The sequence below is a fragment of the Sapajus apella genome, unplaced genomic scaffold (genome assembly GCF_009761245.1).
Source record: "Sapajus apella isolate SASKATOON/1434 unplaced genomic scaffold, GSC_monkey_1.0 scaffold151, whole genome shotgun sequence".
Lineage (NCBI taxonomy): Eukaryota > Metazoa > Chordata > Mammalia > Primates > Cebidae > Sapajus > Sapajus apella.
In genome coordinates, this window is record NW_022437091.1 from 2,399,372 (window position 1) to 2,463,147 (window position 63,776).

The 63,776-nt window shown below is 49.8% G+C and overlaps 2 protein-coding genes, 1 non-coding gene and 2 pseudogenes across 8 annotated transcripts; 4 read left to right on the forward strand and 1 right to left on the reverse strand.

The window, feature by feature from the left end:
* Positions 1 to 1,627: 1,627 nt before the first annotated feature.
* Positions 1,628 to 12,827, forward strand: NFATC4 (nuclear factor of activated T cells 4). Of its 4 annotated transcripts, XM_032265697.1 has the most exons (11): positions 1,628 to 1,933; positions 3,031 to 3,159; positions 4,218 to 5,313; positions 7,140 to 7,302; positions 7,867 to 8,066; positions 8,393 to 8,565; positions 9,014 to 9,154; positions 10,438 to 10,493; positions 10,741 to 10,867; positions 11,061 to 11,642; positions 12,410 to 12,827. In XM_032265697.1, exons 1-11 carry the CDS (start codon positions 1,678 to 1,680, stop codon positions 12,475 to 12,477), a joined length of 2,991 nt encoding a protein of 996 aa, XP_032121588.1. In that variant the 5' UTR covers positions 1,628 to 1,677; the 3' UTR covers positions 12,478 to 12,827. The 4 variants fall into 4 exon arrangements, with proteins under 4 accessions (XP_032121588.1, XP_032121586.1, XP_032121587.1 ...); XM_032265695.1 differs by lacking the exon at positions 1,628 to 1,933 and having other exon boundaries at positions 2,761 to 3,159; XM_032265696.1 differs by lacking the exon at positions 1,628 to 1,933 and having other exon boundaries at positions 2,761 to 3,159; positions 8,393 to 8,448.
* Positions 12,828 to 26,523: 13,696 nt separating this feature from the next.
* Positions 26,524 to 27,282, forward strand: LOC116541415 (annotated as a pseudogene). The gene has a single exon (XR_004264823.1). The product of XR_004264823.1 is annotated as a developmentally-regulated GTP-binding protein 1 pseudogene (transcript).
* A 4,591-nt stretch (positions 27,283 to 31,873) lies between these two features.
* Positions 31,874 to 33,994, reverse strand: LOC116541367 (annotated as a pseudogene).
* Positions 33,995 to 34,284: 290 nt separating this feature from the next.
* Positions 34,285 to 55,498, forward strand: NYNRIN (NYN domain and retroviral integrase containing). 2 transcript variants are annotated; one of them, XM_032265496.1, is made up of 9 exons: positions 34,285 to 34,627; positions 34,791 to 35,005; positions 43,817 to 44,475; positions 44,600 to 46,174; positions 47,028 to 47,158; positions 47,304 to 47,400; positions 48,880 to 48,981; positions 49,204 to 49,305; positions 50,824 to 55,498. In XM_032265496.1, the coding sequence occupies exons 2-9, from the start codon at positions 34,808 to 34,810 to the stop codon at positions 53,672 to 53,674; spliced, it is 5,715 nt and encodes a 1,904-aa protein (XP_032121387.1). In that variant the 5' UTR covers positions 34,285 to 34,627; positions 34,791 to 34,807; the 3' UTR covers positions 53,675 to 55,498. The 2 variants fall into 2 exon arrangements, with proteins under 2 accessions (XP_032121387.1, XP_032121389.1); XM_032265498.1 differs by lacking the exon at positions 34,285 to 34,627 and having other exon boundaries at positions 34,700 to 35,005.
* Positions 55,499 to 63,318: 7,820 nt separating this feature from the next.
* Positions 63,319 to 63,444, forward strand: LOC116541492. Its single transcript, XR_004264835.1, has one exon. It is a non-coding gene; the product is annotated as a U4atac minor spliceosomal RNA (small nuclear RNA).
* Positions 63,445 to 63,776: the final 332 nt, after the last annotated feature.

Here is a 63,776-nt window from a genome sequence, read left to right on the forward strand (position 1 = left end):
ACAGATTCCTGTGTAAAGTGTGATGTAATGAATTAGCACTTGACAAGGACCCAGGAGGCCTGGGTTCCAGATCAACTCTGTTACTAACCTGATTTGTAAAAGTCACTTTATCTACTGAAAAGGTGGGCATTTTCATTATCATTTTCAGATGGCACTACTGGAAAAGATCTTCAATCATTTGCTAACTGAGGGAAAAAAAAGCAAGAAAATGCTTGTCATACGCATAAAAAGAGCATGTGTGTGCACACATGTTAATAAATACCTACAAAATGGTGGACAATCACGGTTTACTACATATTTTTGTATAGCTTGAATTGTTTACAATAAGAATGTATATTAATTAGCTTTGTTTAGGCCTCTGGGAAAAAAAGAAGACGGCATCTTGTGTAATTAAAAAAAGAAAGAACGTCCACCTCCAAGGAAGTGGAACGATGCTTGTTAAAGTACAGAGCAGAAGGCATAGCGGGCCACCCAATCAAGGTATGAAAGCCGAGCTGTGCTCTCCTTAGCGCGCTAGGAGGCAGCGGAGCTGAGACCGAGGCCAGGCGGCGCAAGAAACCGCGAACCGAGGAAGGGCGGCTGGGTCTTTTTGGTCGCCAGGGGGCAGAAGTATAGGGCAATCTAAATCTAAAACTAACCCGCGGTTGCCCAGGCTCCAACGCCAGGCCGAACATTTCAAAAGTCATAAGTTCCATCCCTCTGCCGCAGGCGAGACAGATTGGAGGATTTTCAGAGTCAAGAGGATGCCCCCCCGACCCCCGCCCGAGAGAAGCTTGGCACTCCGAGCAGTCTCAACTACTCTCCCCTCTGCTCTTCTCTTCCCTACCCCCAACGCCCATGGAGGGGAAATTGAGTCACTGGGAGGAGAGGCCAGAGTCATCAGGGGAATGAGGGCCGACGCCAGCCCTCAGGGCCTTCCAGATGCTAGGAGAAGGAGGGTTCTCCAGGAAAACAAAGGGGGATGAGGAGGGAGGCGGTTGGCTGGGCAGGAGCTGAGCCAGACACATGGAGAAACGCTGCCCAGGATCAAAGGAAATATGACATTTGAAAAGAATGTGCGCGTCTGCATGTGCTGTGCCGGCGGGGAGGGGGGCCGGGGAGGGGCAGAGTCTGGGGAACAGGGTCTGGGCCTCGGGGTCTCTACCCTTGCCTTTCTCGCCTCTGCTTTCCACCTCCCCTGCCCTGTTCTTTGCAGTCAGGTTGATGGGTTGAGATGTTCCTCGTCCTTTCTTCCCGTGTGTTTCTCCTTCCTTTATTTCCGAGATGAAGCTGGAAGGGAAATGTAACCTGAGGAGACCAACCAAAGTGGGGGAGGGAAAGAAGAAAGAAAAAATCAAACTAGGCCGCCTCCCCGCTTGGCCTCGGAACATTCTTCTCTCCCCGCCGGCCTGGCCTCTTCTCCCCGCCCCTCCTGTGTTGCGGCCCTGGGCTTGGAGCCGGGGCAGCTCCGCACGTCACTGGGGTCCCCCGAGGCTGGGGGGGGTCCTCTGGGCGGGCCCGAGGGAGGACCGAAGGGAGGGCTGCTGCGGAGCTCCGGCCCGTCGGGCCAGCCCTCCCTTCTTTCCCCAGTCCCGCGGAGCCTGTTTCTCATTAGAGTAACGGGCGCGGTCTCGCCCGGCTTCTGAGTGTTTGTAAACGTCTGACCCTGGGCCGTCGCTTAACCCTTCAGGTGCTGGGATGGGGCGGCGTTGGGGGTGCAGCACTGAACCCGAGGGATTTAGAGATTGGAGACGCTTCGGCCTCTTAGAGAGCTTTGAAGCTGTGTGGGAGGAAATGATAACCACCCCCCAATCCCTCCCACCCTCCAGCCTTGCCAGTATCTCCCACCGAGTCGCGAATCTCCCCTCTAATTCCGTATCACACAACCCAGGCCTCTCCAAGCCTGACTTTCCCGAAAACTCCCGTCCGGGTCTTTCTTCCTCCTCCAACCCAGGTGACAGGTGTCCAGCCTGGGGGAGGTGGGGAAAGGCGGGGGGAGTGGGGGGGGCACAGGGTCTCGAGGTTCCAGGCCCCTAATAAACCTGGCCAGGAGTTTTAGAAGAGCCGGAATGGGATGCTAACGGGTCAGAGATTCCTTCCAGACTACAGTTCTAGGGAGGAGGGAGCCAGCTTCCCGTGGAGGCTAATTAATGGCCCCTCTGGGTGGCTGGGACAAGGGCAGCGGCAAAGCCTGGCCTGGATCTACGCCCATCAAGGGCTGTGGGCCTAGGGACAGTTCTCAAAGCCTCTTTGGCTCGGACTGCTCCCAGAGGGCATCCAGGCTGGCTAAGCGTTCTTCACTTTACGGGTCCGGGAGAAATGGCTGATGGAGGCGCTGATTCGGCAGGGCAAACACTTCCAGAAGGCCCAGGAAGAGCAGTGCCAGGCGGGGGACCTGGAAGAATAGCCTCTTCCTCTTACGAGCAGCCCGGTGCCACTCTGCACCCAAGGACCGTCCTGGCCTCAGGCTTGGAGGGAAAGGGGAGGAGAAGTGGCTCCGTCTTGCTGGGTGCTGTCTACACAGTCTTCAGAACTTAAAAAAGTGTATTCCGTGGGCTTTATACCCTGAGGGCCCAGAATGTGGCCCCTTTAAGGTTCTCGGACCCAGAACCGAGAACTGAGACTAAGGGAGGTGGCGGCTGGGCTCCCTGCAGAAAATGATTGTCACAAAGGCGGACCAATAGGCAACATTAGTATCACTCTTGAAGGACCGTTTTCCAATTCAGTTTTTTTTTTTTTTTTTTTTTGGGGGGGGGGGGCTGGAGGGGGGAAGGGGGGGGGGGGGGGGGGGGGAGGACGAGGGGCGCGTGGTTTTCCCATCTCATCCCTGGAGGAGGGGCTGGAGCATCCCCGGCAGCCAATCAGGGACAGGCTAGAGGCCCCGCTTTGAAGAAGTTTGGGGGAAAAAAGTTTGGAAAACTTTCTATAATAACGAGGGGGCGTCTGGAGGGAGGCGGCAGCGACGGAGGAGGGGGCTTCTCACAGAAAGGGAGGGAGGGAGCCACCCTGGTGAAGATACAGCAGCCTCCTGAGCTCCCCCCTCCCACCCAGGCCGGGACCTGGGGGCTCCTGCCGGATCCATGGGGGCGGCCAGCTGCGAGGATGAGGAGCTGGAGTTTAAGCTGGTGTTCGGGGAGGAAAAGGAGGCCCCCCCGCTGGGCGCGGGGGGGTTGGGGGAAGGTTAGTGCGGGGCTGGGAAGGGGTCTTGGGGTCAGTGAGAGAAGGGCCGGGGATCCTGGTCTGGGGAATTTAAGGCAGCGAGCCTAGGGTGGGGGTGAGGGAGTCAGAGGTCGAAAGGAGTCGCAGGGGCTCGCTGGCCTGCGGAAGTGAGGCTGGGGGCCGGGGCACCACTTTCTCCTTTTTAGGTCTTGGCTGGGATGGGGGTGGGGGTGCCTTTGGCTGTGCGCCGCCTCCCGGCTGGGCCGCTTGTCACTGAACTGGGGGGCAAGCGGGAACTGCGGCCCCAGGAGCACAGGGCGCCGCCAGGGGAAGGGGAGGTTCGGCGCTGGAGCTAGCTCCTCTCGGACCAAGCACTGGCGAGGCCAACTGGACACCAGGGGCTGGGGGCGCTGTCAGGCCTCGCCGGGGCGCCCCTCCCCCTCCCTCGTCTGGCCGCAATGAGAGGCAGATGGCGGGGACTGAGTCGGGGGCGGCGGCTGCAGCTCGCACGAATCCGCGCGCTGCCCGCCGTCCCCCTTCCCTCGGCTGGGCCGGGCACGCATCACCCCCTCGGCTGTACCTCCGCCCCCAGATGGCGGGTAACGAGGGAGGAGCCGCTTCCCCTAGTCACCACAGCCCTGACGCCCCCCTCCCCTCTGGCCACGGTTGCGATGGCAACTGGGGCTCCTGCCAGCGCCGTTTGGGGGTTTGGGAACCGCTGCTAATTGGGTTCATGTGTGAGTCGCCCCCAGTCCAGCACAGTGCCTCAAGAAACACGCCTCCAGGCCCAGGCTCAGCTCCAGCTCCTCTGGACCCACCTCCCTCACCTTAAGACCCGCTGGATCGGGTACCCTCTGTCCCAGGATCCAAGGGCCAGTGGGCAAAGGCCTGGCATGCCTGTCTCAATCTCTTCCATCTTCCCAGGTCCAACTCTGCTTTTGCCTTTGTGGCTCAGAAGGTCTCCTTGCTGAGGGGCAGGGACATAGCAGGACTTGCAGCCTGGCCACTCAAGGAGACTAGCCATCTCACCTGTTTCTCTCTCTCCCCCTCTCCCTCTGCTCCCCTTCCCATTTTGACAGAACTGGACTCGGAGGATGCCCCGCCATGCTGCCGTCTGGCCTTGGGAGAGCCCCCTCCCTATGGTGCTGCACCTATCGGTATTCCTCGTCCTCCACCCCCTCGGCCTGGCATGCATTCGCCACCGCCGCGCCCAGCCCCCTCACCTGGCACCTGGGAGAGCCAGCCCGCCCGGTCGGTGAGGCTGGGAGGACCAGGAGGGGGTGCTGGGGGTCCTGGGGGTGGCCGTGTTCTCGAGTGTCCCAGCATCCGCATCACCTCCATCTCTCCCACGCCCGAGCCGCCGGCAGCGCTGGAGGACAACCCTGATGCCTGGGGGGACGGCTCTCCTAGAGATTACCCCCCACCAGAAGGCTTTGGGGGCTACCGAGAGGCAGGGGGCCAGGGTGGGGGGGCCTTCTTCAGCCCGAGCCCTGGCAGCAGCAGCTTGTCCTCGTGGAGCTTCTTCTCCGATGCCTCTGATGAGGCAGCCCTGTACGCAGCCTGTGACGAAGTGGAGTCTGAGCTAAATGAGGCGGCCTCCCGCTTTGGCTTGGGCTCCCCGCTGCCCTCGCCCCGGGCCTCCCCTCGGCCATGGACTCCTGAAGATCCCTGGAGTCTGTATGGTCCAAGCCCCGGAGGCCGAGGGCCAGAGGATAGCTGGCTACTCCTCAGTGCTCCTGGGCCCACCCCAGCCTCTCCCCGGCCTGCCTCTCCATGTGGCAAGCGGCGCTATTCCAGCTCGGGAACCCCATCTTCGGCCTCCCCAGCTCTATCCCGCCGTGGCAGCCTGGGGGAAGAGGGATCTGAGCCACCTCCACCACCCCCATTGCCTCTGGCCCGGGATCCTGGCTCCCCTGGTCCCTTTGACTATGTGGGGGCCCCACCAGCTGAGAGCATCCCTCAGAAGACACGGCGAACTTCCAGCGAACAGGCAGTGGCTCTGCCTCGGTCTGAGGAGCCTGCCCCATGCAATGGGAAGCTGCCCTTGGGAGCAGAGGAGTCTGTGGCTCTTCCAGGAGGTCCCCGGAAGGAAGTGGCTGGCATGGACTACCTGGCAGTGCCCTCCCCACTCGCGTGGTCCAAGGCCCGGATTGGGGGACACAGCCCTATCTTCAGGTGAGGGTTGCGCCTGGCACCACCCCTCTCTCCAGCATTCCACTAGGGGAGCAGGAGGGTCAAAGGATGGATTTAGACATACTAGTTTCGTGCCCTCTGAATTTCAAAAGAGAATCTGCCACCAGCTCAGCAACTGCCAACTACCTGCTTTTAAAGAGAATTAGGAAAAAAGCACACCCTTTGGATGATTTACAAAAGGGCAACAGTTCCCTGTGGGCAAATTAGAAAAAGCCACTGAACCCCAGATATTTTGGAGGATCAACTAGATTAAGGAGTTCCTGTAGCCTATAGAGTGCTCCCAAGCCCAGGCTCTGCGTGGCATATGGCTGAATGTGGAACTTGGGCTGGATTTCAGCCTTCCACTCTGGTCCTTTCAATAGGTGCCAGCCCTAAACAGATTTCCACTGTGTTGCAGGAAATTTCCCTTCTCCAATCCTTAATTTCTAGAGCCTGACCTAGTGGCTTAGAGTATAGTTGCTAACTTGAATAAAATCGTGTATTTTTGCAAGTCAAATAATTCATATTAAAACTTGCAGTTCTTCTATCCCTTCCATCCTCAGAGAATCCTGCCCATTTTAGTAATCCTAAATCTTGAAATGTTAGCCTGAGCTGGCTCGGTCCAGAACTGTTTCTAGGGGAAAGACCCTTTAACACTGGTACCCCTGGGTTTCCCACAGGGCAAAGTTTCTCAACCTCAGCACTACTAATTCAGCACTACTGATATTTTGAGCAGGATAATTCTTTGTTGTGTGGGCCTGCAGTGGGCACTGCAGGATGGTTTAGCAGCATCCCTGGCCTCTACCTGTTAGATGCTAGTCGTACCCACTCCCCTAGTTGCAATAACTAAAAATGTCTCCAGACATTGCCAAATATCTGGGCAATTACCTGGGGGCCAACTACTAGTTGAGATCCTGAGATCCACTGTCCTAGGGTATCAGGGAGCACACTACAGGATAAGTTGTCCCATCTGAAACCCTTAGCTCCCTGGAACTCCATCTATCAAGCCCCAGCTACTGGAAAGGGAGCTGGCTTGGGAGCAGAATGTGCTCAGTCATAGGTCTGTCAGTGGCTGCTGGCTTCAGTTTCTTTGTTTATTTGTTTGTTTGTTTATGAGACAGCATCTTGCGCTGTCACCCAGACTGGAGTGCAGTGGTGTGATCTCACTTAGCCTCAAGCTCCTGGGCTCAAGCTATCCTCCTGCCTCAGCCCCCTGAGTAGCTGGAACTACAGGAGCATCAACACGCCCGGCTAATTTTTGTATTTTTTGTAGAGATGTGGTTTCACCATGTTGCCCAGGCTGGTCTCAAACTCCTGGGCTCAAGCGTTCCTCACACCTCCCCCCACACCTGCCTTAGCCTCCCAAAGTGCTGGGATTACAGGTGTGAGCCACTATGCCTCAATTTTTTTATTTGTTAAACAAAGAGTTCATCTCTGAGGTCTTTTGTGGTCTGAAGTGGCACTTCTTTATTCTTTCCATCCAGGTCTAGGGATTAGGGCTTGAGAATCCTCTGTATCCACGTGAAGCCTTCTCACCCCAACCCCTGTGCTCAGAGCTGGGAAGAAGAGAGTTTTGGGCCTGTTGTCATCTTCCACACCTCAAGGGGCTCTGTCCCCTTTGCTTCTGGACTTTTGGATTTCTTCAGTTCTTTATCTTTTTGTTAGTTAAAAAAAAATTTTCCCTTATTTTCACACATGTTGATGTACTTCTTTATTTCCTCTGTGCTTTCCTTTCTCTCAGACCCATATCCCCTTCTCCCTCCCAGATTCAGTGCGGTCCTGACTGGGGCAGAGGCTGCACCTGATCAATACTCTTCTTTCTCTCCCAGGACCTCTGCCCTACCCCCTCTGGACTGGCCTCTGCCCAGCCAATATGAGCAGCTGGAGCTGAGGATCGAGGTGCAGCCTAGAGCCCACCACCGGGCCCACTATGAGACAGAAGGCAGCCGTGGAGCTGTCAAAGCTGCCCCTGGCGGTCACCCTGTAGTCAAGGTGAGGACAGAGGGCAGGCCTGCTATCCTTTCTCCTCTCCCAGATGGGTTCCAGCTATGCAAACCCATGGCACTGCCCTTTCCCACACTCCCTCTCAGCTCTGACCCCGCAGGCAGCCTGGGGGAGGGGCTGGAGTTAGGGGAGGAGGGGTGCAAGGACCCGGATATGCTTTCTACTCCTCTGTCCTTCCCCACTCAGCTCATCCCATGGGACACCAGCCTCATGTCTACTCTGGAAAATGGTGGCCTGCCACATATGGGGGAGGGTTTAGGCTGAGGCCAAAAGTCACTGGGAGTTAAGTTTTCTCTATATTGAGTTGGGCCAGTCTCTTTGGAGGCTCTTCTGCCTTTACCCAGCCCACTTTGGGCTTTCTTCCAAGAAAAACACTGTGAACTCCAGGCCATGTTTTCTCCACAACGGGTGCCCAGTTCCCCCAGGGATTCCCCTGCAGGATATCCTTTATCTTTCACCATTCCTATCCCATGGTGGACTGAAAATCCAGGGATGAATAAAGGATGAGATGGTGGGGATTTCAATGAGGTGGCCCCTCTTTCCCTCTGCCAGCTCCTAGGCTACAGTGAGAAGCCACTGACTCTACAGATGTTCATCGGCACTGCAGATGAAAGGAACCTGAGGCCTCATGCCTTCTATCAGGTGCACCGTATCACAGGCAAGATGGTGGCCACAGCCAGCTATGAAGCCGTAGTCAGTGGCACCAAGGTGCTGGAGATGACTTTGCTGCCTGAGAACAACATGGCGGCCAAGTAAGTCCCCAGGCAACTTCCCCTCAGTCTGCAGGCTTTAGACTAGCTCTCTCCATTGGGCCTATGCTAGCCCATTTCTTCCTTTTCCCAGAAGAGCTAGACATCATTCCTAGGAGCCGGCTTCAGGCCTACCCACCATCTGGAAGAGGACTTTTGGGGATGGGGGGTACCCTGGAAAGACCATCTCTGGATTAGAAAATAGCCTCCTAGGCATACATCGAAAGTCATTCAGGGCTTTGGATGGAGGGGGGCAGCTTCCCTCTTTAGGGATGTATCACCATTCTGGCTTCAGCTAGGAGGGCTTGCCATCCATCCTTTGCCTTCAGCATTGACTGTGCGGGAATCCTGAAGCTTCGGAATTCAGACATTGAGCTTCGGAAGGGTGAGACGGACATCGGGCGCAAAAATACACGTGTGCGGCTGGTGTTCCGGGTACATGTGCCCCAGAGCGGCGGGAAGGTCATCTCAGTACAGGCAGCATCGGTGCCCATCGAGTGCTGTGAGCAAAGAGGCCCTGGGCCATCTCTCTGTCTCTTGCAACTCTTGTCTGTGTGTCTCTGCCCATTCCCCCTGCAGCATCCTGTGCCCTGTCTGCCCTGGGTAGCTCTATAGAGGACTCAGTCTTTTTTTCTATTCTAGTTTGCCCCTGCCACAGACTGTCTCTGGGGTGGCCCAGAGTGACCCTGGACCCTATCTGTTCCTGGGGTGCCCGGTGCCCTTGTTTGGGAAACTCCCTTGTCTACCCTGTTTAACCCTCTCTCTAATCTGGGAGTGGCCCCTTACATGGTCTGTGTGACCCCATGGATACTACTGGTTTATTTGTGTGTCTGCTGCTGAGGAGGGCTTCCTCAGAACCTTGTGGCAGTTTTTCCAAAGAGGGTGGGGACAGAGGAGGCTGCCCCTCCATGCCCAGCCCAGCCAGTCCTCTTCCTTGCACTGCTCTGCAGCCCAGCGCTCAGCCCAGGAGCTGCCCCAGGTGGAGGCCTACAGCCCCAGTGCCTGCTCTGTGAGAGGAGGCGAGGAACTAGTACTGACTGGCTCCAACTTCCTGCCAGACTCCAAGGTGGTGTTCATTGAGAGGGGTCCTGGTGAGTACCCACTGGCGGGGAGAGGGCAGGCAGGGAAAGCCTGAGACCAGCAGGTGAAATATCTCTGGCACTGTCACTAAACTAGCCAGTGGAACCTCGGATTTTTTATTTGTAAAATGGGACACAGGCTACCCTTCCTATTATACTGTCTGCTTTCCATGTGGGATGAGTGTGACAGCAATCTAAAATGTTGAAGATGCTGAACAAATGTAAGCGATGCACATTCTGTTTATTAAAGAGAAGTCTGCTTTGAGATAATTTATCCCCATGTAGCTAGGGCATATGAGGAGAAGGCAAGAGGTGATTTACACCCTCACAGCTCCCCACTGGGTAGCTTATTGAGTTATGGGCGGTGATTAACAGAGCCTGTTAGGTGCCCCGAGATGGAGCTGCAGGCATGGAGGAAGGGAAGACTGAGGGTTCGAGCTGCGTGCACTAACCTTAGGCCTTTGCCCTCCCCAAACACTGTTCACCAATAGCCTCAGTCCCTATAACTTTTATTATTATTGTTGTTATTATTATTATTATTATTATTATTTGTAGCAGGGTCTCGCTTTGTGACCCAGTGGAGTGCAGTGATGCAATCACAGCTCACTGCAGCCTCAAGCTCCTGGGATCAAGCAATCCTCCCACCTCAGCCTCCTGAGTAACTGGGACCACAGGCACAGGCAACCACACTTGGCTTATTTTTAAAATTATTTTTTGTAGAGTTAGGGTCTCCTCATGTTGCCCAGGCTGGTCTCAAACTCCTGGGCTCAAATGATCCTTCTACCTTGGCCTCCCAAGATGGGAGTGGTGGGTGCTGGGATTACAGGCATGAGCCTCTGCATCCGGCCCCTATATCCAAATGCAGCATCCTAGGACCGTGTCACAGCTTCTCCAGAGGTTCTGGGTTATCAGAGTTGGGGGTCTCATTGCCTTCTGTTGAGCTAGGACCCTTTCCTACCTTTGGTCTTCCTTCTCAGCATTATCATGGGAGACAATGTTTGGGTTTGGGTGGAAATATTCAATAGTAATATTTGCTTCCGTTACCAACTCATTCTTATTCCTGGGCTGGCCCTGCCATTTCCCTTGGTCTCAGTTTGCTTCCCTGTACCTGAGGACAGTTTTAAACCTTACTTCTTCCACTCACATTAAGTTAACATGTAGTGGGCTCCTGTGTATCAGACAATCTAGCGCTTCTGGATTTGGCCTTGGCTCTAGTAGGAGGGGAAATGGCAGAGAACTAGGGCAGGGGCAAGGGCACTGGAGCTGGGCTGCAGCTCTCCGTTCTCTCTGCACAGATGGGAAGCTACAATGGGAGGAGGAGGCCACGGTGAACCGACTGCAGAGCAATGAGGTAGGATACCTTCTGGGGGCGGGGGTGGGAGAGGCACAGGGGATTCTCAGCTGGGTCCTCTTGCTCATGGGAGTGGGCTTTTCTGGAGGAGGTAGACTGGCCATTCTGTAAGCAGGTGCATCTCTAAGGAATGAACTTTGCATCTTAGCAAATGGAGAAAGCTAAGAGCTGGAGTCCGGGCCCCTGGAAAGGCTGGGCTAAGCCTAGGTCCCCGAGGGCTCCCTGTCTCATTTTTACTCTTCCTTAGGTGACGCTGACCCTGAATGTCCCCGAGTACAGCAACAAAAGGGTGTCCCGGCCAGTCCAGGTCTACTTTTATGTCTCCAATGGGCGGAGGAAACGCAGTCCTACCCAGAGTTTCAAGTTTCTGCCTGGTGCGCTCTGGAACAGCCCATGGTGGGAGGTATAGGGATATGGGGAGCTGGAGCAGGGGCAGAGGCAAGCAGTGCCCATTGTGAGGGGCCAAGGGGTGAATGGAACCTGGGAGGAGCAGATGGCTGGAAGGTGTGCAAGGAGAAGACTGCCAGACCTCTCACCAGCGTGTCCTCCCACTTCCTGTCTTCCCAGTGATCTGCAAGGAGGAGCCCCTACCGGACTCATCTCTGCGGGGCTTCCCTCCAGCATCGGCACCCCTCTTTGGCACTGACATGGACTTCTCACCACCCAGGCCCCCCTACCCCTCCTATCCCCATGAAGACCCTGCTTATGAAACTCCTTACCTATCAGAAGGCTTCAGCTATGGCACGCCCCCTCTGTACCCCCAGACGGGGCCCCCACCATCCTACAGACCGGGCCTGCGGATGTTCCCTGAGACTAGGGGTACCACAGGTTGTGCCCACCCACCACCAGTCTCCTTCCTTCCCCGCCCCTTCCTTAGTGACCCGTATGGAGGGCGGGGCTCCTCTTTTCCCCTGGGGCTGCCATTCTCTCCTCCAGCCCCCTTTCGACCTCCTCTCCCTGCATCCCCACCGCTTGAAGGCCCCTTCCCTTCCCAGGGTGATGTGCATCCCCTACCTGCTGAGGGATACAATAAGGTAGGGCCAGGCTATGGCCCTGGGGAGGGGGCTCCGGAGCAGGAGAAATCCAGGGGTGGCTACAGCAGCGGCTTCCGAGACAGTGTCCCTATCCAGGGTATCACGCTGGAGGAAGGTGGGTGTGGGACTGGGGGCTGTGAGTGTGAGTGTGTGCAAGAGATTGCTCTGCATGTTTGCTGAGGGCTGGAGCTGGGCTTTTCAGAGATCAGGCATCCCTGGTCTCTCAGGGCCAGCTGGAGTGTCCCAGGAGGCATGTTCTTGATGCCTGTGGCTGCCTGAATCCAGTTAACTGAATTCTGAAGGGTGCATGGGGTAACTGTCTCAGACTTTCTCCTGCCTCTGCCTCTGCCTCTGCCTCTGCCCTCTGCTCCAAATCAGAAAATCTCACAGCTAGAAGCACTTTAAAGATCATTCCATCCAGCTCGCTCAATTTGCAAGTTCAGGCACTGAGTTCCAGAGAGGGATGGTAGCTTGCTGAGGTCCCAGTCAAGCACACTTGCCACTGCCTCAGCGTTCCCCTAAACACGGTGCCTTTGGTCGGGGTTGGTGAGGAGGAGCTTTCCTGTTTTGCCTCTCCTTCCTCCCATTGGCTACACCCATCTCTGGCCCAGCTGATACCAATTCCCCTGACATTTTGGGCTAAGCCAGCAGGAAAGGGATAGGACGGGCACCTGGGAGCCCACATGGAGGGAGCTGGGGAAGATTTGATTCGGAGCAGGTGTCAAGACACATTGGGGAAACTGAGGCCCAGTAGAAGAGAAACCAGTAAAGGAGGAACCTAGAGGCCTCCTAGATTAAGGCCTGCCTGGAATGGATTGGGGGTCTTTGAAAAAGGAGGGAACCAACCTCTAGCCCAGTCTCTCAAGTGCCCCTCCTTTACAGTGAGTGAGATCATTGGCCGAGACCTGAGTGGCTTCCCTGCACCTCCTGGAGAAGAGCCTCCCGCCTGAACCACCTGAACTGTCATCACCTGGCAACCCCAGCCCCGGCCTCAGCCCTGCCCCCTTTCCCTCCTTCCTGGAGTGGTGGCTACAGAAGCTTGTGGCCAACACTGGCTCCTCTTTCCCCAGCTTCTGCCTGTTTTGCTGTCTTCCTTCCCCTCCCCCAGCTGTGGTGTGGCCCCCAGACCTGGTGCTGCCTTGGAGGGCTGGGGGAAGGAGCCTGTGGAGGAGGGGAGGAGGCTGGAGACTGAGGCTAGGTGCCAGAATGGGCTGGAGCGAAGGTGTGTCTAGAGTGTGGGCAAACTGGTGCTGGGAAGCTGGGGACAGCTTGATGGTAATAAACTGCTCACTGATAAGTGCTTCAGGCTTCAGAGCTCTTTGGAGAGAGGGGTAGAGGCAGCTTACTCCAGCCCTGGCCCAAAGACCAGTGTGGCTGGGAACATTGCATCCCAAAGAGTTTCTCAGTGGAGTGGGGAAGGCATGAGGGGGCTCAGAAGCTCCTTGGCTGGGGCCAGGGTTGGGGGCTAGGGCTTGAGTAGGCCTCTCCACTCGCCTCTCTAGGGGTCCAGATTCCTTAGGAGCTTTGGAATGGGGGCCAGAAGGCTGCAATTTTTCTTTTTTTTTTTTTTTTTTTGAGACGGAGTTTCACTCATGTTACCCAGGCTGGAGTGCAATGGCGTGATCTCGGCTCACCGCAACCTCCGCCTCCTGGGTTCAGGCAATTCTCCTGCCTCAGCCTCCTGAGTAGCTGGGATTACAGGCATGCGCCACCATGCCCAGCTGATTTTTTGTATTTTTAGTAGAGACGGGGTTTCACCATGTTGACCAGGATGGTCTCGATCTCTTGACCTCGTGATCCACCCGTCTCGGCCTCCCAAAGTGCTGGGATTACAGGCTTGAGCCACCGCGCCCGGCAAGGCTGCATTTTTTCAAGCTGCTTAGTCTTGCCACCACACAGATGTTTCTGATTCATAGCAAGATGAGGACACACTGATGTAGTTGATCTCTCTTATTTACAAAGGAGGATTCTAAGGTTCAGAGAGGGAGCAGGACTTGCCTATCTTGTCACATAGATAATCAGCAGCATGTTGAACACTGTGCTCCTGGGATCCTGTTCCCCAACCCCAATTCAGACACCCTGACTCAGGAGGCCCAGGCCTCTGAGGCTTCTCTCCCTGGAGTGAGGGTTGAGGCGAGGGAGAGCTGGCACAGCCTGTTCACACTCTGGATCCTCCACTCCTGGGGATTATGAAGACATTCTGGAAAGATTTGTGCTTCAGAGGCAGACTGCAGAAAACAGTGTGCCCAGCAGCTCTGAATGCCACCTGCCTTGGGGCTCAGGGCACTGCATGAGTTCCTGGCCTATCCTGCAAATACACCCATGCTGGCCTTCTAAATAGCTGGTACATCCATCACCACTGACGGGCCTGGGCTGGAAGGCTGGTTTGTCCTCTGTCTTGATGACTGATGAGAGGCCAAGTCCCCACTGGGCTGGGGAAAGTCAGACTTTGTCTTGTTCACCTGGAGCCTGGCACACAGTAGGTACTGAGTACAAATAGCTTGAATTTGCTAGGCTTGGCTTCAGGGGGACATGCCTAAAAGACACTCAGGGAATTTGCACTTGGGAAACTTGCCTCACCTTGAGGCTGGTGGGGCCTCTCTATGCCCGGTGAGTCCAGACAGTCCTGGCAAGTACTCAGGAGAGCAGGGGTGGGTGTGACAGAGGCTGGTTCTGGATTGGAGGACAACAGAACCAGAGTGACTCCTCTCCTGTTGCTGCTTTGCAGTGAATTTCCTTTACCTTCCTGGAACACAAACTGCTGTGAACCAAACAGTCATCAAGAGATCAACTCACTGGGCCTTGGCTGCTTTTCAAAGATCCCCTTCAGCCCTCATGCCAGAGTCATTGGCCTGTAATCACCATGTCAGAAGAGACCCTAGGCACCTGTGTCCTATTCAGCACCACCTCTAAGATCACTGACAGGGTGGGTCAGCCTCTGTGTAAACAAAAAGCTGTTAGGACTTGTTGCCTCTCAAGGTGGACTGTTCTGTTTTCTGCCAGGACACTGCCATTCATGCATTGTCAGACATTTATTGAGCAGCTACAAAGTGCCAGCCAATGGATTCCGGAAGAATTCATAGCCTTATGGGGCAAAAGTAAAGAAACAGCTCATTACAATTCAACAATGCAAACTCAGTATTTTTTGTACAGGGAGTATGTTAGACCTTGAGGAGTCAGCGAACAATGTATGTGTGTGTGTGTGTGTGTGTGTGTGTGTGTGTGTGTGTGTGTGAAAGACAGAGAGAGAGAGAGAAACAGTGGGAGATGGAGTCTTGCTCTAGTATCCAGGCTGGAGTGTAGTGGCAGGATCATAGCTCACTGCAGCCTCAAATTGCTGGGCTCAAACTATCCTGTATCGGCCTCCCAAAGTGCTGGGAATATAGGCATGAACCACTGTGCCTGCCTTCAGTGAACAACTTTTTTCTTCCCCTGTGTGCTCCTTCACCCACCACCCTCCTCCCAGGTAGTGGATTCCTCACCAAGCCACACCACCCCATGCCACTCCTCTCCACAGTGAACAATTTAAATATGATATGCAGAGGTAGCAGAAGAGAGGCATTCTGTCCAGCTGTGGGGGTTAGAGGGAACTTCAGCGGGTGACTTCTAAACTGAGACCTGAAGAATGACTAGGAATTAACCAAGTTAAGAGTAGAGGAAGAGCAGGCCAGGCAGAATGACCAGGAGAGGCAAAGTCCTGGAGGGGAGCAGCAAGTAAGGAAGGCTGACAGATCTTGGGCCTGGTATGCCTGGAGAATGCAGAAAGGTTCAACTTTGAGGGTGGGAAGGCAGGTGAAGTTCTGGAAGTGGGGAGGGCTGTAAGAAGGGACTGCAGAGGGAAACAGAGGCTGAATTCTGAAGGAATTCAGAATGCCTTATGGCCTTCCAGGCATTTAGAGTTTTCCAGGTATGATGGGCACTCTCCCATTAGACTGTAGGCCTTCAGCTATAGACCATAAAGTTCTTCCTCACATTGAGCTCACATCAGCTTCCTTGTGCCTGCTCTGCAAGGGGCTGTTTATGCCCTCTGGGCCCACACTGTTCAGGCCTACCCCCTTTTCTCATTGGAATCCTGATGAGGGCCAGCCTCCTGGCACCTTTTAGTGTAGTCATTCTGAGACTCTGGGGCCACTGTCTCCTCCCAGGCTCCCTACAGACATCTAGCTTCCTGAGGCTGCAGTTAGGAAAGAGAAGAGGCTGGGTCCCCAGGTAGTGTTAGAAAAGAGCTTCTTGGCCCAGGTCTGAGGATTACTTGTGTTTGAATCACTATGAGGTTTTGTTTTGTTTTCAATACGGATTCCTAGGCAACATTTAACCTACTAGGGAGCAAGGGCTGGACCAGGTATGTGCATATTAGAGTGCCTTGGGTGATTCTTCAGCACAGGAAAATTCAAGTACTAGAGTTACTGCCAATTGTCATTCCTTTCTATTCCAGACTCCAAAATAGCCCACTGCCCGCCCTCTAAATCGTGTCAAGGCTGCCCTGGGTAGAGAGTCATCTGGTGAAGAGGAGGAGATGGGACACACACTCCTCACATTGCAGTTCATCCTTCCCCTCACCTGGCTCCGACCTGCTAGCTAGAGAATCTGAGGATGGTCTCAGGTACAGCCTGGAGCCCTGGTACAGGAGCATCTGCCCTTTGAACTTACTGAGTCTCCTTCTTTGGCTGGAACTCTGGGCCTCCACGATGCTTGGGGAGTGGCATGTTTTGCAGCTTTCCATTGGGGTTTGGGCTCTGCTTGGATTGAATTCTGTGATGCCTTGGAACCCACTGCTGGACTTTCTAAATTGTCATGGAGAGGAATTCCTGGAAATATACAGAGAGTGCACAGGAGGTTGGCTGCTTTTTTGGGAGCCTGTTTTAATGGCCTCAGTATCTTGATGGTTCACGTAGCCAATTCCCCACAAAATGCTGCAGGGCCCCTGCTCTGTGCCAAGCCCTTTGCTAGGCTCCGGGGACGTGCATTTCACTGTGGCTTTGACCTGGAGGAGCTGACAATCCCATCACCAATGAGAGAGACCTTCCTGCCTAGAGATTTAGGTGAATAGAGCAATGAATAATGGTGGGGAAGTCCCAGGGGCTTTGGGATGTCAGAGAAAGGGCACCGAATCTGTCCTCTCTCGCTGCTTTTGTATCTCTTGTAGTAAGAGTAGACAATTACGTTTTGATATAACCCGTGAGTCCATTCCTTATGGTGGAAACATGACGTTCTCTGAAAGGAACAGATGTTCCCAATGTCTGTTCTGCTGGAATAAAGAGTGTCTGGGGTCAGGAAATATGGATTTGTTACTGAGGACTTGTGTAGAGTTACAGGAAACATCTCTCTGTACTTCTCTCTCTTGGACCTGAACCCTGAGGGCACTAGTTAGGCCAGGCTGTGCCCAAGCAGCTCCTACCATGGTGAGGCAGAATCCTGGCAGGGCTGGGAGCCAAGGGCCAAGGGGCAAGGAGGCAGCTCCATTGTCACATGGTGCTCCACTTCTATGCTTCCCTGAGCAATTCCTTTCAGTTCTTCCTGGATGTCTTACTTTCCTAGGGCTGCTGAACCAAAGCACCACAAACTGGGTGGCTTAAAACAACAGAAATGTATTGTCTCACAGTTCAGGAGGCCAGCCGACTGCAATCGAGTTGTTGGCAGGGTTGGTATCTTCTGCAGGCCCTGCGGGAGAATCTGTTCCGTGCCTGTCTATTAGCTTCTGATAGCTGTTGGCAGGCTTTGATGCTCCTTGGCTTGTCGAAGCATCACTCTAATCTTGGCCTCTGTTGTCACAGTGGCTGCTCCCTGTGGCTCCTCTGTGATTCTGTGTCTAAATCCACCACCTTTCTCTTATAAAAGACACTGATCATTGGATTTAGGGCCTGCCCTGATCCACTATGACCTCATCTTAACTTGAATACATCTAGAAAGACCCTGCTTTTAAATAGTGTCACATTTACAGGTACTGGAGTTTAGGACTTGAACATATCTCTTTTGGGGACCCAATTCAATCCCATACACTGGGTTTCCTACAAAGTTTTGTCAGTCACTATGATCTCAGTTTTGCTATGGAAGGTTAAGTAAAAGTGCCTGTGTTTGGATCTAAGCGGTGAAGAGGAGAGCATTGTCTTCTGAAGACGGCTTGGTGGATGCAGCCATAATTCATGGGATTCCCAGGAGAAGGGTGACTTTTGAAAGAGGGAAGAGTAGGAATTTTAGGCCCAAATCCTCAAGCGATTCTTCCTGTCCTGCTGCCCTTAGATAATCTGTTATTATTTTATTTTGGATTCTGGCCGATTGTAGGTTTACTTACATTTCCAAACTGGAAAGAGTTAATAAGATGAAAAAGGTTTAAGTCATTACATGAGGATGGCATTCTCCATGAGTGTTATATATTAAAAGCTCTGAGGAGTCCTCTGAGAAATCCCTTTAGCTGTTTAATCCAGTGTTTCCCAAACTTAATCATGACGCTCTTTTCTATTGGACAGTACTGTATTCATTAATTACTTGCATGTAACACATTACTCCAAAATGTGGTGGCTTAAAACAACAATGAAAAGTTATTTCTCAAGGTTTCTGGGGGTCAGAAACTTGCAAATAGCTTGGCTGAGCAGTTTTGGCTTGATGTCTTTCATGAGGCTACAGGCATTGGAAGCATTACTGGAACTGCAGGATCCATATTCTAGATGGCTCAGTCACAGGGCTGGCAAGTGGATGCTGGCTGTTGGTGGGAGGCCTCAGTTCTTCACCCTCTGGGCTCTCCACAGGGCTGCTTGTCCATCCTCATGACATGGCAGTTGGGGCTTACCCCATTGTGAGCTATCCAAGAAGCCACAGCGGAAACTTTATAACCTTCCTTTGGAAGGAACTGTCACTTCCACCATACCCTATTAATTGCACAGACCAGCCCTAATTTAGTGTGGGGACACCAGAAGGTGAGGGTTATATGGGGCTATCTTAGAGGCTGAGTGCTACATTCATTCATTCAACAAATATTAACTAGTATCTACGAGTTCCAGGCACTGTTCTAGACACTGAGGATACAACAATGAAGACAACAGACACACCCTTGTCTCCGTGGAGCTCACATTCTAGTGATACGTCATTCAATGCTTAAGACAATTTGGGAAATGCTGCATCACAGATATTTAGAAGAGTAAGTGAGAATTATGAATACAGAATGATAAATGTGGCCAGGTGCCACATTTATCTCTATATAGATTTATAATTCATAGATGTCTAAATGATGTATATGTATGTATACACAGATAGATACATAAATAAATATAGGTATGGTACATATAGATATGGTACATATAGATATGATACATATATATATATATATATACACACACACACACACGTTGGTATATATACCTATATTTGCTAGCTTTGTCTGCAAAGAAAGCCTAAAAAAAGTGTAACCCCATTAGCAACAAGTGTACTTAGCATCCAGATCTTGGTTTCTAAATAACATTTTCCAATAAAGGAACTAGGGTTCCTTCGAAAAATGGTTAATTCTTGAGCTTGGACAGGGAACACATAAGATGATCCTGGAACAACTTGTAGTGCCAGAAAATAAAGAAGTGCTAAAAAAAAAAGTCGGGGGAGGGAAGGGGGATATCAAAGGGACATAGGAGCCAACTTGAAAGAGCTCCCAATGGCCAAATCTGGAACAGTTTGAGCAGCATAATAGATAATGATATTGGATTATAACTCCAAGAGTAAAATAAACCTTTGTGAGTCCATATTGATGTAAAAGTATTGAATAAATAACTAAATGACAGAGAAGGGACAAATCTTACTTGCAGAAGAATTCTAATTACAAATCTGTAAGGAAAAGGAAAATAGAAAATCACTCTTAGATCATCACAATAATAATTGCTACAGACAAGATCCATTGAAGAATGCTAAAATCAGTAAATAAAACTTTAGGGAAAAAACAGGACATTTGCAAAACTTTCAAGTATCTGCCCTTAATATATGAATACCTGAGTGGTTTTCACACACTACCACAAGTTCTTTGTTGTCCCTTTCTCCAGGAGATGCAGCTTAATTCCTCTTGCCTTGAGTGTGCTCTGAGCTTGGGGACCTGCTTCTTACAGACTACGGAAAGAGAAAAACAGTAACTTTATAGTAGAGAAACCTCACAAACACCACCTAAACCGAATGGTCAAGAGGAAGATCACCAGCAATAAATCATGTTGACATCATGTGCCCCCACATGCTGCAATAAGGGCACATCGCCTCTGTGCTACTTGGGCCAAAATCGACAACCTTAGTCTTTTCATGAGAAAACACCAGAAAATCCCAGACTGGGGACATTCTACAAAATACCTAATCATGAATCTTAAAAACTCGAAATTTAAATTAAAAAAATTTTTTTTTTTCTTAAACAGGGTCTCTGTTTGCCCAGGCTGGAGTGCAGTGGCATGATCATAGCTCACTGCAGCCTTAGCCTCTGGGCTCTAGCAATCCCCCCATCTCAGCCTCCAAGTAGCTGAGACTACAGATGTGCGCCACCATGCTGATAATTTTTGTATATTTTGTAGAGACACGGTTTTGCAGTGTTGCCCAGGCTGGTCTCAACCCCCTAAGCTCAAGTGATTCACCCACCTCAGCTTCAAAGTACTGGAATTACAGGTGTGAGCCATTGCAGCCCACCCACTTTACATGTTTTAATTCTAAATTTGCTGCAGTCCTAAACCAAAGCTCGGAGCAATTGATTAAGAATAGCAGCAGCAGCCGCAGAAGAAATCACATAAAGGAGGCTGGGCGTGATGGCTCCTGCCTGTAATCCCAGCACTTCGGGAGGCTGAGGCCAGTGGATCATTTGAGGTCAGGAGTTTGACACCAGCCTGGCCAACACAGTGAAACTCCGTTTCTACTAAAAATACAAAAATTAACTGGGCATGGTGGTGGGTGCCTGTAAGCTACTCAGGGGGCTGAAGCAGGAGAATTGCTTGAATCCGGGAGGCGGAGGTTGCAGTGAGCCCAGATCGTGCCACTGCACTCCAGCCTGGGTGACAGAGAGAGACTCTGCCTCAAAAAAACCAAAACAAGAAAAAACAAAACAACAAAAAAAGGAAACACATTAAGGAGTATTATCTGATCACGGAGGCTTGACAAGCACTTTACATATATAGCTCATCTCATTTAATCACCTCCCAACAGTCCTGAAAAGTCGGTCCCATTATTATCCCCATCTCACAGATCAGGAAACTGAGGTACAGAGGGTTTAAGTAATGTCTAGAGTTCCACAGCTTGCTAGAGACAGAGCTGGAATTTGAAGTTCTTTCCTAACTCCAGGTCTGGCGATCTTTTCCACAGCACTGCAGCTAACACCTTATCACATGGGTGAAATCAGATGAAAAGTAAACATCCAGGGCAGTCTTCAAATGAGGCAGCCAGACAGGCCAGAGATTGAACTTCAGACTTTTAACCAAACGTTCTGGGATTCATGCTCCCAGTTGGACACTGTTTACTTCTTAAGTAGTGAAATGAATGGGGTTGGATTGGTCCAAACAGTGCCTAAGATCCCTTCCAATTCTAACGCTCCAGTAGTTGATGTTTCAAAAGAACAACCTGCAGAGAAGCCTGCAGAAGGGAACACTCCCACTCAGGGTGGCCTGATAGAATACAGGACATGCAGGTCCAACCCCCATCCCCCTCTGCAAAAGGTAGAGTTGGGGTAGGGAATATCGGCTGAGTGTTTGTAGAATGAGTTTATTTTTTAGCCCCAACGGACTTCCTTTCCCTACTGCATTCTTTAGGTTCTTTAAAGATGCTTCTTCATCCTGATGGCAAAGGGCGTCTGTCTTGGTACCTTGCCAATCCCTAGTCCCTAACATGAAAGGTTTTTCCAAGACAGAGTAGGTAAATTCCAATTTTTTTTTTGAAACAGAATCTTGCTCTATCATCCAAGCTGGAGTGCAATGGCACAATCTCAGCTCACTGCCACCTCTGCCTCCTGGGTTCAAGCGATTCTCCTGCCTCAGCCTCCTCCCTAGTAGCTGGGATTACAGGAGCACGCCACCATGCCTAGCTAATTTATTTGGTATTTTCAGCAGAGGTGGGGTTTCACCATGTTGGCCAGGCTGATCTCAGGTGATCTGCCCACCCTAGCCTCCCAAAGTGCTGGACTTACAGGTGTGAGCCACTGTACCTGGCCTCAATTTTATCTTGTGTTATTTTTGTATTATTTTCTCCATCCTCAAAATTTGGACACTTCCTAACTCATTACTCATTGGCTACTGCTCATAGTCCTGCCTGTTTTTGGGGTTTCCCAATTTGGGGTGGATCTGGCTAGACTTCATTTTCTGTCTCCGTCAAGGCTCCCTATTGTTTCTTTGAGGTTGTGTAAGGTCAAGGTGAGCTTCTTTTGTTCTCCCAAGATGTAGCAAAATGTAATAATTCTTTTTGGCTCCGTTGTTTGTTAGCTACTCCATTTTGTTGTTCTATTTGCACTATTTCATCATTGAACAAACTTTCTTTTTATAAAGATTTGTGATGGTTAATTTTATGTGTCAATTTGGCTGGGCTAAGTGATGCCCAGATAGCTGGTAAAATATTATTTCTGGGTATGTCTGTAAGAGTGTTTCTGGAAGAGATTAGCATTTGAATTGGTAGACTAAATGAAGATCTTTCTTCACCAATGTGGGTCCACATCATCCAATACATTGAGGTCCGAATAGAACAAAAAAGTGGAGGAAGAGCAAATTCTCTCTCTTTGAGGCAGGTTGTCCATCTCCTCCTACCCTTGGACATCAGAGCTCCAGGTTCTTGAGGGAAGGGCACACACAGATTAGTGTTTCTGGACAACCAGTTCACTCACTTCTCCTTGTCTGACCCATGAATGTGTCTGTATCTTCTGAGGTTCATTTGGTTCAGATGGTACAGACACCACCCTTCCGCAGGTACTGAAATGACTTTCAAATTTGGACTGAATTGCACTACTGGCTTTCCTTGTTCTCCAGCAGATTGTGGGGCCTCTTGGCCTCCATAATCACATGAGCCGATTCCCATAATCTCTCTCACTCTCTCCTCTCTCTTCTGTTTCTCCTATTGGTTCTGTTTCTTTGGAGAACCCTGACTAACATAGGATGATAGAAACTGCAGGAGAAAATGTTAATGCCTGTTGGGATTAGAAAGGCACATACAATAAAGCCCTATCCTCAGGGCTGCTGCAACTGTGATAGGAGCTTGTCATATAGCTCCATTTATTTGTTCACAAAGGATTTACTATGTGTTAATTATTAGGCATGGTAGGCACTCAGGATACCAAGATAAACAAGATATGACTCCTGTCCTCTAGGAGTTCACACCTGAGAGATCACTAACTGGTGACTTGAGGCGTTGGTTTGATTGGCAAGGTGCCTTAATAATTTCTGTCTGTTATCTATGGCTTGTAACAAACCGAGCTTAGTGGCTTAAAACCACAATGATTGACTTTTCCTCACAGTTCTGTGGCTTAGCCTGGGATTCTCCAGCTGGTCTCACCTGGGCACACTCATGTGGTTGCATTCAGTTGGCAGTTCAGCTAGTTGGTCCTAGACAGCCTCAATCCCATGTGTGAAGCCTCAGCTGGGGTGGCTGGAACAGCTGAGATGACTTTGTTTCTCTCTGCCCATGTGACATCTTTCTGCTGGTATCTCAACTTTCTTCCTTCTGGCTATCCTGGGCCTCTTTACACAAGGGCAGAGCATTCCAAGAGGGTCAAAGCCAAAGTTGCAAAACTTTTTGAGGTCTCGACCCAGTGTTGCAAATGCTACTCCCACTGCATCTTATAGGCCAATGCAAGTCACAAGGCCAGGCTAGAATTGGGAGGAGGAGGAATAGAATTCATCTCTGATGGGGGAACGACAAGGTCATATTGTACAGGGTGGGCAGATAGAGATGGGAGGAATTTGTGGCCATATGTTGTAGTCTACTACAGCTGCTACAGCAAAACAAAATTATATTTATCATAAACATCAAGTTTACCATGTTTTTTCCTTAACAATGGGGAGACCTGGCAACAGCCACTGGAGCTGAGTAACTGCTGTGCCATTTAGACTGGATGTTCTGTCTCTAGTCCATCGTAGTCTCTACCACTTCTTCTTTAAAGAGTTGGGGTCTTGCTCTGTTGTCCAGGCTGGAGTGCACTGGCATGATCCTGGCTCAATGAAATCTCATCCTCCTGGACTCAAACAATCCTCCCACCTCTGCCTTCAGAGTAGCTGGGATTATAGGCACACACCAACACCCCAGCTAATTTTTTTTTTTTTTTTGGTAGACATGGGATTTTACTTTGTTGCCCAGGCTGGTCTTGAATTCCTGGCCTCAAGTGATCCTCCTGCCTCGGCCTCCATGCTACCACTTTTTAAAGGTGAGGAAATTCGGATTCCCAGGTCTAGGATGTAGTAGTTTCTGGGCTACTGATATCAGAGTCTATGTTTTTAACCACTATATTCAACGGCCATCACCAAATGGGTTCTATGGATGATTACTTGGGAAACCACTGCTGGGGAGTTACTGAAAAAGCCTGAGTAAGCTCATTCCACGGAGAAAGTGATGCTCTTCAATTAACTAGGGGTCTGGATTCAGGGCTGAATAGGGGATCTGGTGTCTGCTAGATCAGTTATTTCAGTAGCCTGGGCCAGGGAGGTGTCTGTAGCATCTAAACCATATAAAACTCAGAAGATACGGACACATTCTTGTGTCAGCCAAGGAGAAATGAGTGAACTGGTTGTGTAGAAAACACTAGTCTAAGTGTGCTACTTTCCTCTGAGAAACTTTGTTGGTTCCTTCCTGCCTATACCTGCAAGTCCCAGTGGTAACACACGGTTCCATTAAAAAAAAAAAAGGCTGTAATATAAACTATGGACTTTGGTTGTTAATGTTGTGTCAATGTTGGTTCATCTATTCTAACAAAAGTATCACATTGGTGCAGGATGTTGATAGTAGGGGAGGCTGTGCACATGTGGGTGCTGATGGGAAGTCTCCTTTCCACTCAGCTTTGCCATCTATTTAAAACCACTTTAGAAATAAATTCTATATACACCAAAAGTGGAGGAGGAGGATGGTTTCTGAGATGAGTTTTGGAAACTCAGGTAAATAAAGTTGATTTTTTAAAAAACTGCAGGACTTACAGCATTACTTTTCCTTCATAACGCTGAATACAGTCACAAAACATAATTATGCAATTGTTTTTTCCACTTAAGGCATAAGCTCTGTGACAGCAGGGCATGTGCTCATTGATGTATCGCCAGCACCCAGAATGGCTTGGCACATGGTGGACACTTCTCAATACAAGGACGAAGGGGGAAACAATCAATTCGCAGGACTTGATGATTGACTGGCTGAGAGAGATGTGGGGCAGTTAGCTTCAGAGTGGCTTTGGTTAGTCATACCCTTCCTGGAGACCCCCCCCACAAAACTCCCATTCCCTGTCATTCTCTGCTTGACTACTAATAGCCTGAGACCCCTCAGCCTCCATGGGACCAGCTTTTGCCCTCACCCTGCCATCAGTGGCTTCTAGGCATGTGACCTTCATCCACTGTGCTCACTCACCGGCCTTCAGACCTCCAGCCTCCTGCAGCTACTCCCCCAAAAAGTCCCTTTCACATCGCTTGGAAGCCCAGCCCAACACACTTTGAGTTCTGAAACACTGTTGCTCCTGTTTTTTTTTTTTTTTTTCATGAATCACCCAAAGTGCAGCAGTGCCTCATGGTAGTAAATATGGGTAAGTGTGGGAACCCCCAGGGTCCTCTGGTGTCCTTGGGCAGCCAAGGAGTAGATCCCCCTGAACCTGCCCCCAGGCTTGTTTTAAGAAGGGCTGGAAATACTCCAGCAGTGAGGCAAGGCAGAAATCACCGTATCTGGTGTGATGTCGGGGGCAGACTCTCTTTGCCAGCTCAAGCCAAGATAAACAATAATTCTAAAGTCCCGGAGATAATGTTTGTTTCAGAAACAAGTCCCAGAGAGAGGTGGGAACAGCCTTTTCATGTAAAGTTAGAACATTCCTGCTAACAGAAGAACAATTTCCCCTGTAAGTATTGATACAGTTGTGTAACAACAGGTGTACCTTCTTTCTGTTAAAATTAAAAAATTATATAGTATCTGTTTATTTTTAAAATTCTGAAAAGAATGTAAAGGACTCTGAAGCAGGAAGTGGAAGCCTCCTCTTGTACTCCGTATTCACTCTCATCTTAAAGGCATGCCATATATCTTGTTTTGCAGCCTGTGCCCTTGTGTTCCTCACTGCCCCCCTCCTTTAGGAATCGCTCTGCCCTCTACTTCATTATTTTTATTGGCCACATAATTTACCATGGTACGGGTATTTATCATAATTTACCATGGTACGGGTGCACCATAATGCTGGAGAACAATCCAAGCGTGCATAGCCTTCAGTGCAATCATTCTGCTTCTAGGAATCTGTCCTACAGAAACACCTGCACCAGCGTGAAACACTGTAGGTACATGAATGTTCATGATAGGATTGTTTGTTAATAGTGACACTACAGACAATCTGTTCACTTGTAATAATTGAAGAGAGATGAGGAGCCAACCACTAAGGCATGTATGAGAAACTCTGACTTTAAGAACTCTGTCAAGGAGACAAAATACCACTATAAAATACTGAACATGAGTTTTCTACTCACAAAAGTTTCCCTTTTTGGGGGCAGACAGGGTGGTATCAGGTTGCCTGTCCTCTAACCTGGACTCCTGGGATCTAAAACTATCGGAAGGCTACGCCTGACAACAGCAGTAGTAGTTGCTGTCCTCCTTCTCCTCTTCTTTCTTTCTCTCCCTCTTTGTTTTTTCTATAGAGACAAGGTCTCACTATGTTGCCCAGGTATCACCTTGGCCTCCCAAAGTGCTGGATTATAGGTGCGAGTCACTGTGTCTGGCCTTTTTCTTTGTTTTAATTAAAGGCAAAAGTTAACATGGTATTCTGCATTTTGCTTTTATTTTTTGGTATAAATAATAGAAAAGTCAAACCAAGTTACACATTTAAAAAAACTGATAAGGGTTGCAGTTTGCCCACGGGTGTGTGAAGAGAAACAATCAGTGTGGAGGCCACAGGGGACTCACCAGGATGAGCAGCACCTTAGCTAAAATTGCGGAGATAGAAGCTGAGATGGCTCGGACTCAAAAGAACAAGGCCACAGCACACCACCTAGGGCTGCTTAAGGCTCGTCTTGCTAAGCTTCCTCGAGAACTCATTACTCAAAAGGGTGGTGGTGGTGGAGGTCCAGGAGAAGGTTTTGATGTGGCCAAGACAGGTGATGCTCGAATTGGATTTGTTGGTTTTCCATCTGTGGGGAAGTCAACACTGCTTAGTAACCTGGCAGGGGTGTATTCTGAGGTAGCAGCCTATGAATTCACTACTCTGACCACCGTGCCTGGTGTCATCAGATACAAAGGTGCCAAGATCCAGCTCCTGGATCTCCCAGGTATCATTGAAGGTGCCAAGGATGGGAAAGGTAGAGGTCGTCAAGTCATTCCAGTGGCCTGAAACTAACTTGATCCTGATTGTTTTGGATGTCCTGAAACCCTTGGGACATAAGAAGATAATTGAAAATGAACTGGAAGGCTTTGGCATTCGCTTGAACAGCAAACCCCCCAACATTGGCTTTAAGAAGAAGGACAAGGGAGGCATTAATCTCACAGCCACTGTGAGTGGGGAAGACTACTGCGGGAGTCTGCTGGGCAGGCTGCTGCGGGAATTAGAGTTGGGAGTGATGTGCATGGACATTGAAGTTGGAAAATTTCCTGGCTTTTCCCTGTACTAATTGAGATAACACAAATGACTTTACAATGACTGACATGAAAGACTTTAAGACTAGGATAGGAGCCAGTCTCAGACTTACCTTTGCCACTTATTTCCTCTTTTTGGTTATCTATTGGGGATGATACGGGAGTGTGGACCAGTTTTACGCGTGCATAAGGTAGATGACCGCCAATATCTTTTGTTTTCATTCATTTAACACAATTTATAGAGTGCCTGTCATGGGCCAAGCATTATTTTAGGCTCTGGGCAGGAATGGAAGAGGGAACAGCAAAAATTCCTCTTTTGTATTCTAATTGGACAGAATGCAAGCAGTATTAATCAGTAAAATATAATGGATTAGTCAATGACAAATGTGAGAACAAAAATAAAGTAGGGAAAGGAGAAAAAAAAAAACTGATAAGTACCAAAAATACCCTAAAATCCAGAAAAATAATGTGGTATTTTTTAAAAAATTAATAAACTGCCCGATACACAGTTTCTGTGACCTCTACCTGTGTGTGGCCATCCCAGGTGAGGTGGCACAGTGGACAATGGGAATATATCTGAGAGGCTTTTTGGCACAGAACGACAAACAATAAGTATGCATATGGAAGTTACTGCAAATCACATGAACATCCCACTGAACCCACAGTGAATGTGTCCCTAACCTACCTTCCCCACAGCTAGGTCCCAAAAAAGCCTGTGGCTGCTCCAATGTCACTTGACAAAAGGTGATGTGTGACGGAGTGGAAGTTGTAAGAGAAAGACAATAGTCTTAAACAACCATGGTTAAAATATCTTTTGCAAATTCTATAAAAACACAGGACCATGTGAACACACCATGTGAACACAAGGCCTCCCAGGGCCTTGGCAGGGGCCTCTGACCTGAAGCTTTAGCTTCCTTAGCAGGTACTGTGCCTGAGGGTATGGGTGCTGCTGCACGAATGGGGGTGTTCCCACCAGCTCTCCTTCCTTGCACTTGGCTTCAAGTTTACCTTTACATGTCGTGGAGATAGTCCCATATTAGGACAAACAGAGGTGCCTAATTCTACCCCCACTTCTTTTGAATGATAGTATTCCGTTGTTTGAACATCCACATTTAGATCATTTCCAATCTGCCATAACGAATAATGCCGCAAAGAATATCCTTGCTCAGATGGACATTTAGCAGCTGTGAGAATATATCTGTAAAATAGATTCTCAAAAAGTGTGATTTCTGGGTCACAGAGTATGTCTAGTTAAAATTTTGACAGATATTGTTAGTTACTATCCTTGGAGGCTGTAAGAACATGTCAGCCGGGTGTGAGAGTGGGCAAGGCTGTGTGTTAGCAAACGTTGCTGATTCTTGCAGCATTTTTTTTTTAATCTCTGTAAGTTAAAAAAATGGTACCTTGCTGTAGTTTTTATCTGCATTTCTCTTATTAAGAGTGAAGTGGTGCATGGTTTCATATTTTAAGAACCATATACAGTTCCCTTTTTGTGGACTGCTTTTATCCTCTGTCCATTTATCTATGGATAATCTTTTTCTTCTTTATTTGTAAGAGTTGTTTAAATACTAAGGAAATTAGCTCCTGATCTGTGATATAATTGGCAAATATGGCAAATATATTCTCCTAGCTTTTCATGTGTCTGTTGACTCTTTTTATGATGTTTATGTTTCTATGGGAAATTATTCTATATTTATGTAACTAAAAGTATTAAACAGTTTTAAAATGACTTCTAGTATGGGTATCATTCTTAGAAAGGCCTGCCTCTCCCAAATGTAATAATATAAAAGTTCTTCCATGGTTTGTTGTAGTACTTTTATGATTTCATTTTTATTAGGTGTTTGATCTTTCAGAAATTTGTTTTTCTGTGTGATATTAGGTATGAATATTTTATTTTATTTTACCTCAGAAGGCTACTTTATGTCCCAAGATCATTTATTGAAAAATACATTTTGGCTGGGCATGGTGGCTCACCCCTATAATCCCAGTACTTTGGGAGGCTGAGGCAGGCAGATCACCTGAGGTCAGGAGTTTGAGACCAGCCTGACTAACATGGAGAAACCCCATTTCTACTAAAAATACAAAATTACCCGGATGTAGTGGCACATGTCTGTAATCCCAGCTACTCAGGAGGTTGAGGCAGGAGAATTGCTTGAACCCAGGAGGTGGAGGTTGAGGTGAGCTGAGATCGCATGCCACTGCACTCCACCCTGGGCAACAAGAGAAAAACTGTGTCTGAAACAAAAAAAGAAAAAGGAAAATGCATTTTATCTCCACTGTTTAAAAAACTATCTTGATTAGAGGAGAAGACCTCCTGGCAAAAAAACAAAAACAAAAACAATCTTGAGCATATACTATATTTCAGTATATAGTTGGTCTTATTTTCTAGCCTTTTAGTCTGTTGCATTGAACAGTTTATTTATGCACCAGTTGCTCACATATCTTTAATATGTTTTGATTTTGGGGCCTCTAGCCTCCAGAACTGGGTGAGAAAAATTTTCAGTTATTTTAAGCCACTCAGTTTGTGGTAATTTGTGACAGTAACCTAGGAAATTGGTACAATGACAGAGCTGGGATTTGAACCCAAGTCTTGACTCTAAGTCCTGTGTTCTGAATGGGAGCACAGGAGTATTCATTTCTGTTCCTAAGAGAGAGTGTTTATGAGGGGAAGAAAAGGGGAAATTAGTATTATTTATGAGGGGAAGAGAAGGGGAAATTAGTATAATTCAGTTGCCTTAGGTCTCCCCAGCCTGTGGGTATCAAGAGACGGAGTGTGCTGAATATTCTCTGTGTATTCTTCATTCTTTTCCATCCTGCCCTGTGTCCAGGAGGCTGACCTCAAGGGACGGTTTAGCCTCCCATGGCCTTGCCATTTGGCTTCTGGTTGGGTTTGCCCAGTGCTGGGCATTTGCAAGCCACAGGAAGGTGGCTCCCTCCATGCTGAGCCACAGCTTGCTGGTGGCTGTGGTCTTTACCCAGGCCCACGGCTTCTGTCTTGTGGCCTATGGCTCTAGCTCCTGCCCAGTGGTTGGCTGCAGTAACCACTTCTGCCTTTTCCCTTTCAGGCCTACTGGTGGTAATAGCTTCTTGCTGATACCTAGCCTTCAAGTACTGCACCAGTCTCTTACCGTTTTTCCCTAACCCCACTCAAATCCCCATAAAAAATCCATTTTTTAAACTTTCTTAGTCATCACTTTTACGGGTACCGTGTTTCCTACTGAGATCCCGACCACTCTGGGGACCATATTGCATGACACACAGAGAGCAGCTCTGGTTTCCTTGACTCTAGCCCTCAGTGCTCATTTGGAGCCACCTTAAGTCCTGACCATTCCCTGCGCCTCTAGGAAGGCACTTCTGCTTTGCGGCCCTCAAGGAATGCAAGTTGCTCAGGGACTATGGCAAAGTCAGGGAGAAGCCTGTCTCCTCTCTGGGTTACTCCTACACAGAAGTCCCAAGCAGGACTGCCTGGGTTCAAGGGCTCCCTGCCCCATCTACAGGAACTTGGATAGGTGTGGATCTGGGCCAGGTATTTGAGTGACAGAACTGCCTCTCTCTCTGAAGCCTTGGAGGGATAAAGATCTATTACTCTGCCAAGCTCACAGAGCAGGCCCTCCTTTAATCAAGATGAGCTTTCTTCTTAGAGGTTCTCATTTCTCATGCAAACAGACTCCTGACAGGGTGTGCTTCCCTGTTGCCAGACATGCCTAGACATATCTAATTCTACTTACACCTGAGCTGGGATCCTTTTATACAGGGTTAGGAAAGTAAATGTGGGCCAGATTGCAGAAGGCCTCCAACACATCAAACCAGTTTTAACCTAATATCGTAGGCAAGAAATCACTGAATGTATTCTAGATAGGGAGAGACTTGGATCAAGAACTGCTAAGAGCTTAGCTTGGTTGCCATCTCAGTGCCCATATTCTTGCTCTCCCTCTAGCTGAAGTATCCCCTCAGCAAAGAGGCCCCATGAAGGCATTCTCCATTACGGTACATTATCTATTTTCAGCAGAGTGTTTCTCCTTCTCTGAAATCGCACTCTTTTCTTCTTTTTTCTTCCCTATTCCATGGGGCAGGGAGATATTCATCTTAGTTAAGGCTATAGTCTCAGGGCATGGCTTATAGTAGACACTCTGAATACATGTTAAATTTGTTGAATGAATGAATGAATTTGGTCCTATGAATGAATTTAGATGAGGAAGCGCAGAGAGGTCAAGGGACTTAGTGACCTGCCTGAGTCCGTATTAACTCATTACTGGCATAACTGGGATTAAAACCAGGCTACCTAACCAAATCTGCTACCCCCAGGAGAGGCAGGAGCTGGGGCACGGGTTAGTAAGAACGGTGGGGAGAGGATTTCTGAGAAGGTCTGGTGACATGTTGGCCAGAACTGAGATGGGGAAGAAAAGACAAGCTCTTGGAAGCTGAAATTAACATGCATTGGGTATCTACTCTGTGCCAGGCACTGTGCCTGATGGTTTGCCTGTGTGGTCTGATTTATACCCTCTGCTGTATAAATCCCAATTTATTATTATCCCAATTTTCATGAGCTAAGGAAATAGGGGCACAAGAGTTTAAATAAATTGCCTGCTTTTACCCATTTATTTATTTTCATTTTTATTTTTGTTAGTCTTTATTTCATAATCATAAACTTAACTCTGCAATCAAGCTAGGCATGGAAGGGAACAAGCAAAACATGGAACCCAAAGGGAACTGCAGTGACAGCACAGATTCTAGGATACTACGAACAAATGGGGTGGAGGACACTCTCCTGAGCTACAGAAGGAACGGTCTGGTGGTTAAGATAAAACACAAGTCAAACTTACTAGAGTTGTCCACAATCAGCAATGGTGATCTTATTGCTGGTCTTGCCATTCCTGGACCCAAAGCGCTGCATGACCTCCACAGTATTCATGTCTTCTTTCACCTTGCCAAAGACCACATGCTTGCCATCCGACCACTCCATCTTGGCAGCGCAGATAAAAAACTGGGAACCGTTCGTGTTGGGTTCAGCATTTGCCATGGACAACATGCTGAGACCTGTATGCTTTAGGATGAAGCTCTCATCATCAAATTTCTCCCTGTAGATGGACTTGTCACCAGTGCCATTATGGTGTGTGAAGTCACCACCCTGACACGTAAACCCTGGAATAATTCTTTTTTTTTTTTTTTTTTTTTTTGAGACGGAGTCTCGCTCTTGTTACCCAGGCTGGAGTGCAATGGCGCGATCTCGGCTCACCGCAACCTCCGCCTCCTGGGTTCAGGCAATTCTCCTGCCTCAGCCTCCTGAGTAGCTGGGATTACAGGCACACACCACCATGCCCAGCTAATTTTTTGTATTTTTAGTAGAGAGGGGGTTTCACCATGTTGACCAGGATGGTCTCGATCTCTTGACCTCGTGATCCACCCGCCTCGGCCTCCCAAAGTGCTGGGATTACAGGCTTGAGCCACCGCGCCCGGCAACCCTGGAATAATTCTGTGAAAGCAGGAACCCTTATAACCAAATCCTTTCTCTCCAGTGCTCAGAGTACAAAAGTTTTCTGCTGTCTTTGGAAACTTGTCTGCAAACAGCTAGGAGATGCGGCCCAAGGGCTCGCCGTAGATGGCAATGTCAAAGAACACAGTAGGGTTGACCATGGCTGATACTACAAGCCTCCAGGCTACGGCAGCGTCTGCACAGCCAGCTTTTATCCATTTACAAAGAATTGACTCCTAAGTTTGATCTCTTCCAACCCTCAACATGGCCTCTTTGAACACAGGATTAAACCCAGGAATTCTCTGTGAAGCTGATCACCATGCTTGGGGTTCATGGTCAAATAGAAGAGACAACAAGAATTAAGTATTCATTCAGGGAAGGACTGGGGAACAGGAGTCTGTGGCTCTCACCTTGCTTTGTAAGAGAAACTGAAGCACAATAAGGGAGGAGCCTCCTTTGATAAGAGCAGTTAGAGGTGGAAAGAGGGCTAGAGATGGATATTCACCCCAAGGGCCTTTGGCTTCAAGGTACTGTAGAGGGGCAGGACAAGGGGGCCAGGCAGGGTGGAGCAGAAGGCTTTGGGGACAGAAGTAACACAGATCACTTTTTCCTTTTCTGGATTCCAATCTAGGGAGAAGAATCAGGGGTGTGGGATGAAGTGGGGTGTGGTAGGCTGAGTCCAGTCCAGACCAGGAGTAGAGCAAGTCCCTCCCTGCCCCCAGCAGGGCCCCTTCCTTGCAGTGGGGTGCTCCTGGTCCCTTGCCTGCACACAAACATATGATGGTCCGGCAGTCCAGATGTTCCAGGGCAGGCCTAACTTAAAGTGTTATGTCTTTTGTCCCCATAGGTATATTTGTGTGTATCAGACTGTGGCTCTTTAGTTTGGAAAATAAGGTCACTGAGGCTGAGACATAGGCCCTGCCCTCCACAGGGCCAGGTTCTGTTCAGGCCTAGGGCTGTATAAGGTGTTCTTTGTGCTTCGGATGTGAGCAGAGCCTCGGTGTTGAAGGTGGCCCCCAGCCCAGGGCTAGTCCCAGACCACTGACACCATTTGGCCGGCTGGTCAGGGGTTGGTTGCAGGAGACCTCGGAGGTTACATTACTGCCCAGACCCTCTATCTCCTTCTCCTCACAGCATAACTCAAACGTGCTAAAAAGGGCTTTCATAAACAACTCGAGTCTGAAGACTCTGGCAGCTCTCCCCCCGCTCCAGCCCTGGGGGGCTTCAGGAGGGTCTGGGCTGCCCGCCAGCCCCAGGCTGTCCCTAGACTTCAGTGGGGGGTGGGGAATCAGTGCTGTTACCCTTTCCTTCCTGCTTGGTCTCCAGCCCAGAGTTTCCTTAGGCCCCGGCCTCCCTGGGCTCCCCACCCTACTCTACCTTAACCCTTTCCTCCCAGGGAAGGAGTGGCCGAGGTCCCCGTTCTCTAGGGACGCCTGGGAGAGGCGGTTGTGGGTGGGGGAGAAGGTGGGGGCAAAGGGGAGAAATTCCTGTTCCAAATCTCAAAAAACGGTCCCGGAAACCAACCCTCCCCTCCTTCCTCTTCCCCGTCCTCCCACTAGAGAGAGGGGAATATGGAAGGAAACTAACTTTGACCCCTGGATTCTGGCTCTGGGCCCAAAACTTGGGTGGAAGGCAGAGGCCTCCGGGACCCTCCCCGCCCCCTCCTCCCCGCCCCGGCTCCCCCTCCCTCCTCTCCGTGCCCCTTTAAGCTATCCAGCAGACTGAGAAAGCGTCGCTCCAGGAGGGGCTGGCGGAGTGCTGGAGGGGGAAGGCCGGGGGCGGAGGGAAGGGCGGTGGGAGCCCGGCCGGTCCCACCCCTAGCTACAACCCCGGCAGGAAGAGCTCGTCGCGGGAGCCGCTGCCGAGAGGGAAGAAGCTCCGGAGGGCGGGCGCCCGAGCCTTGCCCGGTAGGTCCGGCCGCCGGGAGGAAGAGGCCTTGCGGGGAGCGCGCCGCGGGGAGGAGGGGGCGTGGCTTAGGCGCCGCGGGCTGGAAGCTGGTGGCTGGGGGCTGGGGGCTGGGGCGCCGGCCGCGCCGAGACCCCAGTGACACTGTAGTCTCCTTCGTTCCAGGAGCGGGCGGGGCAGCCATGCTCCTGTCCGGGGGCGATCCCCCGGCGCAGGAATGGTTCATGGTGCAGACAAAATCGAAGCCTCGTGTGCAGCGCCAGCGGCTGCAAGTGCAGCGCATCTTCAGGGTCAAGCTGAACGCCTTCCAGAGCCGCCCGGACACCCCCTACTTCTGGCTACAGCTCGAGGGGCCCCGAGAGAACATGGGCAAAGCCAAGGTAAACAGCTTCTCCCCACCCCCACCTATCTCTTCCAGCCAGATCCCTCTCTCCCCTTCCCCTGGGGAGATGGTGGTCCGCAGAGGCACCACCGCCCTCCCCCTGCCTGGATTTAGCAGTGTGGCAGGCAGGTACTGGGCCATCCTCCTGCCTCGCCAGATCAGCCTGCGCTCCTTCCTTGCCCGCTCTTTCCCTCTAGTTTCTTCCTTTCCTGCCCCACCCCTTCCCTACGTGTCACCTCTGTCCCTCAAGTGCACTGAGAGCGCCTCCTCGGTGTGTGTCCCCGCCATGAGCCTTCCCTGGCCAGGGCCCCAGCATCCGCAGCCCCACTTTTCCATCTGGGGAGCAACTCAAAGCGCTGCATTGCTGTGGCCTCTGCAACACACCTCTTTGTTCTCCACCAAGACTCTGGAAGGCCCAGGTCCTTCTGTCCTCTTTTAAGTCTCCTTAAATCCTGGGCTGCCCCTTGGTGCTAGGACTGGAGGGCCCTTTAAGGACGCTTCTAGAGTGATACTGGCATTTTACAGATGAGGTACTGGTGGTCAGAGAGGGTGAGGGGGCCTGCCTGACGGCTCAGATTCAGGTAGGTGAGGTGGTGGGGATTGGACCAGAACCCAGGGATCTGGGCTCCCTGCCTCACACTCTTGATGCCATCCAGCTTCTTGTAGGGGTTCAGAGTGGGGTGCAGCCCTCTTCCCAGATTCCCTGGTCTTGGAGATGGGTGGGAATCTGGGAGGAGGGCTGTGAGCTTTCAGATAAAAGGGCTTGCTGTGTGGGGCTGGACATTGGACAGGCCAGATCACAGCATGCCTGCAATCTCCCTGGCTTCTCTCATAAGCTTTTCCTCCACTTGGGCCTCTCAGATTGCCCTGTCCCCCAAGGTTTCCCTCTTCCCTTAGATTCCTGTATCTTATCTCTTCTTTGTAGGAATGTTGTAGCCTCCCTCTGCCCCAGACCACCTGCCCCCCAACACACACACATACTGTAGCTGGGTCTACACCTATATCCTAATTGGTCAAGGCCATGGGTGGGGAGATCCAGAATTCCGACAGCCAGCCTGGCAGGCAGGCTGGGAAGTTCCTCCCTCAACTCCTCTGTGGAGCTGCTAGGTCAGCAGTTTTTCCAATTTTGACGGAGGTGCTAGGAGAGGGAAGGGATCTTCCCGGAGAACAGATGTGCAGGAGGCCTTGAGAGTAACATGTTTCAGAAGCCATAGGCTAACAAGAGAAGCCTTTTAGGCTCTTCAGATTCTTGATATTTTGGTTACTTTGAAAGGCAGCAGCTCACCCTCTTATGGGACTCTCACTTTTACTCTGTTGCCCAGGCTGGAGTGCAATGGCATGGTCTCGGCTCACAGCAACCTTCACCTTCTGTGTTCAAGTGATTCTCCTGCCTCAGCCTCCTGAGTAGCTGGGATTATAGGCATGCGCCACCATGCCTGACTAATTTTTATATTTTAATAGAGATGGGGTTTCACCATGTTGGCGAGGCTGGTCTCAAATTCCCAACCTCAGTTGATTCACTCACCTTGGCTTCCCAAAGTGCTGGGATCACAGGCATGAACCACTGTGCCCAGCCAGGACTCACACTTTCTGAGGCCCCTCCTCAATCCACTTCTTGCTTAAATCCTGGATCAGCTTCTCCAGGCCTGCCTGTTCCATCTGCCACTGCTGCTTCAGGGTTCTTCAGGCCACAGATCCTTATGCCTCAGGCTCCCACTCTAGGCCCTGCTAATGGAATCAGTGACTCCCTTGATTCCTAGCCCTGTTCCTCCACTCCCCTTTGTCTTCCCTTTGGGAAAGGCATTGTTGAAAAGTGGGAACCCAGCATGAGGGGATTCTGGGTAGCTCCATGCCTTATTGTACACAATGAGCAGAAAGAACTTTGTTGGCAATTTGGAGCAGGAGGACAGGGAAGGTGGGGAGGATAAAGTTTTGTCTCAGGGGTTAGGGGATCTGGGTTTGATTTGTTGTCACCAAGTTACAACCAAAGTAGGAAAGGTATGGTGAGGAGGGTTTGAGGTTGGGGTTTGCTAACTGTTAACTGGGTGACCAGTTCAAATAATGTATCCTCTCTTGAGCCATTGCCTCATCAGACGATAATACCTGGTTCATGAAGAGGTTGTGAGAGTCTGCTGAAATCATGCATGTTGCAATACTTTTATAAAATGTGGAGAGCTATAGACCATAGATGTTAGCTACTGTTGTTTTTAACTTTTGAGCAAATCCTTTTCCCTCTCTGGGTCTCAGTCTCCCTGTTTGTAAAGTGAAAGTCTTGGGTTAAATGCTGTCTAAGGTCCAGCTATCTGACACATGAATGTTTCCCAAGTGTAAGGATGTCTCGTGGTTCCCATAGGGAGGTGGCATGGCTGACGCCAATCTCAGCTGTAGACACAGAATCATACACTTTGTTAATGGCCTCCTGAACATAGGCTAACAGGCGGAGAGGACTCTGGGAGACCATAGGTTGCAGGATGTTGGGAGGGCTGAGGGTGAGGGTGGCTTGTTGAGGTCAAGGGGAAGAGGAGTCGAGAAGGATACAGGCTCATCTAGAGAAGGGCCTGGGTGTGTTTTTATGTGGCTGGTTTTTTGGGAAAATCTCTGTAAAACTTGAGTGCTTTCAAATTGTTTTGTTGTGGAGGGATGAAGAAACATTGAAGACATTGCTGTGAAACACATTCCCAGGGAGCAAAACAAACACTGGGGAGGCCTGGCCTCTGAGGTGAACTCAGTAAGTGGAGAGGCAGGTTTTAATAATTATCAACGGAGACCCTGGACAAGCCCTGCTCTACCCTTCTGCCCTTTGGCAATGAGGTGAGGATGGGGTGGGGGCGGAGAGGAGAAGTGACCATGGAGGGAGGTGATGGGGAGCCCAAAGGCAGTGGTAGGGGGCAGGAGTGCCTTCTGGAGACTGGGTTCTGGAGCTCTGGTACAGGGTGTGGCTTGCTGACATCTGGCTTGGCCGTCAGATGGAAAGTGAACTATCTTTGTTGCACACTAACTGTGAGCAGTACCCTGAGAGTTGGTTGTCGTCAGCCTCTGGAGTTGGCTCCTATGGACCTGCTGTTAAAATTTCAGGAATTGTGCAAGTGAGTGGAGGAGTATTTACAGACATGGTGGGAATATTTATGCCACAGAAATTAGCAAATGCGACAAATCAGGGTTACCCTCCACCTCCAGCTGATTGTTAAACATTTACCAGCACACCTACTTGTGTTGTGGGCACCGAATCCTTCTTTTTCTTTAAACTTAAATTTTCCTTTATCAAAGTAATACACATTTGAAAAGTCCAATCATTACCAAAAGGCTTAGAAGAGCACATGGTGGTTTGCTGCCCTGGCCCTCCCAACTCCCCCTTCAGTAACCGTACCCATAGACAGTTTTGCTCTGGCATTTATGTATCTCCACATTTCTAAAAGAATATGTAGGCACTGTTTCTTTCAATTAATCTATTTTAGATGTTATCTTTTTTTGGTCCCATTATTGTATGTGAGGATTTAGCTCCCTTTCACTGCCATTCCCTCTTCTCAAGATAGTTCTGTTTCAATTATCTGCTAAATCTGCATTTAGCATTGCCTCATTATGCCTGTGCACATAGCGTTCACATGTAAGCACTGAAGTGTACGATGATTTGTTTTCTTTCTTACTCTTTGGTTTCACTGAGGTTAAGGACTCCTTGTTTTTCAATTTGCCTGTTTTTCTTTGTGCCTATTGTTAATTCTTCTCACTTCCAGTAGCCTCTCAGTGCAGTTTTCTACAAGGTCAGCCTATCAGTTCAAGGTGTTCTTTTGGTTCTAAATTTTTTTCTTGGAGCCATCTCTCCTGTCTGGTCAGTTGCTTTCCAGGCTGACACAGCTGTCATTCTTGGCATCCTTTGCCTTTTTTCTTTGCTAAATACTCATGTCCTGGACCTTGAAACTTTTTCTTTCTTGGGTTGATGGAACACATCCATCTGTAGTCTCAAGTTAAAAAGATGGTGCAGCAGCAAAGTGTATGCAGATTCTTGCTTTCAACATGCCTGTCCCTTGAGTCACACCCTCCAATCTGAACTAGTTGTCCTGTGTGTGGACAACTGTCACCCTAAAACAGTGCCCAGCATGTAGTCAAGAATTATTTGTTGAATGGATGAATAAATTCTGAGATTTCTCTTCACCATCATTCAGCAGACTGCCTTTGCTTCTTTCCTATTTGGTTTACTGGAAAACTGCTCTCCAGTGGCTTCCTGGGAAAGATTTTACAGGAGGAAGAATGCTGAGGTTGCCTGTCCACATTGCATAGCCAAATGATACTTGATTGATAGTTTGGTTGATATCAAATTATAAAAGGAAAACTATTTTCCCTCAGAAATGTGAGGGTTGTGCTCCATTTGGAGGAGTCTGAAGCTATTCTGGTCCCTGGCCATTTGCATGAGATGTTGTTTTCTCTCTGGAAGTTGTCAGTTTTCCCCAATGTTCTACAGTTTTCCAGTGAGGCCCCTTTGTGTGGGTCTGTTTTCGTCCATCATCAGGCACTCTTGTACTTAGGGGGCCTTCTATCTGGACACTCATGTTCCTCAGATCCGGGAAATTGGGAGAAATACTTAGTGGGTTATTTCCTCTCCTATGCTGTCCCTGTCCTTTCTTTCGAAAGTCCTCTACTTTTCATATGTTTTCTCCTCTTTTTCGACTTGTTAACTTTTTGTTCTTTCTGAAGATTTCCTTAATTTTGTCTTTGAAGTCTTTTCTTGGGTCTTTCATTTCTGCAGTCAAATTTTTAATGTCTAGAAGTCATTTATATTCCCTCTTTTTAAAAACAGTATCCTCTGCTTTTAAAATAAAAGTTGGAATGTATGTATCCTATTGTATTCTTGTTTAGTGTGTACCATGTTATCTGTTGTCTCTCTGAGGAGAGAAATGATAGCAAGCTTTTTTTTTTTTTGGTTGGGGGGATGGAGTCTCACTCTTGTCGCTCAGGCTGGCGTGCAGTGGCACGATCTTGGTTCACTGCAACCTCCGCCTCCCGGGTTCAAGCGATTTTCCTGCCTCAGCCTCCCAAATAGCTGCGGCTACAGGTGCTTGCCACCATGCTCAGCTAAGTTTTGTATTTTTAGTAGAGACGGGGTTTCACCATGTTGGCCAGGATGGTCTCGATCTCTTCACTTCCTGATCTGCCCACCTTGGCCTCCTGAAGTGCTGGAATGACAGGTGTGAGCCGCCATGCCTGGCCGGTAGTAAGCTTTTTGAAGTTTTCTTCTCCTCACCTAGTTTCTCTTCTTTCAGTTTCCTTTTTTTTTCCTTTATGGTTTGGTCTCTGTGTTTCACATTAGAAGTTTTCCTCATAAGCCTGATAATCCTTGCATAATAAAAAGTGAAGGACAAAAAGCTGATTGGGAGCAGAGGCTGTAGGCAAGACTTGTTGATTTTGAGCTTGAGTGTACAGAGATTGTGGGTATTGTTGGTTAGGGACCCCATTTTGTGATCCTTAAGTCTTTGCTTGTGGGTTGACCAGAGTTTCCAGAATGTATGCCTCTCTTCTCCAGCCTAGAGGATCAGGGTCTGGCTGCCAAGCAAATCTCTGAGTGGGAAGAATGAGTTTCTCTGCATTTAGCTTGCATCGTATGTATCATTCTTTGGCCCTCCTCACTCCATCCATGTTTTTTGTGTGGTACTCACACCTTCCATTATGCTGATCAACCTCTGCTCCTAAGACCGCATTTTGCACTCCTTGGAGAACACCCCTCCAGTGAGCGGGAAGGTATTTGCCAAGCCTGTGTGTGTGTGTGTGTGTGTGTGTGTATGTGTGTGTGTATGAATGTGTGTGTGTTGGGAGTGGTTGGGCTCCCAGATCTAATCGCTCCTCAAAGAACCTGGTTTTTCATGTTCCCTTTCACTCCCAATTCCAGAGTTTCTTGGTGTTGTTTTCTGAGCCTTTTGAGTATCCTGCAGTATAATTTGGGGTGGTTCTGCAAAGTAGACAATGAATGATGCCTGACTTATGAGAAAAGAGAATCCTAATTAGGTGTTAAGTAATAAAGCACCTTGACAAGTACAGAATAGTATTAAAATATTTTGTGTAAATGCTTTTATTTAACTTACAAGTTGACTAACGACCTGTGGGATATTGGACAATATATTCTTACAAATACAGTGCTCTTATTCTGTGCCCTTTTCTATTCATCTGCATCATCTTTCTATGTAGTTGTTCCTGTCTCTTCTTCTCTACTTTTTCTCCTCTTGGAGGAAGAAGGTCTGGGTTGGCTTTAGGCAGGAAAGTTGTTCAGGTATTTTCAGGCTGTAAATGCCTGTTGTTTCCTTATCTTTTCTCCCTCTACAGTATAGACAGCATCATGGTAAGGCCCCGACTGGGGAGCTAGAGCGCCTGAGCATCCTAGCCTACTAACTGTGTGATCTTGGACATATGGCCTTCCTTGCTCATCGAAAATGGGGATAATCGTGTTTCCTTAAAGGGCAGAGAGAAGAATAAATAAGATAATATATGCAAAGTGCCTGACACATAATAAGCTCTCACTAAATATTAGTTCAGATTTATTATTTAAAAATGATCACAGTTCCTATATATCTCATAAATTTAAAATATTAGGTTAGGCATGGTGGCTCACACTTGTAATACCAGCACTGTAGGAGGCCAAGGTGGTGGGTGGATCACATGAAGCCAGGAGTTCGAGACCAGCCTAGGCGACATGGCGAAACCCCATCTGTACTAAAAATACGAAAATTAGCTGGGCATGGTGGTGCTCGTCTGTAGTCCCAGCTACTTGGGAGGCTGAGACAGGAGAATTGTTAGTACCTGGGAAGCAGAGGCTGCAGTGAGCCAAGATCGCGCCACTGCACTCCAGCCTGGGTGACAGAGTGAGATTCTATCTCAAAAAATAAAAATAAAATGAAATATTGAACAGTTGATGGAACCATAAATATTCTAAGCTCTCTTCAGAAAGACAAAGAAGCTACCCATAATCTTCTTCCCCAGCACATCACTCCATTTTTACATGTTGTTTTCACGTCATTGAAATAGGGGTGCATGGGGTGGGGAGTATTTGTTAAGGTCTGAGACAGTTAGCCCACAGCTGCTCAGATTTACCCTTGCTAGGCAGTGGGACCAGATGAAGTTGGGATAGGAGGGGTTGGCTTGGGATGTCTGTCAGGTTTTGAGTTGGTTTTAGACTGATTGCAAAGGTGTTAGACATGTATTTCAGGCTCTTTGAGAAAGAGGTTGTAGGTCAGGCCTGGAGCAGTGGCTCACACCTGTAATCCCAGCACTCTGGGAGGTCGAGGCGGGCAGATCACGAAGTCAGGAGTTCAAGACCAGCCTGGCCAACATGGTGAAACTCATCTCTACTAAAAATACAAAAATTAACCAGGTGTGGTGGCTCATGCCTGTAATCCCAGCTACTTGGGAGGCTGAGACAGGAGAATTGCTTGGACCCAGGAGGCAGAGGTTGCAGTGAGCGGAGACTGAACCATTGCACTTTAGCCCGGGTGACAGAGCGAGACTCCATCTCAAAAAAAAAAAAAGGTTGCAGGTCTGTAGCCTCAGCCAGGTGGAAGAGGGACACGTAGGCCTGAGCAGGGAAGGATGGCCCCGGGACTGAGCAGAGATGCCTGGGTAGTCTTCAGGAGGGCTATTGGAGATCCAAAATGGAGTATAGTACCACCAGGGGAAAGCAGGAAGAGGGACGAGAGGGATGACTGTCAAAGAAAGGGGATGTGGAGGGGGTTGGGAGCATATGAAGTCCACATGGAGTGGCTGATTAGAGGGAGAGCTCATGGGACCACACTGATGGAACTCAGCCACAGAGTGGAAGAACCTCAACCTTGCCCACCCCAGCCACTGCTAAAGATGGCAAGTGTGAGCCCTGTGAAATCTGTGAACTCTAGGACTTGGTCTGCCCAGAAAGCCAGAGGTCTTCCTTCTAGTTAGCTATTTCATGTATGTGCAGGTGCGAGGGTTCCCCTGGACACTGGCCTGATGGCTTATCTCCTCCTCTGTCCCCTCTGGGCAACAGAGTTACTATGATTCAGGGGTACAGGTTGTGCTAGAGACATTCTGGAGGGGAATGAAGCTAGAGTTTCACATGATTACCCTGTAGTCACTGTAGTCAGCCAGAAGAGGTGGAAGAAACTCTGGTATCAGAGTCTCTAGCTGTGTATCCTTGGGCAAGCTGCATAGCTCTTCTGAGCCTGCAAAATGGGAACAGGCTGTGCCAAGCGTCATCCTAAGTACTTTCTGTGTATTAACTCACTGAAGTGTCACAGTGGCCCAGTGAGGTGAAACTATTGCTGTTTCCATTTTACGAATGAGGAAACTCAGGCATGGGGGCAGGGGTGTTGTGTGATTAAAAACTTGCCCCAGGTTGCATCAGTTCCTAGCTTATGGAAGGTACTCAGTAGTGTGCAGCCACTTTCCCCCGAGCTGTCGCACACTTCAGGAATCCCAGGGTGGAACTAGACCTTAGGAGCATCCAGTTTAACCTTCCATTTTATTGGTGAAGAGACTGAGGTGCTGAGAAGATGATAAATGCCCCGTGATTGACCTAATCAGTTGAAGACAAGTTGGAGCTGAAACCTGGGTTCTTTCCCTCCTCTCTCCCAGGTTCCCTGTTCTGTTGGTGTTCCTTGGAAAGAAATGGGTGTGTGAGCATGCAGGACCAGGGAAAGAGTGGCTGGCCATGGGGGAGTCATTTGGCTCAGGGTGGGTGGCGGGGGGGTGGTGGGACCACATGGTTAGGGCGAGGCTGGCCTTTTGGGTGTGAGGGCAGATCCAGGTTCATGCCCCTAAAGGGCTGATTTCACTGTGTTCTTCCCACTGTGCCCAGGAATACCTGAAGGGCCTGTGCAGCCCGGAGCTGTGGAAGGAGGTTCGCTACCCACCGATCCTGCACTGTGCCTTCCTTGGGGCCCAAGGCCTCTTCCTGGACTGCCTCTGCTGGAGCACCCTGGCTTACCTGGTGCCTGGCCCCCCTGGCTCCCTGATGGTGGGCGGGCTGACTGAGTCTTTCATCATGACACAGAACTGGCTGGAGGAGCTGGTGGGGCGACTGCGTTGGGGCCCTGCCCCTCTGCTGACCCCCCGGGGGATCTGGGAGGCTGAGGTGACCCGGGCCTTTGGGGCCCTGGTCTGGATCCGTGGTGACCAGCATGCAGGGGACCTACTGCAGCTGCCCCCAGCAGTCCAGGAGCTGCTGCTGAGCCTGGTGCGGGATGCTGCGGGCAAGGAAGACATCATCGAGTGGCTCAGCCACTTTGGCATCTCTGACAGCCACTCTGACCCAGAGGTTTTGATCTGCCCACCCCAGCAGCAGAAGGAAGCCCCAGCCGTGGTATCTGTGGGAGAGAGTCCTGGACCCTTTCTGGACATGGGGACCCTCCAGAACAGGGGCCCAGAAAATTCAAAGAGGTTATCTAGCCTGGGAGCCACTGGATCCCTGATCCCAGCTCAGAGCACACCGCAGGAGACAGCAAACCAGCTGGTACGGTAAGTTCTGGAGAATGAGTCTGGCTTCTCTGATCCTACCCCTGCTCCCCTACCCCAAGGAAATAGTAGTAGTTTGGGACCACACTGGCCTTCCACCTTTTCAATGAACTTGGGCTTCCTCCAGGGTCGTTTCCAACAACCAAGGTGGTATGGACAGTGCTCGAGAGGAAGGGCCAGTACAAGCCACCAGCAGCCAAGACTCCGCGAACTACACACAAGCCTTGCTGCAGCAAAGGCAGGTCCAGAGGGTAGAAGACAAACTCCTCTTCCAACCTCCAGTATCAGCCCTGGGTGTGTGCCCACCCTGGAAGGCCTGGACCCCGGGGACAGCCTTTGGGCCCTTGTGGCCTGGGACTATTGCTGCAACCTTCTGGAGGATCAATGAGCTGCATTCTCTCCATCTGGCCTGGCTCCTGTCCCAGGCGTGCTTCAATTTCCCCTTCTGGCAGAGGCCACTGGGACCCATTCAGTTGAAGCTGCCAGGGCAGAATCCTTTGCCCTTAAATCTAGAGTGGAAGCAGAAGGAGCTGGCTCCTCTCCCCAGTGCGGAAAGCCCAGCTGGTAGACCAGATGGGGGGCCGGGAGGAGAAGCAGTCCTGCAAAATTGCCCACGGCCAGAGACTCCCCCAAAAGTTATGAGTTTATTGGTGGTCCCAGAGAGCTCAGATGTAAAGGACAAAGTTAGCTCGGATCTTCCACAGATAGGGCCACCCTTAACCTCTACACCCCAACTACAGGCTGGAGGTGAGCCGGGGGATCAAGGGAGTATGCAGTCTGACTGTAAGGGACTGGAAGAGGGACCTGCTGCAGTGCTGTCAGCAGGGAAAGGGAAGCCCATGGCTCAGCGGGGGCTGACAGATAATTCAGTACCTGGAACTCAAACAGTGCCTGAAGCTCTCAAAGTGCCCATGGCTGCAGCAGTGCCCAAAGCTGAAAATCCCCCCAGAACTCAAGTGCCATCTGCAGCCCCCAAAGTGCCTACATCGCAAATGATGCTGGCAGTGCACACAGAGCCTGCAGCTCCCAAAGTGCCTTTGGCTCCAACAAAGCCAGCAGCTCAGTTGATGGCCACAGCTCAAAAAACAGTTGTGAATCAACCGGTGTTGGCAGCTCAAGTGGAACCCATAACTCCAAAAACTCCCCAGGATCAGAAGATGCCTGTAGCGAAAACATCACCTGCAGGTCCCAAAACACCCAAAGCTCAAACTGGGCCTGCAGCTACAGCTTCCAAAGCACCTGCAGCTCCCAAAACAACTGCAGCTCCCAAAACACCTGCAGCTCCCAAAGTACCCGTGACCCCCAAAGTCTCCAAAGCTCCCAAAACACTTGTAGCTCAGAAGGTGCCCACAGATGCAGGGCCAACCTTGGATGTAGCCAAACTTCTGAGTGAGGTCCAGCCTACATCAAGGGCTAGTGCCTCCTTACCGAAGGGCCAGGGGCAGGCTGGAAGGCAGGGTCCCCAGCCCAGTGGTACCTTGGCTGTCAGCAGTAAGCACCAGTTTCAGATGGAGGGGCTCTTGGGGGCTTGGGAGGGGGCCCCAAGGCAGCCACCTCGCCACCTGCAAGCAAACAGCACAGTGACCAGCTTCCAGAGGTACCATGAGGCCCTGAATACACCTTTCGAGCTGAACCTCTCAGGGGAACCTGGAAACCAGGGGTTACGGCGAGTGGTCATCGATGGCAGCAGCGTGGCCATGGTGTGAGTAGTCACGGGCATGGGGTGGGCTGAGGATGCTCTGGAACTGGGCTAGGGCATCTCTGGGGGGTATGGGCATCGCTTTCCGACTTTCCTGTGGGTGACACGGGGAAGAGATGGGAGGGAAGTGGACCATGTTGAGTGGCTCCTGCATGCCAGGCAGTGTGCATGGAATCCTCACAGCAGCCCTCAAGGGCAGATTTCTGGTTTCCCTCTCTATAGATGCTGAAGCAGGCTCAGAGGTGGGACATCTTGCCCAAGGTCCCTGAGCAAGGGGTCCAGCTGTCCTTTGGGCTCAAATGTGTCCACTGCCAAGGTCCATGCCCTTCCCAGGCTAGCTTTTAAACTTTTAGCCCAAACTTCAAGGCCCAGCACAGCTCTCCGCTGTGAAGCTTTTCCTGACCGTGCTGGCCCTTAGCGATTGCCCTCCCTGCACAGCACTTACTGCTGTAGAGGTGTTAGCATAAACACGTGCATGCCACTTAATTTGCCACATGATAAGATAGTTACCTGTGCAGAGCACACTCCTAGCACACAGTAGGTGGCCAAGGAATTTTTGTTTGCTTTAAGCTCTCAACTGAGCTCTCTGAGTGGAGGGGCTGCCTTCTTCCACTTGTCCTCAGTGGGCCTACACACATGCATGCACACAGGTACAGATGTGCACACACACACACACACACACGTTTCCGGCAGTGCCCCGCACCCAGTAGGTGCTCACAGAATGTCTGAGTATGGAGGGAAGGGGAAAGGGCATCGTTGGTGTCCTTGGTGCTGGCGTTGCCTCCTTGATGCCCCAGGGCTGGCTCTGAGTGAGCAGTGGTGAGGCAGGGCCTTTTCTTGTCCCACGACCCCACAGGCATGGCCTCCAGCACTTCTTCTCCTGCCGAGGCATTGCCATGGCAGTGCAGTTTTTCTGGAACCGGGGACACCGAGAGGTCACTGTGTTTGTACCCACCTGGCAGCTGAAGAAGAACCGGAGGGTGAGAGGTGAGGTGTCCCCGGCCTGCCCGGCCTCCACAGTGTCAACAGCTGTCTTATCTCAGCCTTGCTGCCCCACCCTCTGCCACCCCAGAGTGGCCATTTCTACTTCGCCCTCCCTTGACCATTTCTGTCTTCTGCCTGTCGCCCTCAGAGAGCCACTTTCTGACGAAGCTACACTCGCTCAAGATGCTTTCAATCACGCCCTCCCAGCTCGAGAATGGCAAGAAGATCACCACCTACGATTATAGGTGTGCCGGTCCCCAGGCCTGCCCTCCGGGGCTCAGGGAGTTGGGCCCGCCTGGTGTGTCAGGTGGAGTCCAGCCTGTCTTCTCTGGGGAAATGGAGGCAAACATCTTGGGGGGGCGGGTTGTGCAGAGGGTGGGGTGGAGCACGGGCCTCCGTTGGCAGAGGGATTGGCACAGTGAGGAGAGGGCTTGATGTTGGCTCTCCCCAAGCCCGGAGTTGTTCCTGACTTTGGGATTCTGGAGTCCATCTCCCTTAGCTAACAGGCATTCTTCCCCTGTGACCTGTGAACATGAGGTTCCCCCATCAGATGGTTTGGGCACCCATTCGGGTTGAGGCTGTGTCTCCAGATTGCTTTAGTGTTTTCCTCCCTTGGAGCCCTGGCACTGGAGGAGGTCTGTGCATGGCTGATGTGGATGGGGCCCTGAATGACTAAACCACGAATTCTTGTCTGCTTGTCACTCCTCAGCATGGCTGTGGGACCACTGTGCTCAGGGGGAGCCTGTGACCCTGCCTTTCTCAGGGCAGGGAAGGCCCTGCCATAGTCACGGTTCCAGGGTTGGAGTTGATGCTGGGCAGACAGAGGTCTTGGTTTCACGTAGGCAACTCTCATGCCAGGCAGGGAGAAGTTCTGTTTCTCCACATTTCTCCCAAGACCTGGCACCCAACCAGGACTGAGAAGGGCTGGGCAGAGAGGCTCGTACATCCCTCTTTGTAGAGCTAGTCCCCTGGTGTCTTTCAGTGCCTCTAAGTTCCGGTGGGGGTTTGAGGGAAGATGGCTTTTCTGCAGACAGTCCCTCTGCTGGGCACTTGTGGAATAGCATGCTTGGGGAAGCCAGAAGGGAAAGTTTCAGGGAATACTGAAGAAGCAGGTAGCCTTTGCTTTCTTCCCTGGTCACAGACCTCTTTAGAGGAGAGGTAATTCTTGGAAAAGTGAATTTGTTTATTCAAGTATGTGAACTTATATGTGCTAGCGTATATATGTATGTATGTCTTGACATGTGTATGAATGTTGTGCATTGGTGAAGCATTATAATGGAATATTTGTGTGTATGCTGTGTCACAGGCAGTTACCTAGACACTTAAAAGCATTATCTCATTCAGTTTTATCCTCACGGCAATGTGGGGTAGGTATCTTAGCTCTGTTTTACAGATGCAAAAACGGAAGCAGTAAATATACATGTGTGAATGTGGATGAATGTGAGTTTCTCTGTCTGTGCATGTGTACATATGTGCCTATGTGTATAGCAGGGGTATGTGTTTGTATATACAGCTGGGAGTGTGTGCATCTTGATCCTTACCAGTGATCTCACATAGCTGCAGAGAGGAGCAGGTGGGCTTGAGGGTCCTGGATTTCTGGGTAGGAAGGGCAGTGCCTTTGTCTGACATACCACAATGTGAAGCTGCAAGTTCATTTTCCCAAATGACCCAGGAAGTGAGGGGGCTGGTTACTGGGTCATTAGTGACTCCCTCTCTCCTTGCAGATTCATGGTAAAACTGGCAGAGGAGACAGATGGCATCATTGTCACCAATGAGCAGATTCACATCCTGATGAATAATTCCAAGAAACTGATGGTCAAAGATCGGTAAGGCAGCTCCCCAGAGGCCTGAGCCATTCCTTCCCCTTGGATGTTAGGCAGCCCCTGGCAGGGGAGAGATTAGGGCAGGAAGAGAGGCCTTGGAGCAGTGGCCACCAGCGCCTGCCAGGATGTGGGTCTCAGCCCCACGGAGAAACCATGTGGGGGGGTCAAGTGTGTGGGGGGGTCAAGGGCTCACAGTGACTGTGCCTCTTCTCCCTCTGGGCCCAGCTTGCTGCCTTTCACCTTTGCGGGGAATCTCTTCATGGTGCCTGATGACCCCCTGGGCCGTGATGGCCCCACCTTGGATGAGTTTCTGAAGAAGCCAAACAGGTAATGGGTCAGGCCTCCCCAGCCTCCCAAGCCCTTCTTGGGCTGATCAGAAACTTCCCCTTAATGTTGGCCAACATTTGTCTAGAGCTTAATAATGATCAGAGTGATCTGATTTTTTCATGTCTCCATACTTGTGCCACATGTTTATATGTTCATAAACCACTTGCAGTAGGTTTTAATACATACATGAAAGCACATATGTAGAATGTAATTTTAACATTCTATATGCATCCTTTAATACATAACATTCTATATGTATCTTTCCACAACTGGCATTTGCACTCAATGCTTTATTAGTTTTTTTCAGGTGTATCCTATGCTAATTCATGTAGTTCCAGGTAATGGTCATATAGTATTCCATTCCATGAGTATCCTATAGATTTTTCCGTTTCCTTGTGAGGGCCATTTGACCACTTCCATTATATGCTGTTGAGTCCAAGGCTGCAGTGAACAGCCTTGCTCTTATTCTTTCTGTCCAAGGGAAGCGGTGTCTAGAATATTCACCAAGTAGGATTTTTTCTATGTTTATTATCTCAGTTGATCCTCACAACTTGAGTTATACATAAATGACCACTGTCCTCATTTTTTTTTTTTTTTTTTTTGAGTTGGAGTTTCACTCGTGTTACCCAGGCTGGAGTGCAATGGCGCGATCTCGGCTCACCGCAACCTCCGCCTCCTGGGTTTAGGCAATTCTCCTGCCTCAGCCTCCTGAGTAGCTGGGATTACAGGCACGTGCCACCATGCCCAGCTAATTTTTTGTACTTTTAGTAGAGACGGGGTTTCACCATGTTGACCAGGATGGTCTCGATCTCTTGACCTCGTGATCGACCCGCCTCGGCCTCCCAAAGTGCTGGGATTACAGGCTTGAGCCACCGCGCCCGGCCCACTATCCTCATTTTATAGATGAGGCATCTGAGACTCAAGTGACGTTTCCAGGGTCCCGTTGCTGGTGCCAGCAGAACTGGTTTGCAGTAACTCAGATCCTCTGCTGCCCACCTGCCGGTTCCCAGATCCAGCAGGGGACCTTGTCAGGATGTTCTGGGCAGGGCACTGCTTCTCCGGGCCCAGATCCCCCAGTCTCAACTTGCTAGTTTGGAAAAAAGTGATGTGGGTGAGGTTTGTCTGCTGTGTCCTCACAAGTCCCTTGTCAGGCTCTCCTTCACTTCGGTGACCCCCCACCTGCCCCCAGATTGCTCATCCAGCGTTAGGCTGGAAGCCGCCAGTCATCTCTTATCAAACCATTATTGGCCTATAGCTAAAGTGTTACTTTGTCAGTGAGGTTTTGATTGGATGGGCCTTCAGAGCACAGATGCACCTCTAATATTGGGGGTCTGGCCCATGCAGGAGGTAGAGGAAGTATTTGTAGGCAGGGTCCCAGCTGTGCCTACGCCATGCAGGTTGTTGGCACTTGGCCCAGCCTCAGGACACTTTGGAATGGGGTTTCCACAGAGGTGCTTTCCCTTTGGAGGACTGCTCAGGATGGGGCTGCCCCTGCCTCTTCCATGTGTTTTGGTATAGGTTGGACACTGACATCGGCAACTTCCTGAAGGTGTGGAAGACCCTTCCTCCCAGCTCAGCCAGTGTCACTGAGTTGAGTGATGACACTGACTCTGGGCCCCTGGAGAGTCTGCCAAATGTGGAAGAAGTCAGGGAAGAGAAGGAGGAGAGGCAGGATGAGGAGCAGAGACAGGGGCAGGGCACGCAGAAGCTGGCTGAGGAGGACGATCTTGACTCTTCACTGGCATCAGTGTTCAGGGTGGAGTGCCCGTCCCTTTCGGAGGAGATTCTGCGGTGCCTCAGCCTCCACGACCCCCCTGATGGAGCCCTGGACATCGATCTCCTGCCGGGGGCAGCTTCCCCCTACTTGGGCATCCCCTGGGATGGGAAGGCTCCCTGTCAGCAGGTTCTTGCCCACCTGGCCCAGCTCACCATCCCCAGCAACTTCACTGCACTCTCCTTCTTCGTGGGCTTCATGGACTCCCACAGGGATGCCATCCCCGACTATGAAGCCCTTGTGGGCCCCCTGCACAGCCTCCTCAAACAGAAGCCCGACTGGCAGTGGCACCAGGATCATGAGGAGGCCTTCCTGGCCCTGAAGCGAGCCCTGGTGTCTGCTCTCTGCCTGACGGTCCCCAACTCCCAGCTGCCCTTCCGCCTAGAGGTGACTGTGAGCCACGTGGCCCTGACGGCCATCCTTCATCAGGAGCACTCAGGGAGAAAGCATCCTATAGCCTATACCTCAAAACCCCTCCTCCCTGATGAGGAGAGCCAGGGCCCCCAGTCAGGGGGAGACAGCCCCTACGCCGTGGCCTGGGCCCTCAAACATTTTTCCCGCTGCATCGGAGACACCCCAGTAGTCCTGGACCTTTCCTATGCCTCCCGGACCACTGCGGACCCTGAGGTGCGGGACAGCCGCAGGGTTTCCAAAGCTTGGTTGATCCGATGGTCCCTCTTGGTTCAGGACAAAGGCAAGAGGGCCCTGGAATTGTCCCTCCTCCAGGGCCTGCTGGGGGAGAACCGCCTGCTGACCCCCGCGGCCTCCATGCCTCGCTTCTTCCAGGTTCTGCCGCCTTTCTCCGACCTGTCCACCTTCGTCTGTATCCACATGTCGGGCTACTGCTTCTACCGTGAGGATGAGTGGTGTGCTGGCTTTGGTCTGTATGTTCTGTCGCCCACCAGCCCCCCTGTCTCCCTTTCCTTCTCCTGCTCTCCTTACACACCAACCTATGCCCACCTGGCAGCTGTAGCCTGTGGCCTGGAGCGCTTTGGCCAGTCCCCGCTCCCGGTGGTTTTCCTCACTCACTGCAACTGGATCTTCAGCCTCCTGTGGGAGCTTCTGCCCCTCTGGAGGGCCCGGGGCTTCCTCTCCTCTGATGGGGCTCCACTCCCTCACCCGAGTCTGCTCTCCTACATTATATCTCTCACCTCTGGCCTCTCATCCCTTCCGTTTATCTACCGAACCTCCTACCGGGGCTCTCTGTTTGCTGTGACAGTGGACACCCTGGCCAAGCAGGGTGCCCAGGGGGGTGGGCAGTGGTGGAGTTTGCCAAAGGATGTGCCAGTCCCTGTAGTGACTCCCCATGCCATGGGCAGGAGGCCCAACTTGCTGGCATTACAGCTGAGCGACAGCACCCTGGCCGATATAATTGCCAGGCTGCAGGGTGGGCAGAAACTGTCCGGCTCCTCACCCTTTAGTTCTGCCTTTAACTCACTCAGCCTTGACAAGGAGAGTGGATTGCTTATGTTCAAGGGAGATAAGAAGCCCAAGGTCTGGGTAGTCCCAACGCAACTCCGGAGGGATCTGATTTTCTGTGTGCATGACATTCCCCTGGGGGCCCACCAGAGGCCTGAAGAGACCTACAAGAAGCTGCGCTTGCTGGGGTGGTGGCCCGGGATGCAGGAGCATGTGAGAGATTACTGCAGGAGCTGCTTGTTCTGCATCCCCCGAAATCTCATAGGCAGCGAGTTGAAGGTGATTGAGTCCCCGTGGCCCCTCAGGTCTACCGCTCCCTGGTCGAACCTGCAGATCGAGGTGGTGGGCCCGGTCACCATAAGTGAGGAGGGCCATAAGCATGTGCTTATTGTGGCCGACCCCAACACCAGGTGGGTGGAGGCATTTCCCCTGAAGCCCTACACACACACGGCAGTGGCCCAGGTGCTGCTTCAGCATGTGTTTGCAAGGTGGGGTGTTCCTGTGAGGCTAGAGGCAGCCCAGGGGCCCCAGTTTGCCCGGCACGTCCTTGTGAGCTGTGGGCTGGCCCTGGGGGCTCAGGTGGCTTCCCTGAGTAGGGACCTCCAGTTCCCCTGCCTGACAAGCTCAGGGGCCTACTGGGAATTCAAGCGGGCCCTCAAGGAGTTTATCTTCCTGCATGGGAAGAAGTGGGCAGCCTCCCTGCCCTTGCTGCACCTGGCCTTCAGGGCCTCCTCCACTGACGCCACACCGTTCAAGGTCCTGACCGGTGGTGAGGCCAGGCTGATGGAGCCCCTGTGGTGGGAGATGAGCAGTGCAAATATTGAAGGGCTCAAGATGGACGTCTTCCTGCTACAGCTGGTGGGGGAGCTGCTGGAGCTCCACTGGAGGGTGGCCGACAAGGCGAGTGAAAAGGCCGAGAACAGGCGTTTCAAGCGGGAGAGCCAGGAGAAGGAGTGGAACGTGGGTGACCAGGTCCTCCTGCTGTCTCTCCCCAGGAATGGCAGCAGCGCCAAATGGGTGGGTCCCTTCTATATCGGGGACCGGCTGAGCCTGTCACTCTATAGGATATGGGGCTTCCCAACCCCAGAGAAGCTGGGGTGCATCTATCCCAGCAGCCTGATGAAGACCTTTGCCAAGAGTGGCACCCCCCTGTCCTTCAAGGTCTTGGAGCAGTGAGCGAGAGCAGCAGGGGAGCCCCCTGCCCCAGGGCCCTGGATTTCTGCTGCTAGGCCTCCCCCTGTCCCAGCAGTGCTCTCAGTCCACTGGGGACCCTCAGTTGTGCCTTTTGTAGAGAAGTTGCTTCATAAAGCTTTGCTGAATTGCCTTGAACTAGGGACCAGCATCCACATGGAAACATCCCCAGTTTGGGGTACTTGGAGAATTTGCCAAAGGCTGTCAGATACAGGTCTCTGGCAGTTTTACATTGGGAAGTAGAGTCCTCCTACTGGGATATACCAGGCTCAGTGTCTTTTCACTAAGTATCCTTTTCCCCTTCACACGTCATAAGTGTGTGGTGGTGTGCGCACATACGCCCACCCCAGAATCTTACTATCTTGGCCATGAAACTGGCTCTAGACCTCAGAATTGGAAACAGTCCTTTCCCAGACAGAAACCCCAAATGTGGGCTCCTCCCTCCAACCTGTTATTTTGGGGACCTTTTGCCCTTAGAATTGTCACAGCTGACATAAACCTGGGCAGGCTGTGGGGAGTGCCTCCTAGCCTCATGGTCAGCTTTCTTAAGCCAGGTGTGGCCTGCTCAGCTGTCAGGGCAGGGCTGGCCATGCTCCCAGGCCTCGAGGGCAGTGTCTTGGAGTAGGAGGATGGCCGGCCACGAGCCATCAGCTTGTCAGCATGGGAGGGGCGGGGGGAAATGGGTTGGCCTACCTCATTTGACTCCAGGCAATGGAGACAACCAAGACCCTTGCTTTGATGGTGTCCACCCCACAGGAATCAAGGATCTTGATGCCAAGTGTGGCATCTCTACCTGAAGAGCTGCTTCTGTTAGACCCAGGGGCCCCAGCCTCTGTTTTAAGGGGGGAGGGCGTCTGCAACAAGAGGCTGGCACACGGCAAAGTGCTGGCATGGCTCTACCTCCCGACCCTATCCCAAAGCCCATCGCCCTCTACTCCTTCCATCTCCACTGTACCCCGCATCCCAGACCCTACAGATTGTGTGATTGCTTCATCTGTATCATCCCCCAAGTCCTGTGGATCTGCCTTCTGTGTAGAGCAAAACCCAGGCTCCCACGCAGCCATTCTTTGCAGAGAGCACCCTTGCAGTGAGAGTGAGTTCCTCGCAGGTACGCTCACCCCTCTAAAGTGCTGCCATTGTCAAGGAAGTGGGCTCCATTTGAAGGCCAGTGCCATGTCACTCTGGCTGGCCTTCTGAGTAGTCTCATTTCTCCAGAAGCTGAGCCAGTCTCCTGGTCTAGTTCAGGTTGCCAGAACGCATGGCGTTGCAGAGTGCTAGAACCAGTGAAGAACTCGCCATCTTGCTTGTTTTACATCAGAGGAAAGAGGACCACAGAGGGAAAGTGACTCGCCCAAAGTCACACAGCTAGTTAGAGGCTGAGCTGAGACCAGGGTTAAGCTTCCTGATTCCCAGTTCACCATGAAAAGGGTTCTAGCAACAGATTCAAGCTGGAGAATCCTTCAAAATCCTATATCCACATTCTCCAACTATTCATCTCTCCAATCTTCCAGACAAACCTTCTGGATGTTGCCTTTAAACCATTTCTAGCTGTTAAGCCTGTCCAGAAAAATGGTTGAGTGACAGCTGAGAAGTGGAAAGGTGAGCTGTGGGATATTTGGCAGGTGCTCTCTTTCATACTCCCCGCCGCCCCTTCTTTCTCTTCCTCCTACGCCCTGCAATGTTACGTCCAGCCTCACTCTCCTCCCTGGTGCTGTATGCGTTCCCCTTGTTAGCTGCATTTATGATCACACACCCTTCCTTTAAGTGATTTTTTTTCATTTGATTTGTCAATAAACGAATCAAACTGGAGCTGATGTCCAGTTCTTTGTTTAGCTTTGGTCTCAGTTACAGGGAATAAGGAGTGTGGGGCAGTCACGAGGCATGGCTGCTGTATGTTTCCCAGATACACTTGCAGATTTGAAGGCCTGGATAGCGACTTTTCCAGATTATCTGGCCCAGGCTCTTACTGTACAGAGCAGGAGACCAGGGCCCAGAGTGTGATATGCCTAAGGCTCCATAGCTGGTTCATGGCAGGGCTGGAAGGAAAGTCCCACCTCTGGGCCTCTAAGCTGGTACCCTTGGCAGTTCCTGTCTTAGAAGTGGGCAGGGTGGGAATGAAAATGAATGATGAGGCCTGGTGCGGTGGCTCATGCCTATAATCCCAGCACTTTGGGAGGCCGAGGTGAGTGGATCGCTTGAGGCCAGGAGTTCAAAACCAAACTAGCCAACATGGCGAAAAACTGTCTACTAAAAATACAAAAATCAGCTAGGTATGGTAGCAGGCGCCTGTAATCCCAGATACTGCTTGAACCTGGGAGGCAGAACTTAACAGTGAGCCAAGATATCGCCATTGCATTCTAGCCTGGGCGACAAAGGGAGACTCCATCTCGAAAGAAAAAAAAAAAGAAAGAAAAGGAAGAAAGAAAAAGAAAGAAAGTGAATAAATGAATGCTGAGAGAATGGTGTTAGTGCTGAACCAGCTTGATTGTACTGGAAAAATGATAGACCTAGGTTTGAGTCTATATTTGCTACCTATGCGGGGCTGTTTCCTCAGGCCTGTTTCCCTATCTGTAAAATGCAGGGTATCAATTCCTAAGTTATGAGATGGTTCAAGGATTACATGAAATAATCTGTTAGAAGAGGTGAGTATGGCCAGGGATGGAATAGCATTCATCACATGTAGCTAACATTACTCTTCTTCCTACCCTAAGAACTCTTGCTGTTCTCTCCCCTCAGGCTCAGAGACCTTCTTTATTTTTTAAATTATTTTTTTGAGATGGAGTCTCACTGGGTCACCCAGACTGGAGTGCCATGCATGATCCTGGCTCACTGCAACTCCTCTGTCTCCCAGGTTCAAGAGATTCTCCTGTCTCAGCCTCCCCAGTAGCTGAGATTACAGGCAACTACTACTTCGCTAAGTTTTGTATTTTTAGTAGAGAAGGGGTTTTACCATGTTAGGCTGGTCTTGAACTCCTGACCTCAGGTGATTCACCCACTTTGGCCTCCCAAAGTGCTGGGATTACAGGCACAAGCCACTGTGCCCAGCCTAGACCTTCTTAACCCTGGCCAAGCTTCGTGACTTTAGGCCTTTGCTTTTTATTGCCTTTCTCACCTGCCCAGGCTTCTGCTTAGCACTGGTAGGGATATGGGTGGGGGTGGGAACCATCCTTCCTGAGAACTCCCCAGCTCGAAGGTATACCATTGTTCATTCAGTATTTATGGGACACCTATTGTGTGCCAGGCTCTGCCTACGTGTGGGATGGCTAGCAGGTAACAGGAGGGACACGGTCTCTGCCCCTTTGCAGCCCACAGTCAGGTGAGGGAGACAGACAATCCAACAAACAACTACAGTCAGGGTGTAAGGGAAACAGTGTGGCCTAGGAGCCCATGGCGCAGGGTCCTGGGGTCAGCCCATGAGACAGTCAGAGAGGTCTTCCCTGAGCCCCTTCACCAAAACTAATAAATTGCTCTTGGTACAGGTCAGCAATGGAAAGGGTCAGCACTCTAAAGTGGAGGCCTGACTGGAAAGGCGGCTTGGTGAAATCCTGTTACTTTTTACTCTAGATAACTTCAAGCAAGCATCAGATTTTACTCACACTGGCTTATAAGTCCTCTGACAGTGAGGTTTTTCTTCTTTACTGTTCAACAATCTACCAGGTCTGAGCAGAAGTTTGAGATTCCTTTGTTTTTGGAGGGATGAATTAAAGAGTTTTGTCCACAGTCAAGCACCATAGACATTCCAGGCAACCAGTCACTGCCTTTCTGGTTTACACCATCACAGTTTTTCCTTCTCATTGAGGCCCTGGCAGGAGGGCTTCCCCAAGTTTCTAACAGAGAAATATAAAGTTCCCAGTATCCAGACAATCCCATGACATAGGCAAACAATAAAAATAAGGAATATCCCTATCCTGCACCCTTGTTAAAACTTACATAAATATCTGGCGAGGTTGGGACCACCTAAGCCTTGCTATACCACGCTTTCCTAGCAACTATTTACTAAGTCCACGTGTTCATGAATAAAAAGGAACACACCTGGAAGACAGAAGCTTTGTAACAGGTAAACAGCTACAATAAATCAAAAATCCTACCTGCTTTTGAAAGATTGTCCAAGAATCCCTGAGACATGCCCAAGTTTTACCTTGTTTACTAATTCATCTGGTAACAGTAACTTACATATACCGAGTACTTGCTCTGTGTTGGGTACTGTTCTAAGTGCTTTCCAACCCCGTGGGGTATATAAAATTAATATCTCCATTTTATAGATGAAGAAAATGAGGCATGGAGAGGTCAAGTAACTCACTGAAAGTCATGTGCAGCCAGCCACTGAGAGGCTGGATTTGAGCACTGACTCCTGTGCTCACCAACTTTTTTTTTTTTATGACAGAGATTTGCTCTCATCTCCCAGGCTGGAGTGCCATGATGCGATCTCGGCTCACTGCAACTTCCGCCTCCTGGGTTTGAGCAATTCTCATGCCTCAGCCTCCTGAGTAGCTGGGAATGCAGGCGCATGCCACCATGACTGGCTAATTTTTGTAGTTTTAATAGAGATGGGTTTCACCATGTTGGCTAGGCTGGTCTCGAACTCCTGACCTCAGGTGATCCACCCGCCTCAGCCTCCCAAAGTGCTGGGATTACAGGTATGAGCCACTGTGCCTGGCCTTGGTGCTCACCATCTTAATCACTATACTACTGCTTCTGACAGAAGTACACTCATTTGTTTGTTGTTAGAATTAGTCTCCCCTGCCTTAATCTATGGTCTTTCCACCTGTTATTAATGTACTACATAGTGTCTGCTAAGATGTCTCCATTAAGATACTCCATCCTCAGTAAGATGATTCACAAACTAAAAGGGATTTACCTCCGTGGGGTCCAAGAACTATTCTCTTTGTCCTGATAAGTTTTGACTGAAATGCTGTACTCTCTTTTTCCAAAGAGTGCCGTTTTCCCTCAGCTAATAAGTGGTGCTATTTCTGAAGCTTGCACATTCTTGTAGATGGTGAAAAATGAAGTAGTGGAGATTCCAGGAGCTGAATTGTGAAAGATCTCGAAAACCATGTTAAGAAATACGGATTTCACTGGCCGAGGTGGCTCATGCCTGTAATCCCAGCACTTTGGTAGGCCAAGGTGGGCAGATTACAAGGTCAGGGAGTTCAAGACCAGCCTGGACAACATGGTGAAACTCTGTCTCTACTAAAGATACAAAAAATTAGCCGGACGTGGTAGTACGCCTGTAATCCCAGCTATTCGGGAGGCTGAGGCAGGAGAATCACTTGAACCCGGGAGGCGGAGGTTGCAGTGAGCCAAGATCGTGCCATTGCACTCCAGCTTGGGTGACAGGGTGAGACTCTATTTAAAAAAAAAAAAAAAAAAAAGAAATATGGATTTCGTTCTGAGGCCCACCTGGAGCTCCCAAAGGGCCTTAGGCAGTGAAGTTTATTTACACAGGTCACTAAGGCAATCACAATCTGGAGAATTGAAGGGAAAAACTGGAGACCACAGAACCAGTTAGGAGGCTTTCATAGAAATCTAGCTAAAAGATTGTTAGTTTGAGCCAGGGTGGATGGAAAGAAACGAATAGAACTGATGGATGTGAATGACTAGATATGAGGGTTCTGGGAGAGAGAAAAATTAAGAATAATGGCCGTTTTTGGTTTGGGCAAAGGGGAGTTCCATTTACAGACACAGAGAACAAGGGCGGGAGAACAGATTTAGGAAGGAAAGACTGTAACTTCAGGTTTTAACATGTAGACTTGAAAGTGGAATATTCAATGTATGAGTCTGAGTTTTAGAAAGGGGGATCCTGGATAGAGATAACATTGACAGCATGTGCATGGTCATTTGTGCCTTTTTGAGTGTGTTATGACCAAAGAAGGCTAGGGCAGAACCCTGATGAAAACTAACACTTAAGAGATATAGGGCACAGGCAGAGAGGTGGAGGAAAAGCCAGGGAGCACATAGTTGGGGAAGTCAGGGCAGAGAGTGCTTCTGGAAGGACAGCATGTTCAGCACGGTCAAATGTTAGGGAGAGTCGAGTGGCAGGAGGACTAGGAAGTGTTCACCAGCTTCAGTAACACGGAAGTTCTGAGCCATGGCTGAGGGCAGTTCAGGTGGGGCAACCGAGGCCATAGTTCACCACTGATTAAGAGGTGTGCAACTGGAGAGTGTAGACATTTGTACTACGATACTTTGCTTTAAAGAGGAGATGAGCTGACATTAACTAGCTGCAGGCATAGATAGGGCTGAGGATAACTACACCTATATCTACAACTACTTCCATGCCTATCTTCTCTTTTAGATTTAAGAGACGTGAGCGCTTAAACTTCAAGAGCTGCTGAAGGGAAGGAGTGAGTAGAAAGGAGAGTGACAGATGAGAAGATGTCTGGAGGAAATTGGATCCAAGACTGGTGGATGAAGATAGCAGCTTTGACAGGCAGAGAGACTCGACCCCCACCGAGGCAGAGAGGAGGAGGCAGAGATGGGGAGGAAGGTGAGTTTGCAAGTGTGGTGGTGGACAGGGTCCTGCCTGGAGTTTCTGTGTTCTCTGAGGTTGAAGGTAAGGCTGTCTGCTGCTGACTATGGGCCATGGGGACAGAACTGGTGGGGCAAAAGATTTAAGGAATGAACAGAAGGCAGCAGTGGATTCTGGGGAAGATGAGTGGCAGCTGGCAAAGGAAACCAGTAAAGAGTTAGAGGATTGAGGATTATAGGATTGAGGACCAGATATGGCTGGAGGCCAAGGATTTAGATCCACATTGAATCCTGCGTCAGTGGAACTTCTCTGTAGTAATCAGCTGCCAGGGTGTGGGCATAGGGAAGGTGAACAGTTGGAGTCTGTTCTTGGGATTCTTAAAGTCTGAGGAGCTTTTGGTACCTGGAGAGGAACACTCACCACCACCTGTGCTTTACTTATTGTTTAATCTATTCACAAACCTACTGAAGCAAAAATTGTCTAAACATTTAAACACGATTTCTATAATCAGCAAATCAAAATCTATACATTTAATAAGTCAAATTATTTAAACATTGATTAAAAGCAATCAAATCCTCCTAAATATTTCAATTGAGTCACTAATAAGTCAGTTTCTCTAAAAGCTTCATTTTGGTAAAGCACACATACCATTATAAGGATTCTGAAGTTTATGACACCTACACTTAAATCTATTATAAAAATGGGCCTGTAGATCTGAGAGATAGGTACTGTCTCAGCTCAGGCCAATTTTTGAATTTAGATATCTAAAATAAAAATATATCTCAGTGTAGATCAAGTTTCAGATTATTAATCAGTGAATTTCTGGTTGAGATCTGGGAATTGATTCAGCTTCTAAAATGATTAAAATCTGAGCTGGTATTCATCTTGCATATATCATGGGAAATTTTCAAGCCCATATGTTTTCCATGCAGTGGTATTGTAGCTGGATGCCTTTTCTCTACATGATGCCATCTTTAAGTTTAGTGACTATGATATGCAGATGTCCGGAAGAGGTCCATGCCTTAATCCCTGGAACCTGTGAATATGTTATGTTACATGGCAAAATGAACTTTTTTTTTTTTTTTTTTTGGAGACGGAGTTTCACTCTTGTTACCCAGGCTGGAGGGAAATGGAACATCTCGGCTCACCGCAACCTCCACCTCCTGGGTTCAGGCAATTCTCCTGCCTCAGCCTCATGAGTAGCTGGGATTACAGGCACGTGCCACCATGCCCAGCTAATTTTTTGTATTTTTAGTAGAGACGGGGTTTCACCATGTTGACCAGGATGGTCTCGATCTCTTGACCTCGTGATCCACCCGCCTCGGCCTCCCAAAGTGCTGGGATTACAGGCGTGAGCCACCGCGCCCGGCGCAAAATGAACTTTGAATATGCAATTCAGGTTGTGGACCTTAAAATAGGGAGATTATCCCTGAATTATCTGGGTGGGCCCAATCTAATCACACGAGTCCTTAAACTCAGAACACTTTCTCCGATGAAGGCAGGGAGTTGTGGTAGAAAGCTAGACCTGAGAGATTCAAAGTTTGAGAAGGACTTAGCTTGCCATTGTTGGCTTGAGAATGGAGAGGTTAGGACCTAAGTCCTACAACCATAAGGAACTGAATTCTAAATGAGTTTGGAAATGGATTGTTCCCCTCTAGTAAGGAAGGCAGACTTGCTTATACTTTGCTTTTGACCTTGTGAAACCCTGAGCAGATAATCCAGTCATGTTTTGTTGGACTTCTGACCTACAGAAACTGTAAGATAATCAATAGTCATTTTAAGACACCAACTTTGTAGTAATTTGTGGCTGGATGTGGTAGCTCACACCTATAATCCCAGAATTTTGGCAGGCTGAGGTGGGTGGATCACTTGAGGCCAGGAGTTTGAGACCAGCTTGGACAACATGGCAAAACCCTGTCTTTACTAAAAATACAAAAAATTATCTGGGTGTGGCAGCACGCAACTGTAATCCCAGGAGGCTGAGGCATGAGAATCGCTTGAACTTGGAGGCTGAGGTTGCAGTGAGCCAACCTCACACCACTGCACTACAGCCTGGTCGACAGAGCATGACTCTGTCTCAAAAAACAACAACAAAAAAAACAACTTCTAGTTGTCTTCCCCAGTAGCCAATCTCTCCCTCCTCTTTATTATATAATTCCCAACTTCTAGCTGGACATGGCTGCCTGGAGTAAACACTATAGCTCCTAGCCTCTCTCCCTGGCTTGGTGAGCCCAGGTGCCTAAATTCTACCCAATGAGACAATCAGAAATATTGGGTGCACCTTTCAGAAAGCTTCTTTCAAGGAAAGAGATGTGCTATTTCTTCCTTCCTCCTTCCTGGGGGCTATTAAGCTGACTGAATGGCTGGAGCTCAGGGAGCCATCTTGGGTCATGAGGTGGCAAGCTAAGGATGGTAGAAGAGCAAGACAGGATACTGGGCTTTCAACTGATCATAAGGCTACCATCCATCCCTGGACTCTTATTTGCAGATTCTTCTATGTAAGACAGAAACGATTTCCTATTTTGTTTAAGCTATTGTTATTTTGGGTTTTACTGTTACAGCCAAACCTATCTTAATCATTTTGCCTAATTAATATCTCATTATAATTAATGGAGAATCCATTTTCCAGGAGCTGAAAAATCAAGCCTGAGCAGTGAACAGTTGTCTTTTGGACATTTGAGTAATTCACTGTCTTATAACATACCATTGAACTGTGTTTTTTCTTAGTTGCAAAGTATGCCCAAATAGTCCCATCAGTATCTTTCATTCTTGGGACAGTGCCAGATCTTGGAATTACTCACAGTTTCCTGTACTCACACCTCCCTATTTACACAGATAAAGAAAAACAAATGTACCTTACAAATAGACAAAATACCTACTATATTTATGTTCTACTTATCACAACTAACTAAAAATAGCCTGTTATATTCACTCTTCTTCACTCATTATATTAACTACCTTTTGGCACACTTTATAGTGACTTCTTCCCTTTTGAATATCATTATTGACACATGGATTTAAAAAAATTCACCTTGTTGCAACGAACTATATTATTTTCCTTTTGGTAATCTAATTGTCAAAGCATGTCAAGTGGGAGCCTCTTTAGGTTTATTCCTTTGCCTTTTCAGCTTTACTTTGTACATTTAAAAAGTATCTTTGAACCATCCTTTTCTTGGGGTTGAGCTCCTGTCCAATGAGGGCATAGTGAGGGCAGTACTGCTAATGCCTAAACCACACACTCGCATCAGCTAGAGCTTTGCTTTACCTTGGTGCAATTTTTGGAAAAAATGAAAACCCGATTAAAAAAAAAAAGTATCGCCGGGCGTGGTGGCTCACGCTTGTAATCCCAGCACTTTGGGAGGCCGAGGCGGGTGGATCACGAGGTCAAGAGATCGAGACCATCCTGGTCAACATGGTGAAACCCCGTCTCTACTAAAAGTACAAAAAATTAGCTGGGCATGGTGGCGCGTGCCTGTAATCCCAGCTACTCATGAGGCTGAGGCAGGAGAATTGCCTGAACCCAGGAGGCGGAGGTTGCGGTGAGCCGAGATCTCACCATTGCACTCCAGCCTGGGTAACAAGAGTGAAACTCCGTCTCCAAAAAAAAAAAAAAAAAAA

Excerpts from the sequence above, each read along its gene's own strand:
- NFATC4 (XM_032265697.1), top strand. The coding sequence starts at position 1,678 with ATGGGGCGGCGTTGGGGGTGCAGCACTGAACCCGAGGGATTTAGAGAT. Across the intron at positions 7,303-7,866 it reads GCGGTCACCCTGTAGTCAAG|CTCCTAGGCTACAGTGAGAA; the intron begins GTGAGGACAGAG and ends TCCCTCTGCCAG. Across the intron at positions 10,494-10,740 it reads ACCGACTGCAGAGCAATGAG|GTGACGCTGACCCTGAATGT; the intron begins GTAGGATACCTT and ends ACTCTTCCTTAG.
- NYNRIN (XM_032265496.1), top strand. The coding sequence starts at position 34,808 with ATGCTCCTGTCCGGGGGCGATCCCCCGGCGCAGGAATGGTTCATGGTG. Across the intron at positions 47,159-47,303 it reads GAAGAACCGGAGGGTGAGAG|AGAGCCACTTTCTGACGAAG; the intron begins GTGAGGTGTCCC and ends TGTCGCCCTCAG. Across the intron at positions 49,306-50,823 it reads TTTCTGAAGAAGCCAAACAG|GTTGGACACTGACATCGGCA; the intron begins GTAATGGGTCAG and ends GTTTTGGTATAG.